Genomic DNA, 72,089 nt, shown 5'->3' on the forward strand with positions numbered 1-72,089 from the left:
TTGTCCTTACAAAAATAAATAAATAAGAAGAAAATAAGAAGAAAAACTTAAGTGCTGGCATATGCATGCATTAAATGGTCTGTGTTTTTCCCATTGACACTGAGGTCATTACTATCTCTATAGAAATATCTGTAACATAGCATTGTTATAAAACTCATAACATGTTAAACAATAATGATGCCTTTTAAAATGTCACAGTATGAAATGCTCAGAAGTATTTTGAGAGATCTAAATGGAAATCTTAATGGCAGAATAGTCCAGAACAGCAACTCTGCAGTATCAGAGTATGTTATCCCTTCCCTTCCTTCTTTCTATTTGTCTTTCCTTTCATTCCTCATTAACACATGAACTTCAGGACTGCCATTATCCCCACCTTTCCCATTAGTCTTAAATTGAAATCTGCCAAAATTAAGTAATAATACTCATATAGAAATTTAGTACAAGTGATTCTCCAGTACACGTGCAGGTCTTTGATAAGGAACTCTTTAAATAGAGATCTGTGAGTGTTGGGAAAACCACATTATTCACACACACACACACACACACACACAAAAAAAAAAAAGAAAACAGTGAAAAGAAGACAGGGTTTAAAATATGTTTGCCTGATGCTGGCTATACTGGGGATTCCAGCCAGATGATTAATTGTCTTCTTTTTTTTTTTTTTTGGCTTCAACAGTAACTGCACCAAATATCTGAACATCAGTGTATTCTGGTTATTCTCTCTAAGGAATGCTTTTTGTTTCAAGAAATCACACTAAAATTAAATATTAGTTGTTACTGAAACACTCCTGGGTTCAGTCAAATCACAGAGCTAAATAATTCAATGCCTTATCTATGAGAGATAGCTCTTAAGTGTAGCAACTGTATATATGTTCTACAGCTGTTGAGAAAAGATCTGACATCAGTCCAAGATCAAATTAGAGATAACATCAAATCTGTGTCAGGGAATAAAAGAAACAGAAATCCTTGAAGGGCAGGTGTAAATTGGATAAGCTCAAATCCTATAAGACTAAGAGAATACAAGAGGTATTCCAAGTCAAGAACAAAAATTTAGGGTCTGTATTCCAGAAAATTACTATTTATATATATCATAACAGGTGAGACAACATTAGACAGAAAGATTTGACTTCAGTGTGTATTCAAAGAGCTGATATATTAAAAAAAGAAAAGTAAGAAGAAATGCAAGCAAAATACTAAATCAAACTTACAGTAGTAGAATACAGGAGTTACAGGTAGGGCAAAAGTACCACTGTAAATCATGTACATGAAAATGAAACTAGGAAATCCATCTGTTATGGACAAATCAGAGTCAGTGTTTGACATCATATGTAGTTGTAAATTTTAGGCATCTGTGTCTCTACGGTAGTGTTTCTGCTGTGCTTATAAGCAGCAAATTCATCTATATATTGGAACAGTAAGTTAGAGAAGCCATTAAGATTGAAGCCTCAAACTCAGAATAAAAATACATCAGTTTGGTTATCTTCTAACAGATTGAAATGCTAGCAGGGTAGGAGAAATGCAAGGGCCCTGCTGTGCAGTGGAATCAGGCACTATAGTTATTTGATGAAAGTAAATGCTGGTATACTAATGAATCATTTGTTCCTGAAAGGCTGATGCTGGAAAAGTTAAAGTTGTTTATTGCATTTAGTAGAATTCTACAAAGCCTGCAATGATTCTGCTGGCACAGGAAGAGGAACTTAGCACCTTTACTCCATTTACATTTTCATAATCCATGACTGAGACTAAAACAAATTACGTACCTGAAAAAGAATTCATAAACCTATTTTGTCACTGGATGGGTGCACCACTGTTATCTACCTCATTATGGGCAGATAGAAATCTAATATAAGAACTTACAGTGGTAGAAACTCTATATCTCCAAGTTTTTGAAAACTGTTTTAATAAGGAATTTGAGATTTCTTCAGAGCATTTTGGATTCTAAGCAGATCATGGCCATGTTGAAAGTCATTCCTCAGGTGTGATATAAATGTGATAATATTTTTTCTAGATTTCTGGTCACTAGTAATGTAAGTATTGATAGTACTAGACTGAGGACAAATGGTTGTAGGAGCAGAACACAAATATGGCAAAAAGCCATTGTGATTTCCTCCTTCCAATATGGCTTTCTAAGAGATTCATCCTAGAGAACATTTCCTTAATTCACTTATACAAAACTTGTCATATTTTGATAGACTCAGTAAAAATAAATTATATGGCTTATCCTCTTTCCTACCTACATGATTACTATTTTCTTGCGAAGTACAGTTGTTGTGGTATGGTTTTGTGAAATTTCCATCCGGTATAAGAAACTTCTGTTTTTCATCCAGGTTATTAAAATTTGTTCAACTATTACACGCTGGTGACTGTTCTTTTCTCCCTCTTTCATGAGACAGGCAACATTTTTGTCTCTTTTAGCAAGGACATCTCCAACCCTTCCTGTAGGTATTGTTCTCCACTATTTCAGGTATGATTGTTAATGACTTCAAGTTTTCATAAGCCAGCTTTTGTTAAACAGATGAAATTTATCAGATGCATATGATTCAAAATTATTAACCTTATTTAAATTCTATGAATACTTTTATGAGGACTGACCTGAAAGTAATGTTTTCAAGTTTATGATATTGGCCTATGACATCATAGGTAGATGTTGGTGGTATGGCAGCAGGGAGAGAACCTTCCCACAGGTATCCCATTACATTTTGTTTCTGTGCGACAAATAGCAGCAGAGGGGCACTCTGACAGAATGGCATCTGACATGGAAGTGTGTATGAAGCAAAGGTGTGTCACTGAATTCCTCCATGTTGAAAGAATTGCACCCACTGACATTCATTGATAGTTGCTGAACATTTACGGACACCAAATAGTGGATGTGAGCTCAGTGAGGCAGTGAATGGTGTCTTTCAGCAGTGAAGACAGCAATGTGAAAGACAAGCCATGTTCCAGATGGCCTTACTGATCTTTACAAGTGTGGCATACAGGCTTTTATTCATTACTGGTGAAAGTGCATAGCTAGTGTTGGTGACTATGGTGGAAAATTGGAAAATAGTGTTTTGTAGCTGAGAATTTGTTCTATCAAACAGTGTTATTGTGCTCGTTGTATCTATTGTAGTTTCCATGAAATAAACAGGAGCCATGACTTTCAGAATGACCCACATATCTAGAGGAGACACCAAGCAAAACTTCGGTTTTTAAACTATATTAAATTTTCTATGCTCTTGTCATCTCATGAGTAGCTCTTCTATTATACTATTTGGGAAACTAGTTGTTTTTTTTTTCCCCCTGTGGTTTGCCTTTGAATATTGAAGTCCTTTCAGAATTTCGTCTTCTTACAGCACATGTCCCTCATCAAGTACACTTTGGTTTGTTCCCTTGCTGTTCTCATTTCTGTCACTAAACCTGTGCTGCTCTTTTATACTTATGCTACTTTCTAATCTAAATTCTTTTTCTTTTTAAATTAGTTTTGAAGTCTTTTTTGATTTTTTGATAGTTTTTTGATCATGTGGTGTTTACTAGTTTGTTCATTATTTTTCTGTCCTTCTATTTAAACATTTGTCTCAGCAATGCATTCATGGACTTGCTGTACAGCTTGTGTCCTGACATATTGTTTTGTAATAGATACTTATCTATGATAGATACTTGGGTATCTACTTGGGTTAAATCACCTATACCTTGCAACTTACGGTAGGATAAATCAATCTTCCATTTGTGGGCCTGTATGAGGGGCTCACAGGGAAATTCCCATTTCTGAGTTGCATATACAGTCACTCCAAAGGAAAAAATATTTCTGATTGATGTTAGTAGAGAAAAATCAGTAAGTGTTTCCTTTTAGCAATAAATACAGTCTAATAATATCCATATCCAATTTGGCTTGAATCTCTTAGCTTTGTAATACTGGTTCAAAATTGATAATTTTATCTTCTGTGTTCTTGGATACTGATTAAGCTTGCAAGCAAAGGGAGCCTAAATTCTAACAACGTTTGCCATTTATTAAAAGCCAAGGAAATTACTGAAGTCCTGACATTTGTGATCCTTTAGTCCTTAAATTGCTCAAAATCATTCTAATAAGATTCATGACTTACACCAGTATTATAATTATTGGTGCTAATTTTCCTCAGACCTGCTATTGACAAAGTACATAGACCAAATTAACCTCTGCAATCAGTTAAATTCTCACACTGTGTTTCTTTAAAGATGGATGTGAATCACTGTGTAATGGTACTCATAAAAAGGTAGTCCTTTTAGGAAGGGTACACAATTTAGGCACTAGATGACAGTTTTAGAACTCAAAAATTTGGAGTAGATCCATGGATTCAGTTGAACTTTTTCAAGTGATAGTAAGTGAGGGTAATAATTGTCTCACTGAGCATAGGGAGGAAAATATAATCATATGCACACAAAACCAGCACAGTTGTTCTTGAAGGCTTAGATCTGTTAAGGCAGTTGCCTTGAACAAAAGCTAACACCTACAGCTAATAAGCCATTTTACATCCTTCTCCTTCACTCACTCCTGATTACACACTGGAAGGTGATCTCAGCTGATTTTACATATGTGTGGGAAAAGCAATCAGGTAGAATGTGTGTCAGGAAACCTTCAACACAACAATTCCATACGTTCTAAAATTAACATTAAGAAAATGATTTCCCATAACACTGATCATCAAGAAAATCCACATACAGAAACAAATGCAGTTCCTTGCAAGTACCCATACAAATGTCACATAGGTCAAGTTTATGCAATATGAATATACTGCAAATATGACACTGGTGACATCATCTAATTATGTTAAAGCCAAGCTGGTCTTTTACCTCAGACACTTATACAAACGTCAGTGAAGTGGTTATCATTGAACACTGAATCATAGAATTGCTCAGGTTGGAAAAGACCTTCAAGATCAAGTCAAACTTCAACCAAATCACAATACCCTAACTCTGACAATCCACCACCAAATCATGTCCTGAGCACCACATCCAAACAGATTTTTAACACATTCAGTGACTCAATGACCTTCCTGGGAAGTCTATTCCAGTGCTCAACAACCCCTTCCATAAGGAATGTTTTCCTTATATCCAAAATAAACCTTTGCTGGCACAACTTGAAGACATTTCCTCCTATAGAATCAGATTGGTTGGCCTAATCATTTGCAACACAGTGCATTTTATAGGCTTGATAGAAGTCACTGAGACCAATTTTTACTGCCTCCATTTCTATAGGTTTCATCTTAGCACATTTGTTAATATGTACTTGTAGGTGATGAATGCTTTCAATCTGTTTCTTTTCCAAAGCAACAAGAATGTAAGGAAGATCCACAATGCATTTCATAAAACATGCTTTTAAATGCTACACACTTCCTCCCACATCATATGCAAGAAAGCCAACCACTTCATATATAGACACTTGAAACCTATCTTCTGTCTGTTCCTAGATAGGTATATGATATGATACATTCACTAATAGATTATATTACATTCACACAACAGTAACGAGTTTACAAGGTTTGAGTTCTTTACCTGAAGATGATGTACAGGATTCTTCTGTTCTATTTTCCCAGGACAGTGAATTCACTGGAAAATATCAACTACACTCTCAGCAAGTTTGCAGATGGTACCAAACTGTGCAGTACCATTGACACTCCTCAGTGGCAGGATGCTATTCAGAGAGATATGTTCAAGGACTGGGCCCAAGTGAACCTCATGAGATTCAACAAAGCCAAGTGCAATGTCTTGCACCTGGGTTGTGGCAACTCCAATTATCAATACAAGCTGGAGGATGATCGGATAGAGCACAGTCCTGACATAAAGAAACTTGGTGTTACTGTATCCTGGACTGCATCAAAAAAAGTGTGGCCAGCATAGTGAGGGAGGTGATTCTGCCCCTCTACTCTACTGTACACTGGTGAGACTTCATCTGGAGTACTGTGTCCAGATGCGGAGTCCTCAGTACAGAAGAGACATAGACCTGTTGGACTATGTCCAGAGGAGGGCCACAAAAATGACCCAAGGGATAGAACACCTCTCTTACAAAGACAGGCTGAGAGAGCTGAGGCTGTTCAGCATGTAGAAGATAAGGCTCTGGGGAGATCTGATAGCAGCCTTTCAGTATATAAAGGGGGGATATAGGAAAGAAATAAACAGACTCTTCAGCAGTTTCTGTTGTGATAGAACAAGGGGAAATGGTTTCCAACTAAAAGAGGGGAGATTTAGATTGAATGTAATGAAGAAGTTTTTTTACAATAAGGATGGTGAGGCACTGTAACTGATTGCCCAGAGAGGTGGTAGATGCTCCATCCTTGGAAACATTCAAGGTCAGGCTGGGTGGGACTCTGAGCAACCTGATCTAGCTGTATGTGTCCCTGTTCATCACACGGGAGTTGGGCTAGATGACCTTTAAAGGTCCTTTCCCACTCAAATGATTATATGGTTAACTGAAAACTGAGCGAACACTGTATGTGCACAGCCTCCTTTGCACAGTTAGCAGCAATGAGCTACTTAGCAGTAACCTTGATAAGTACTTCTCCTGAAAGTGTACTTCAATCTACATTTAAACTGTTAATGCAAGAATACATTCATTGTCTTTTGGCGAGATTATGACAGAAAGGAATATATAAGCCTACTTTTAGCAGAAATCAGTGGCAGAAAAATCCCTTCAAAACTAACTTCCTAACTCCAGCTCAGTTGTTTAATACCAAGAGCAATTCTAATCAAATTTCTTTTTTTAACCCCTTTTTTCATACCTGAAGTCCAAAGAAAATGGGAACAACAGTAGAAAGAATTCATTATATACATATTATTGTTCTGAATTCAGGAAACAGGATTAATCATACCCAAAATACCCAGAAGAAAGTGTGTTTATAATCCCTGCACATTCTCATTAGCCACTTGAAACCAGTCTGTGGAAATCTCTAATTGGGGAAGAAATTCTATACAAAATCTTTGCCCCAGAATTGACTGAATCAGGGCTCCAGGGGAAAAACAACATGATTAGCTTTGGCAGTTAGACTCAGCTGAAAGTCTGCATAAGAAAACAGATTCCCTTAAAAATTTTTGCTGCTGTTGGCCTAACTTAGAGCACACCTCTAGCTGTGGTATAGATGTCCTTACAGAAATAAGGGAATTTATTGGAATGTGATTTGGAGTCCAAGGGGAAACGCTAAGATGTAATTTTTTGTTTTTCTGTTGCTATGAAGGCTACAGTAATCACTGTCATTTTATGTGTTAGCATAGGCTGCACATAAAGCAGACTTCATTATCTGTTATGGCTTTTTTCTGAATTTATTTTTAAAAAGGAACTTACTTTTTTCCCTTGTTTTCTTTCCCTTTCTCTCTTTCCCTTTCATTTTCCATTTCCCTTCTCTTTCCTTCTTTCTAATATGCTAGACCTTATGGTGAATTCTCATGAAACAATCTCCTCACCTGACCAGAACACAGGAAATTTAAGGAATGAAAATTACACCAAGTGTGTTTAACTGCCATCCCTCTGCACCTCTGTTTTCATCTCCGGTATCTTTCCAATAAGTTCTGTAAGTTTTACGGTCAAGCCAATAATCCTAGGATAGTAGCTGAATATCATTGAGCACACCATCTGTGACAGCTGTATTATCCCAGCAGAAAAGAGGGAAGCCACTGAAATTACCTAAATGACAACAACCTACGTACAGCACTATTTTTCTCTTCTGTTCCACAGCAGAAGTAAAACCTGTGAGGAGCTAAAGAAGGCAGAAATGGAGAGATCATCTAGGATGGTGAAGGGTTTAGTTGAGAACTAAGCAGCAAGCAGAAAATGTTTCAAATACATAAATAGTGCTGAATTAAGACATTTCCAAATAAGTTGTTTAGAGTGGGTAGAGTCAGGTTAAGGACAAAAACTGAAGAAGTTTGATCTCTAATCATAGGGTAGAGGTACAACTTTAAAAGTTTGTGTGTGAAACAGATGCCAGGAAAAAAATAAAATAAAAAAAGAAGACTGAAAGGCACACCAGAAGAACAGAGGAACAGAGAATGCTACCATTACCCCTCTTATGATGTAGAAATGTGAATTGCTGTATTTTCTGGCCAGGCATATGAATGCAAATATATGTAAATTTTATGCAGATTGTATCTTCAGCTTTTTTGATGCCCAATGCAGTCAGGTCTATGATATAGTTATCCAGAAGGAATCAGTGAATTCTTGCTTGCGAGGCAGAAGTGTTCGGATGTGGATGGAGATCAAGTAGTTTTCTTCCAGTTCTACTTTAATGACTAAAGAGAAAAGAGTAACTCTCTGAATTAGGCCATGTGCTAAACTGGAAGTCATCTGTAAAGAGGCTCAGAAGAGCCATGTATCTATGCATTGAATTAAAGGGACATATATATTCTGCTGGGATTTCCAAATTATGAGACAATTTGCTATAAATCACACTTCAGTTTTTGTGATTCATATAAGGACTGGGGAAAATCCATCCTGAGTTAAATATATCTGTGGAGGTTAGCTAAAAACATTTTACATACCTTTAAAATATTTGCTTATAAGCAAATAGTGTATACAGCAAAATAAAAACCATTATTCTGTACACTGGATAGCACCAGGAAGGGGAAATTCTACATTAAAAAATTTGACTTAAAGATTTTTAACTTAGATTTCACAATGAGTGTGTTGTTTTGACAAGTCCAAAAGGTCAACTGGTCACCATCAGACCTTCAAACAATGAAGAAGCTGAGATAGGAGAGGGAAGACGATAGCAATGAGACTACCATTTGGCTGAATATTCCCAAGCATTTTTCACAAGTAATTGTTCAAATGAATGAGCTGTAATTAACTATTCACATTCTTTTTGGGTTTGCTTTCCACAAACATTCCAGTATATCAGTTTATTGGCGAGAATGATCAATGCAGCAATGACTTTGCATTTGTAATTATTATTATTTTTACTATCAGGCAGATAGTAATACTCTCATCCAATAAGAAAAAAAAAGTGATTGATATGTCCAATCGGATCCTCTTTTGAATGTCTAATATGAGATACTTTGGTTAAACTGCCTTACAATAACCTGGATACCAAATATATTTATAGAAATTGTTCTACAAAAAAAATAACAAAAAAGAAATGATCACATGTAAGGTTGACAAATAGAAAATGAAGAAAAAGGCCCATCACCACAAGTGAATTACCATTTATCCAGCTCTGTTGCTGATAGATGACTTTCCCAGTATTTCAACTATATAATTGAGTTTTTTAGAAACTTGGATTGCCCAGCAAATGGGTGAGTAAAGATAATTCAATGACTGCATTTCATCACTATATCCATAAAGCCCAACCAACAGTCAAGTTCAGCCTTGATGCTATCAGGGAAGTCTGAGTTAAGCTGCAACACACTATTTTACCTTGGCTGAATCTTCTTCATCTTATCTGTATCCAACAGGTCCACCACCAACTGACAGAAGAAGTTAAGATACTGCAATGAGAAGCAGAGGCTCCATGTGTGAAACAAGCTTTGCATTGCTGAATTTATAGGAACAGAAAACATTCAGCTTTCTCTTCTACTTACCAAGTAATGTTTCAGAGAGGAAGAAATACAGAGCCCTATTTTGGAATATCCATTTTCACACATAGCATTTGCACACTGAAGAGTTTCCTTCAGGAAACAAACTTTATTCCAGGAGCAGATAGCTACCTGTGCTAGTCTCATTTCGGACTATTTAAAACCACACATGAAAGAAGTTTCAGCTAAACTCTATAGGTACTGGATTTTATTAAAGTTTTTGTTCACCCCCTCTTATTTTCAAATCCATAGCCCTATCAGGCAGTTTTGTCACGTCAACCTTCTCTTTATTATGGAAACAAAAGTATTCTCCCTGTTAAAGTTGCAACTAGCTTTTAAAGTCCTATTTTTGCCCTTCTTTAACTTTTGCTTGGAAATTGGTTTGGCCTGAAAATTTCCATACTTTGAAGAAAAAGAAGGATAATTAATTTTCTTCAAACAGTGTATAATCACACTATTTTTGAATTAGAGGTCATTTAAAAATTACCCTGATTAGAAATTTACTTAATGTTTTGCTACCTCTAACACAAAAGCTGCTTATTATAACCCTTCAAACTTTCCATGTATTTAGATCCATTTGATAATTCTCATCCATTTTTATTCCAATAAATAAATAATTTTTAAAAATCTTCAGTTTTGAAGGAGTGAGAGGGGTTTTTTTTTGTTTGTTTGTTTGTTTTGTTTTGTTTTGTTTTGCAGATTGCCTTTTGTCATGTCCTTGTCTCTTTGTTTTAGCTGATGCTTTTGTTTTCTGTTGGATTCAGTAGAAAAAGTGGTGGTTCATTGTGTAAGAGTAAATAGAGATTGTCAAAAGAAATAGTAAGATGATTTTCAGCACACATGCAACTCCAAAAAAGATCATTCTCAGTGAATTTTAGGATTATTTGTTGAGAGAGAGCAGATATTAAAAAAAATTCTGAATCATGTCAAGATTTTATTTATTAAAAAAAGCCTCTGCACTATTATTTCAGTTCAGGTCATGAATGTGCTTCTGAAGTGAGTCTTTGGATGGCCCCATTCACAAAACCTAGATACATCTCATTCAGCCCATGAGCTGCAGCTGGAGCTGGTCTTAAGGAAAGAGTCCTGAGAAATGCAGTGTGAATGCCAGATGCTCAGAGCTCACCACTTCTCTTTACAGATCTGTTCCAATTGCATCAGCCTACTTGTTCCTCTTCATGCAGACAGGAGACTACAGAAATCTCTGTGAGTGTAAAGAAAGTATTTTGCTACCAGTTGGCAATTCTGATATGTCTTCACCTTGGACGACTCTGAGGTCCTGGTTCCATCAGTGCACCAACAATCATCACCAATGCCATCTCTGCATAAGAAAACATCCTGGTTAAGAGAAGTGAAAGCAGCTGCCACAAGAGCAATAGCATGAGGAGATAAAGGGATATATATGGAGACTTGACACAGTGAGCGCATACTATCAGTCAGAAATAGCTGGCAATTAACAAAGAAAGCTAAAAGACATGTAAGGAGAGTTTCTGACTAGAAGGGTTAGGAAGGAATGTTTTAACTAAATCAGAAACAAATGAAATCCTAGAAATGGCATAGATCCAGTACTTGACCAGGATTGTAAAATTGTCAATCACTATGCAGGAAAAACAGAAGTATTCATCATTAGCATGATGTATTCATCTCTTACAGTGATTAATTAAATACTTTTTATTCCATTAGTAACTGGGGAGGATGTGAAACAAAAAACATTAAGCATTTTAGCATCTACTGTGCCCGATAACTTGCACCCAGTAGTATTAAAGAATTGGCTTAAGAACACTCTGAATATTAATGATGGTTTTGAACAAATTTTGATTTGTGAAACAAAAGAAAAAGAAAAAAAAAGAGAGATCCAGAGGACTAGTAATGAGTGTAACTGCTTTAAAAAGAGAGAAATGAGATGATATAAGGAGTTACAGGGTACTTTGTCTGATATCAGCTTCTCTAAAAGCCACAGAAGGGCTCATATGGGACACAATCATTGAAAAATTCAGATTTTAGAATAGTTAATGCCAGTTAAAATTGTTTTATGGAAAATAGGTCTTATCAAGGAAATCTATTACCGTTTTTTCATAATATCATCTAAGTCTGGGTGATAAAGATTAAAGTCTTAATATAATATACTTAGATCTCTGTGATTAATTTTACCACTTGTGTTACATTATGATTTTAAAAAATAGCATTGCACAGACTCAGTGGAAATCCCTATAAAAAATAATGTTAGAGGTTAAAACTCTGTTAATGAATAAATCACAATTAGGAATTGCAAGTAGGTTCCATTTTAAAGTGAAGATATCTGATTCATCGCAACTGTACGTATAATCTCAAACGTTCTTATCTAATACTTTGTCTTCTACAGCACTCAGGATGATTCAGAGAGGTGCTCAGAGAAACCCAACAGCAGGGATGTGGGATGATTTGTGCCACAGTAGCTGTCTTAACTCAGTTTGACTCAAATAAAAGCTGTTCCTATCTGTTGTTGCCGCTGAGAATCCTCTGCATCCGTATCCTGTACTATCTTTGTGAACCCTTCACCTCAGTGATTTCCTCAGTTTCAGAATTTAATGCGAATTGTATGAGAAAATATTTACTTTTCCATTTTACTCCTTCTAATTGTCTCCCTTTATGTCCATGCATGTATAAGACACACCTTCACCATATCCCTCATTAGCATTTGTAAATTTGACGTCCCTTTTTTCATGGTCAGCAGCCCCAGTGTCTTTGATTTTTTTCAGAAGTGAACTTCTTAATGCTCTTGATCATTCCCATTGTCCTTCACTGAACCCTCTCTAAATCAGCATTATTGTTTATAAGATGGAGTCACTGGTACTGCACACAGTATTTCAGATCTGACTATAGCATTGGCAGTTTAATCCTTTCCCTATTAGTTCCCGTTCTTTATGCATCTTAATATGTTTGCTTATCTGGTACAGCTGCACATTAAGCAGAAGTCTTTACTGAAGTAATTTACAAGGATAACTAGGTCCCTTTCTAAAGCTGGTACACTAATTTAAAGCTCTGTGAGGTGTTGAGTAATTCATATTTTTTCCACCTGGTATACCTTACTTTGCTTTTGTTGATAATTCATTTGTCAGAGTGAGTAGGTCACACAGGTTTTTTTTTTTGTTTCAGAAGTTGCACACAATCGTTTCTGAACTTTAACTGAACTATTTTTTATTCCTTGCAAATTGCTCCCTCACAGCTCTTCCAACTTCCTAGATGATTAATAAATAAGCAGACGAGCAGGAACCTTGGGGCTCACTGCTGTTATCCTTTGACATGATGAAATTGACCATTTAATCCTGCCCTTCACCTCTTTTCCCTCCACCGCTTCTTGATCCATCACTACTTAGCTTCCTTCGTAGCTTCTTGCGAAGAATTTTGTCAGTGGCCCAGAGAGGTTAGAATAAATTACGCTAGCTGCTCTTCTTTATTAACATATTCAAGGAGTTCTAGGAGATTAACACAACAATATTTCCCTCTGCAGAAACTATGCTGATTGGCCCCTATTTGGCCGAGGTCTCCCAAGCGTTTTGTTACTTTGTTTTCAAAGTTATTATTTCAAGTAATTTATTAGGTTCACCCATAAAGCTTACTGTTCTATTGTTCACCCAAACACCCAGTATTTAAATATACATATTTAAAGACCATTCTCATGTTCATTCTGGTGCTATTCTCTGTTTATCAATTAGCTGCAGCTAGGACTATATCTCTATTGGTGAAATCTCCAGGAGATGGTTTGGCAGAGAACATAAAACTGATGCAAGTTGCTAAGGATATGTTTTTTGAGTAGGTAAATTGGGTTAGAACAGCCGGTAATATGATGTTCTATTGCTAGCTAATATATCATTTATTACTTATCCTGTTGGTGTGAATATTTTGGTTCCTGGGCCCAGTCATCCAGGAGCATAAAGAGGCTGAGACGAAGATAGACTAAGCAAAGTTCAAGAATTTTTTTTTTCATGATCTGAAGTACAGAATAATTAGCTGGGTATTAAAGAAGCCGGAGATATTTTCTATATTTGAGTGAACAGATGACATAGTGGTGCTCCACAAATATTTGAAAGGAGAAGTTTCTTCCTTTGTCAAAATAGGGCAGAAAATGTCACACACTAAGTTAGGACTGCAAGCAAAAGTGATTCAGACTGGGGTCTGCTTTTAGGCAGATGTTTTTTTGTTTTGTTTTGTTTTTTTTTATTCTCCACTCCCAGTTGATTCACTTCACTTGAAGCTTTAAAACCAAGAATACCTTTCCTGGTAAAAGATATGTTTTAAAGGAGGCTGGAGGCTCTGTGAAGAAATCAGCAAGTGAAACTGTTGGTTTGTGAATCCATTTATTACCATGAGTGATTATGAGTTACTACATACTAATTAATAACTAAACAGCGTACAGCTGTTTGGTTCTGCCAGTGGCTTAAGCTGCCATAAAGTTGCTTTGCCTCAGCAGCTCAGCATTTCATTTTGGTTCCTTTAGATAGCTCAGTTATTTTAATCAACATCTTCCCCAGCACATGTTTATTTCATGAGGCATTACTTAGTGGGATACTTCCCATTGCTTTCCTAGTATGGTAAAGAAAGGTGCCTGGGTTAAACTGGAAATTGTGTCTACAGACTGAAAAACAATAAGAGACTATGTGGTTGAAGAGTAGAATTTGTCAACAGTTTGCCAAAAATCACAATGGAAATTTGTCAAAATTCTGATTTTTGAGGTAGCATTTGGTGATGTCCACATGTCACAAGTGCTACACAGGTATGAAGATGGGGTAGAGGGAATCCAGAATCTTTGCTGATCTTTAAGAGAAACTTAACTCGCCCTGTCATTTCCATATATTTTCTAATAAGAAATGCCGTTGTACTGAAGAACAGAAACATATCGGATGATTAAATTCAACAGAGCAGTAATACAATTTTTTTAATTGAAACAAAATGTTAAATCGAGAAGAGCAAAGTTTTTTAATAAGCATTCTCTGCTTATACATAGATTGCTCCGAAAGTAATGCCTCCTCTTTATTTCCATGGAAAGTGCAACAGCCACAAAGAGCATAATAACAGTAATTGATAGAGCTAGCTACAAAACACAAAATTCCCAGCTACAAAACAGTATTTTCCAACATAGTCACCACCATTAGCTATGTATTTTCAACAGCGGCCTGCATGCTGTGATCATAAAAGTTTGCACCAGAGGAGGTGACCCACTGTTTCTATCACCACTGCTGAAGTGCACCATCCACTGCCTCACTAAGCACACAAACATTGTTTGGTCTCCACAAACATTCAGCAAGCATCAGTGAACGTCAGTGGATGCCATTTTTTCTGCTTGGAGGAATTCAATGACATAGCTTTGCTTCATCTGCTCTTCCATGTCAGTCACTGTTCAGCCAGACTATCTCTTTGCTGCCACCTGTGACATGACAACAACATGTAATGGAATATTGGTGGGAAGGTTCAACCTCTGCTGTCATACCACCAAAATCCACCTCTGACATTGTGGGCCAACATAATAAAATAAGAGGCATTACTTTCGGAGCCGCCCCATTAAATAGATTTTTGGTTTAGATTTACTGAGTAAAATGTGAATTATTTACCCAGACATCATCTGTGTGTTTCAAGACAATCTGGAAACTAATTATGACTGATTTTATTCTTTGCTTGCCCCTGCCATTTGCTTCTAAAACCGTAAGGAAAAGAAAAATCTGTTTCAATAAATAATGATATCCTCAGGCCGGCCCATTTATGTTTGGTTTTGCACTCATGCATGTACTCTCTCTCGTGCTTTTTATTGATTTTGTATATGCTTAAAATACAGATTTACTAGCAAATTTTGCTTTTAGAGAATATTTCTTTCACTGAACTTAAAGTCTACGTTGTTAAGGGATTAAACATCATGAGTGAAAGTCCAACATTATCTCCCTTATACTGTATCAACCCAGGAAGATCAGAGGCAGTACTCTAGTGCTCATCTGCTTTCTTTGTCCTGGTCTGTTTCCACTTCAGGTAGACAGAATAAGAAGAGAAAAAAAGAAAAAAAAAATGAGCGAATCCCTTGCAAGCATGTGCCTGAGAGAAATGGCAGAGGGACAGCTTTTTGCAGACATTCATGTGGGTACATCATTTTCAAATGATGTTTTGGCTCATGCTGGCTTTAGAATTGTGAAGCTTCATGTGAAACAGCACTACTCTCGTCTGTAGTTTTGACTCCACATTCCTAAATAATTTGAATAAAAGCGTAAGATGATTTTCAGCTAGCTAGCAACTTTGCAGGCCTTTGAAGTATATTTTGGTGGTTGAGAGTAGGCTAACTTATCCTTTAGACAAGTGAGTTAGATCCATGTCCTGAATTGAGTTTGGCTTGCTATGGTACTCCTCAGGAATAATTAATTTGATCTCTCCCAGATCTAATTAGGGTGAGATTTGAGGAAAGTTCCCTCTAGTGACAGTTCAGTGCAGGCAAGAATGTAGAGGAGACTACCAGGTCTGGCTCATCCTGTTTTATAAAATCCTTCAAATGTACCTCTGTAAAATATCTGAGGTGATAAATCTAATGCAATCTTAAGCTTTTATTTCATGTCTAAGAACAGAACCTCTGTGAACATGCCAAAAGCATCACAGTGGGCTATGACAGTTGTCAGGTTTAGACCCCTTTGAGTATAAAAGGCACATCAAAAATATGTATGTATTCAGACCATTACTGTGAACCAAGAATATATAGAGGGCCACTGGCTAGTCAGTATGGGTGCATCCAGTCTGTTGTGGAGAGAGTTAAACCTGAACAATGCAAACATGAATCGGACTGCCACTTAGGCTGCTGCCAAGGGACTGACAGATGCCTTTTGCAGGGTAGGAGTAGCCTTTGTAAAGGTGCACCTTTGCCTTGAATCATTACCTTAGAAATGGGATCATGACACTTTCCACACGGGGAATGAAAACACTGAAGTCATCGTGTGAAAACAACTAAGTGCGTTAGATAAAGGTAGAGAGCAAGATGAGACATTTGTCCCACCTTACATTTTAGTTCATCTTCAATTTGCTCACTGAACTTTTGAAGCCTGACTATCGTTATATTACAGAAAACCCTGGGGTCAAGTCTTGCCTCTCCTAGCACAGTGTGACATTTGCTCTGGCACAGACTCTCCTCATGTTCTGCTGCAGCCTGGGAAGCAGCTCAGCAGCACCTGGCAGCACCTGAAAGGGATGACTGCCTGAGGGAAATTGCCCACAGTTCGGTATGCGGCAGCAAGGTGGGGTGTGCTGTTGGACAGTGGCAGCCTTTGGAGATGGCAAAGGAAGCCCTACAGAGGTATCAGGAGGCTTCTGCAGAGGCAAGATGTGAGGGAGTCATCCTTCAAGTAAAAGTGCATGCAGCATTCATGGAGCAAAGATTTTCTCAGGGGAAACTAAATTAAACTACTCTGGAGATCCTTGGAGAAGAAAATTTCATTTCCTGGAAAAAATGTTTTAAAACTGCTTATCCTACCTATCTTCCATCTATCATGGGTAATTTCAGGTGCCTATCACTGTCACTATCAGTTCTATGTAGGAAATCTCTTTACATCAACTCTTCTCACTTGATACTATCAAAGGGTTCAACTAAACCAGATCCTGGTAACAAAATAAGCTCTTTCATCTCTGCCATTGCCTCTGATTTTAGCCAGATTAAAATTATAGGGAAGAATTGAATTTTAATTCCCTTGAAACTCTGGCATAAAGGCCTAATTATGATGTTTCTGTTTTGAATGCATTTCATAAACAGGTGATATGAATAAATTCCTCAACAGAGGGTAGTGTAGCAGGGAAGACAATGGATGTTTTGACACTCTAAATCTACTGATCTAGTAAGGCTTCACAGATGCATGGTTTGAATGTTACTGTTGTCTCATTGGACACTTTCTGAATACATATTATTATTATTTTCAAGTTAACTCCCATAAGCAACAGGAAAAAGAAAATTCAGAAGGAATATAATAAGGATAACTTCTTTTTTGATTAAAATCAGTAGTTCTTTTTTAAAGGAAGGATTACTATTCATTATTCTTTTAGCTAACACTGACTTAATGTTGAAGGCAGGTGACTTCACACTTTAGATCTGAAGTAATTCACTTTATCTTCATGTGTTTTACCTTAAATATCTGCATCTATATAATATTCTAGTAACATCAAAAAAGAAGTATGGAAAACTAGAATTCTGAATTGTAAGAAAAGGGAGATATGTGTTAGACACAAGCAATGGAAGCAAAAGAGGCTTATGGAACAAAAACTAGGAAGCATAGGGGACACTAATAAGGGAGTATAAATATGGGAAATTTTGAAGACAATTAAATAAAAATGCAACTATTTTAACACAGTGACATTACAATTTTTCTATTTCTTATCTATTCTTTAAAAAGGTGAGAGGGCCACAGAGAGAATTAAAGAACTTATATTTCCTTTAGTTCAGTCTCAAATAGTGTAGCCGTACTCCTGCCACTGCAACACCTTGTTCATGACTCAAGAATGCTGTAATCAAACCAAAGAATCGCTCTGTTACCTCCATGTGCCTGGGTTTAGGCCCAGGTTTGCAACACATTTTCTTAACACTTGGCACTAGGAAACAGAGAACTGAAATACAGCTCCTCTATGGAAGTTTTCATGTCACATCATTCTCTGCAATAGCATATTTTGCATGATGTTAGTAAATCTGCCAGCATTCCAGTTCCATCCAGTTATTTCCAGGAAGAACTTGCTTTGCACAGCACAGTCAAAGCTGTAAAGATTAGTTTCAGTTTCAACTTCATGAAAGAGCTGATCCCGCTGTAACTGAATCAGTGACAGGGAAGTGTTTTAGAAACAAATGGGTCAGTCTTTAGTTATCTGTTCCCTGGAAGAAAAAGAAAACAAAATATATACACATATAAAATGCTGCCTCAAGTTATCACTTTAAAAGAAGAATACAATCCCCATAAGAAGGACAACAGACATGAGTGTATATGCATTTCTTACACGTTTCAGTGTAAAATCAACACGTTTGGCTTATGCGACCTTTTTATTGGCAAGGTGCATCAAGTACTATGTGTAACACTCATTTTCTCCAGTGTATTGTGTGCACTGTGAATTCCACCAGTGCACCAAGAACAGATGGTGAGAAAAGAGGGCTGTGAAGAAAGCAGATAAAACTGCCTCTTGTTCTTCTTTAAGAGAGCATTCTTACCATGGGTACTGCCTGCTGTAAGTGCATTCTTACTAGTCATGTAAAAGCTTACTAAAGAACTTTTCCAGAATCACCTGGCATCAAAACTAGTGATGCAGTCATTCCCTTTGGTATCTCTTGGTACACATTCTATACCTTTTTCTTCAGTCCCTAGAACAGCAGCCTCTGAGGTATGGACAGCTGTTGTGCTCCAGACCCAGATGTGTCAGTGCAAGCAATTCCCTTCTGCAGTGCCCATAGCTGTTCACCACTGACCTTCTCTTAGTGGTTATTCCTCCTCCTCCCTCAACCAAGCTCAGCTTCCTGTCTCCTGACAGTTGCTCATATAATCATTCTCTAACATGTTTCTCTGAAGATGAGCCAGGCTGGCTCAACCTATTTAAATCACAGGGCTCACTTATCTGACTTGCTGTAACTGAAATGGGTTAGAAAGGAAGCCATAAGCTGTGGATTCCAAGGGGAATATTTTTCTGGCAGAAGAGATAAGATAGACAAGCTTGGATCACTAAAAGCCTTCTTCCAGCACATATTTTACAGACTACATCTCTGGCTACACCTTTCAGAGACATCATCGGGTGCAGACTAAAGAGTCACATACCTAGCCAGATCTAGTGAGTGAGCTATTCTACATTCCCTGAACCTGGAATTACTGAGGTTGAGGTATTTAGCCCTGCTGATGGACAGGCTACCCAAAGAGCAATGAGATTCCTATAAACCACCTGGAACTCTTATGTGGAATTGAGCTATTAGATGGTAATTTGAAGTGGAGTGCAAGGAGAAAGGAGATACTACATTTCTTTTTTAAATGTGGGCTTTTGTCTAAAACTTGTTGGATAACACTGCTGCCCTCAATGAGTAGAAACTCCAATTTTTGTATTGTTTAAAATATTGGAGTGTTTGAGGGTAACAGAAGGAACTAAAGAAGCCCCAAGGTATAATTCTCCCTCTTTTTTCCTGTAATTCTGAAACAGCAAAATGATTACCATATATTCACTTTTCCTAAAGGCAGAGAGCAAGATGCAGCACTAGAAGTAAAAAATAGTACTAGAGCCTCAGGTAAGCCCTAGAAGCACTGACTATCCATGCCACTGTATATTTTGATGAGAAGAATGCATGCTGGTTAGATCTGGCAGGCTGCAGAGTACTGAGTATGTGTTTACTGGAGCCTGCTTGACCTACAACTTAAATCACTAAAATCCCTGTTAGAAATTATACCACATCCCCTCAACTTATTACCATTAATTTGACTCCAACCTCTACAACATTTCAATGCATTTGAGAATCATAATTTAGCTCTGAAGTACAACTATACATCAGAGGGATACTTTATCCTTGTTTTCATATAGTACATGTAAGCCTATATGAAAAAAATGTATAAGCGAAGTATGTACACAACAATGATACTCTAAACTCTAGCTCAGTCCCTTGACACTGAGGACGTCCTATTTTCTTCACACACATCAACCAAGAGAATAATAGCAGAAGGCAGCTTGAACATTTTCTGTCCTCATAAATTTAAAAGACTATATTCCAATTCATTGATGCATGGTCTCGGTTTGACCATGATCTTTCACAGATCAAAACAGAAATAGAATTTAAAAACTGCTACGTCACTGTTAAGCATCAAAAAAGAAACAGTTGTTCAAGAGAGACAAAGTACATCAAAAGCACCCTCTACCTCCACAGAAGATATTTTCATCCTAGTTTACAACCAGTTATCTAGTCACTTGTCAGTAGCCTGAGGAGAATTAAAGATGAATGTTCTCTTTTTTCGAAAATCCATAGACTCACTAGTATTGAAAAAATAACCTTGCCACAAAGCCTTTCTATATATTCTGTAACCAATACAATATCTGGTTGACCCATTTGATGTTCATGGATGTTGTTTGTCTAGGTAATAAGGTCCAGAAAGAGATCAGTCTTTTCCTTTTGCAAATGTCTGCTTGTTTCTCCTTCAGCTTGGGAAAGACAATGAAATATGTCTTGCATTGCTTTGGTTTCTCTTTAACCAAGATATTCTGTTCTCATGGCTCAGTAGGATTCTGCCATTGACTTGAAAAGAGAATATTTAAGCCAATCCTAGTGCCCCAGCTAGTTGGGGAACAAAAATTCTACATGGAAGCAGTGTGAGACTTAACTTGCAAACACACTTCAGTTAAATAAAAGAAGGCAGAGATACAGAGAGAGAAAACAAGAAGCAATCATAGTAATCAAGCCTACCGTGAGATGAGTAATATCATGTAAGAGTTATTGCAAAACATTTCCCAGTATTCTGGAATGAGTGATATAATACAAAATTACAGCTGTAAAAAGCATTAGGTTGTGAGTCCACATATTTGTTATTAGTTTTATAACAGCAGGGAACAAACTAGCAATGCTTGCTATCATCTGAGGTTTTGTGATTTTTTTATACATTGTTTGAAAGGCATTGGATACAGAGACTATGATGAAACAGTTTTCAGAGCAGTTCCAAGGTGAGAGAGCACCAGGTTACCAATCCTACACTTGCCCTTGATGAGCCATTCATTACTCAGTCCCATGAAAAGGACTCTAATTTTTTTCACTGTAAAATACATTAGCTTTTTCCTCTTTTTCACCCCTCTGTGTAACAAATTTATTGGAGTGCCTCAGGTGAATTTATTTAGGATAACAGAGTGACGATCAGTTTGGTTTTATAAGTACCCTTTGGCTCCATGAGTATTCTCCAGGCCTGATCAGAGGCTGTCAAGGTTGGAGTGCCACAGTAGACAATTCTGTAATAATCTGAGGTGTATTGCCAAATAATTCCTATTTTTATTTCCATTCAGCACACCAAAAGGAAAAAAAAAGCATGAAATTTACCAACTCTTGTACCATGCTGTTGACTTATCCAGAAAATGATTAATTGTGCCCCTGGGGCCTATGTAATGTTCTATTCTGGACAAAAATGCTTTTAAAAATCTATCTAAGAACTATAATTATGAGTGAGGATAGAGACCTGTAACTATAAACTGGTTCTCTGTGTTTCTTATTTAAGTACCTGCCAACTATTGAAAGATGGAAAGCTGAAGAGCATTTTGTACCAGCAAGCAGAATGCAGCAACTTTTCAGGATAAATTCTATCTGCTGTGAACATTTTTGTCTAGTAAGAACCAGTGAATCTATTAATCTGTTCTGCGAGACAATGGATAGCAACAACCTGTCAGCTTTATGAGATACATCAGTGTCTTCCCATATCTTTCTGAAGAAGGCCTAAATGCCTTCTGCAGGCTCTGTATGATGCAGTAGCATCATTAACACTGTCACTGCTGCTGTTACTGACTTTTCTTTCCAGGGTTTCTAAGTGTTGCTTCATTAAGACACATTACAAGGGGTTAAAGTTTTGCACGGATTGATTCTTTTCTCAGAGAGCGATTTTGAATTTGTACAATATTTTTTTAAGACATAATTGAAATAAAACCCCAGAAGTCATTCTGAATTTGAATTTATATAGTTATTAAAAATGAGCAATGTAGAGGTATTTGTTTTCCTATCTTTACAAGGAAAGACATATAAAACAAAAGACAACAGTGGCAGAGCTATAGGAATTTTGACACTGATACATTTCTTGTGTTGCATCCATATTGATTTAAAGGATGTGAAAAGAGAGTATAAATTTATGGGGACGTTTTGGATCAAATTTTGCATTCATTTATTAAATGAAATTTATAGAGTACTAAACCATTGACCCTATCATTTGGCTTCACAGATTTATGTCTGAATCTCAAGCCTACTCAAGTCAATAAGGGTCTTTTCAACAGTAGGCTTCAAATCAGGACCATGCTGCCTGACTCTTCTCTCACATTAAGTAGTGTTTTAGAAACCAGTGACATTACATCAGTGTAAAGCTATGAAGAATACAAATCCATTCCAGTCTTCAAGGAAAAAGGTCCATTTAGCAATTTTAAATGGATGTAGCTGTGTGCACATATGTTCCAGAATTCACTTTGATTCTAGCATAAAGTGTTCAGAAAGCAGAAAATGAAGGGAGGGTTAAAAGATTATAGGAGGAGTAATAAAGAAGCTGGCTAACTGCCCATGAGATTTAACATGGGAAAAATGAAAGCTAATATACCTCAGGAAAAAATGATCCGCAGTTCAAATATTTAACTAGAAGGGAAAACTTGGAAGTTTTTAGGGTTGAAAAAGTCTGAGTGATTAGAGAAACCAAAGAGGCTTGTCTTAAAGTGCAAGTTCTCCCACTTTAACTATATGATATATATTTAAAGCTGCACTACCCTCTTTTAGAGTTCATGATCGTACAAATACAATTGTGCTATATAATGGTATAGATATTCAATACAGGAACAGAATTAAGCAATCTTTGTCTGAAGTACATCTATACTTACACCTTCACTTTAAGGTGGATATTATTTTTAAATAGCATAATCATCATCCAAATTGTAGCACCATAACTTTCAGGTGCAGTTCTAATGTGTAGATACAAGTCTATAGTCAATGAAAAACCAAATGCAATTTTGGACTTAGCAAGCTGGATTCTGATGCAATAACCTTTGAAATATGATATTTATTTGCAAGTGCTGCCTTATAAAATACATGTCATTAAGTTGCTGGCAGTTGAGTGATGCAGCAAATTTGATGCAGTGATTTTGAGCAACAAAATTACTGAGAGCTTGGGTCTACTAGCCTGTGAAAAAAGAGCTAAGTAGGAATGATAATGGAATTTTACTTTCCCCAAACTGAGTTTCCAATATGGTGTACAGTGTGGATCCAAAGACAGGTTGAATTGAATTTGAAGCAAAGAAACTCCTTTTGTTTTCCAGTTTTGCAGAAAGAAGGTATAAATACAGGCATTACTATGACTGCAAAGTTCACTAGATGTCTTTTGCATACTCAGATAAGGCAGCAAAGTGTAGAGAGGATGGGTTGACATTCTGCCAATATTTGAAGGACATCGGTGAAAGAGAAGAGTGAAAAACTTATTTTAAGTGATAGACTCTGTAGTAATATTTGTTCACAAGACAATTCAGGTAAACGTTACATGTCAGAAAATATCCCTGTCAATGAGCATTCACAAGCAATGATTATAAAGACCCTTGACTAGAATGCAATAGTGTGCTCTAAGGATGAGGAAAATATAAGAAACACATTTCTCTTCTGATATCTGATATAATAACTCTGATAGAATTTTAAAATGCTGAGTAATTAAGGCTTCCTTTCCTTGTGCCAGATTTCTCAGATCTGTAATGCCAAAGAAATTTTACAAATGGTAATGAACACTGGCCATACAAAAAAAAAAAAAAAAAAAAAAAAAAAAGGAAAAGAAAAAGGAAAAGAAAAAGGAAAGGAAAAAGGAAAGGGAAACTTACCTGATGTGTTTGCCTATATTGAGAAACTATGATATGTCAAGACTAAGCATAGGTTTCAAGAATTTATGGGTCTTCTGAGGGACTAAAGTGTCAAATCGCTTCGGTAGCCAGCAGAATGTTACCAAAGTGCTTCATTCCAACTGTATTTGTAGGCTCTGCAGGGTCTTGGGGTAACTAGATTCAACTCGGTGCAGGTGTTGAAAACTAATGAGTTCAGGCCTAAGTGTCTAATGCTCTCCTTATCTTGCTCTGTGTTACGACCCTTCGTTGCACTTTCTCTTATATTAAATGTGCAACCAAAAAACAAAACTTTGTGTCCTATTGACCTCTGGCAGTGACTCTGTTTGAATAGCACTCAGGATAATAGGAGTTCACCTTACTGGGTCTCACGGGTTTTACTTTCATATGAATAATTATTGGTACCATTAGGATAAATGATCTGAGAAAATTATTTCCCCCACCTCCCCCCCAAAAATCACAAAAACCAGTCAAAGAAAAATAGCTTCTTTAACAAGTGTATGTAAGACATAAGAAATTAGAACAGCATGGAGGGTGGAGAAAATAATGAAAAACAAATAGTAAAATTTAGAAATCCCTTTCAAAGAGAGATAGGAATGCTTTTAAAATTTAATGGTCACAGAAGAAGGATCATCACAATGCATCACATTAATAAGCATTGTAGAAGAGATGTTGATTAACTCAGGAATGACTTATTATAATATAAATGACAGGACATAATGGAACTGAAGTGACAAGGTATGCAATGTATATTAGAGAAAATACAATGAAAGCCAAATACCTGTGGGACAAGTAGACATTTAGAAAAGTTTGTAACAGGTTACAAACTGTATAGAAGTTTGTAGCTTACAAAAGATGAGGAAGTGGATCAGTACCTTAAAGAAAGCAAGGTGGTGGGTACGCAACCAAGCCTAGAAAAAGAGTGCAAAAAATAAGCTTTTAAAACAAAAGGAAATGATAGCAGAGAAATGCATACACTAGTTGAAGAGAGAGAGAATATTTTTTCTGTGTGTAACACTTACTCTACTCCAGTCAAATGGCAGTACTCATCTGATAGTTGAGCCTCTGTAAATCTAAATCACAGCAGTAGGATTTTAAAGGACTCACGTTTAAGAAAATGCACACACTTTCCTGTCACTGAGAAAAAAAAGGGTAATTTTATCCAAATGCACTGAAATACATATAATTTGATAAATGGTTTAAAAGGGTTACTAAAGATGCTGTCTGTGGCATTAGGATAGTCTTTGTGTGCCAAAATAATAATAATGATCATAAAATATATCCTAGTAAATAATGACTGATAAAAAATGAAATGAAATATGTGACAGTGTTGATATACATAATTTTCCATTTTCACAAAATCACTTAGATATGAAATTACAAAATAATCAGAAGTTTTGTATTATTTCAGCATTTTATTTTTTTTCACATATGAAATGACTAAAATTACAGCTACAAGGATAATTTTAGAAAAGATACCAGAAAGGCTCACCAAACCTGTGCATTTGCATGCTTACTGCAAAACAAGTCAGGGCAGAAGAATATATACTGCATCACGAGATATGCTATGCCTCATGTGAAGTGGGACAGGGAGAAAAAAATGATGAAATGGTGGGACTGAGGAGATGTGTTCAGACAGAAGAGTGACTGCTAAAGCTGCAAAGCCAGGGCTCAACAGTGTGAAATGAATGTGTAGGTTAAATTATTTTGTTGGCAGGACCCAGGAAACTAAGAGCAAACATTTTGCATCTGGCTTATTCAAGACTTTGGGTGTTATAAAAATTGAATATTACTGAGTTGGACTATAAAGAAATGCATAGAAGGAAATAAAAAGGAAAATATGCCATGAATACCAGCTACAGAGATTAATAGCATAATGGAATCAATGAGAAAGTCATTTTATGCTAGATATCATAGTATTATTTTATTTAGCTGGATGCTTTTGGACTATGTATGGTAGGTATTTGAAATGCTTGTTTTACATACCACAAGCTGTGAGTAGATGACAGAAAACCTGAGTAGGCATTTGTAATGCATGGCTCGCCATTTCTTGTCAGTGGAAACTACGAAATATTTGTACTGGTTCAATTTCAAAGTACTTTTACTAAAATTGGAGACTTCGGTAGGACACAATTTCAAGAACAGTAAAATGTTACCATGGCTAACCTGGCAGTTGTATGAAGTTTCTTAGAGAAAGCATATTTACACAGTGCAACAGTCACAGTTAATGTAAGCCACACAGAAGAGTGTGGTACTAAACTATTACATCAAAAGTTGAACAATTTAGAATATTATAAAAGTATATTACCTCTGCAGTAGGAGTTGCCCTCCTACTAATTATTCTTTTAAAACAAATTATTAGGACAAAAGTCTAGAAAAAAAAATCCAATAGAGATGATTCAGACAAAGCATGTCAAAGAGGAGACTGTAGCTCAGAATACAGAACGCAAAAATTCAGAGCTATGACTAATGAGGGCAAACATAAATGCAGCAAAAATAAAATCAAAATGAATTTTTGATAGTTGTTGGTACCTGGTAATTCACAGAAGTCTTAGAAGTGTTTCAGCTGACTGTATTATCCTCCAAAAAGCCTGCAAGAAGTTCATTCAATACCAAGGGTGTTGAGGGTAAAAAGGACTGAAAATCTATAGTATGATGTAGCAAGAGTAGGACTTAACAGAATAAAGTGAGGGAAATTGTACAAGATAGATGGAAAATGACAGAAAAAATGATCAAGAGTCCAAAGAATTTTAAAATATTGCACACAATATTGCAATAGTGCTGAAAATTTGCAGAAAAAATAGCTGGTGCTGGAAGAAAAAAGAATCAGCAGCAAAACTATTCAGCAAAGTAGTGGCATGCATTATACTTCAGGGAAGAATTTGTTTCAGATGAAAGAACATCACAATTCTCAACGAATTTCATTTGTTGTCATAAGCGAATGTGTGTGGTCTAAAAGGAATGAAAAAATACACATCTCCTTGGTTTGTATTAGTGTCCAATGGCAGGAGAAACTACTGGCTGCTGCAGAGCTGATGTCTGCCCTCTGATACTGGAAACTGGAAGCTGAATGCTAAAAGGTTAATGAGGAATAATAAAAGTTGACACACAGACCACTCAGAAATGTTATCTCAGAGTGAAGTTATTGTGTAGCTGATACTCAGTGTTTCATGTGTAGTGTAGAAAAAGTGGGGCATTACACTAACTAAATATTCCTCTGCTTATATAAGGAAAGAGAATTCTAAAAATTTATTAATTAGGAACAGTATTTGCTTGACAGCCAGAAGTGTCTTTCACAGAGAGTTTAAAGATGTTAGGATACAGACTGAAGGCTGAGAGTAATATTCGAAATGGTTTTCCATGGATGCAGATAGCAAACATCAATTAACATTAGCAAGACCTATGTTGTTAGACCAAAAGGCAATTTTTTGTGGTAAATTTTAAATCCTGCCACAGGCATCTGCTATTGGACGGATAGGTATGTGAAGAGTTATCAGTGACTGTAACAGGCGTATTAAAATTGAAACAGTTATGGTTCACTTAGGGTCACAGACAACTGAAGAACTTCTCACACATACTCCCAAGTGAATTTTCTTTACCAAACTTGGAACAAGACCCCATTAAATATTTTCATAACAGTACGTAACTGTTGGACAAGTACTTATCCCCAGTCTATCCTGTCCCTGTTCATAACTTCAGAGTCTCCACATCCTTACAGCTGAACTGATGTCCTCACTGAAATCAGCAGGTAATAAGAGATGCCTTTATGAAGATTCATCAGCCTTATCAGCATTGTTTTTCACTCACTTACACTGTCCCCATTTGCTCTGGAGATTTCCATTTTCTTACCCTTTCAAAAGTCCTTCATCTATTGCTACTTCTCATTTTGATACAGTCAGCATTCTTTTATTCCTCAGAATTTTCTCTATCTATTTGTATCTCCTCTGGCCTCCAATCCTGTTCTTTTATCCTTCCTCCTGAAAGACAGCCAATCTTCTCCCTGTTCAAATATCCTTTGCTTGGTCCTAAGAAATCAATTTCAACAATTTCTTCACTCAGATTATACTTTCTTGCCACTATTCAGCATTTCTTGGCTTTCATTTTGGTCCTTCTGATGTCCATGTAGGCCATCTACCCCACTGTCCTGTGAATTTGCCTTTCAGCTCTTCCTCCAACCTCCTCCTCAGGCTCCATCTATCAATCTGTAGCTTTGTCTTCTAGGAATCTGAAGTGCTTCCTCTCTCCTGTTCTCTGGGAATTCATCTCTTTCTCTTCCTGCTTTCTGGTCCAACTGCTTTTCCATCATTGGGACATCCTGTAACCTCCTGCTTGGGGCAGCTTCTACACTGGGCCTTGTCTCAATCAGACTACCTCTGATAGGGTCTATCAGCCAGTCCTTCACCTGTTTCAGTTATTCCACTGTCAGAAAGCCCTTTACCTCAGTATTTTGTTTTTATCTCAAATACCCACTGGAATTCCCAGGAAGATGTTTGGTATCATGGAAAGTCAGGAGATATATTCCTGTGCTGGCATCTCTTTGCTTCCCAACAGCTTAGCACCCTACCTGATAAGCCAGGCAACTCCCATTCTAGACCACAGTTGGAAATGTATTCATCCTAGGTCAGAGTGAAGGTTTTCAGTGTGAAATATGAGGTGCACTCATGAGGCTGTACAAGGGAAAATAGTGTCTCATATACATAGCTGGTATAAAATACGTCCTACCAAACTATTACTTTCTCTGGCAGCTTGTATGTTTTGACACAACAGAACAGATAATCTTTCAGTGTATTTCGAATTCTCAAAGTTCTGCATAACTTTCATAACATGAAAGCACTTTTTTAATTTTTTCCCCTGGTTTGAAGTAGCACAGATAAAAATACATGTTTCTGGTCTTCACAGTTTTAAGAACCCAACCCATTGCTTAATCAATCAAATTGAGAGGTTGATTGTATGCTAGTAGCTTCATCAAAATGTAAATGGTCTTCTTGAAAGGTAGTCTACTGAACTCAACCACAATGGGAGGTTTCATCGTCCTTGAACTTCCAGGGCTGAAAAAACATCTTGAGCACCATAAGCAAATTAAATGTGCGGACATTTGATGATGATGTTGAATGGAATTATTAATGATACTGTTATAGTAATGATTTCTGAGCATGTCTCTTCCCAGCAGGAGAACTTAGGAAACCACACTCACATCATCATCTCAGAAAGATTCAGCAGGTTAGCTTTTTAGCTTTGCTCCCTGTTTCTCCAGCAGCCTGATGGTGTGATTGTTTTGGCAGGTATTTGGCAGTTGTCAGGCATATTTATTTATTTATTTGTTTGTTTATTGTTCACAATCTATACAAATTTCAGTATTTTTTATGAGTTTTCTGGAATAGAATCATAGAATGGTTTGAGTCGGAAGGGACCTTTAAGACCACCTAGTTCAAACTCTCTGCTATAGGCAGGAACACTTCCCACTAGATCAGGTTACTCAAAGTCCCATCCAACCTAGCCTTGAACGCTTCCTGGATAGGGTCATACGCAACTTCAGTGGACAACCTGTTCCAGTGTTTCACCACTCTCATAATGAACAATTTCTTCCTAATATCTAGTCAAAATCTACCCTCTTCCAGATTAAAGCTATTTCTTCTTGTCTCTGAATAAATTGTTCATATCTTTGTTCTGCTTTTCCTTTGGTATGAAAGTACTATTTTTACTATTTTCTCAGCCATATATTTTATTCAGCTTAATGTGACACTACAGAAGGCTTTGTTTGTCATAGGAAGACATGTAATAGCTCAGCAGACACTGCAGTCATGTTTTCACCTTCCTCTGTTTACTTAAGACTACTTATTTCACTGAAAAAAGTGTGGGACTATATTGGGAATTTAATCATAAACAGTTTTCAACAGTTCCTTTCAGTATTTGCCATCTACTTTCCTAGAATTTAACTAGATGATAAAATATCTAATTCTGAGTACCTAATTTCTTTCTGTCAATTGTTTTGTGAAGTGAATCTTTAAAAAGTACTCTGCCCATCAGTGCCTTGACTTTTTCCACTATAACAAATTTGGATGTTGGTGCTCAAAATAATAAGTAGCAAGAAAAATGACCCCCATTTGTAAAGAATGCTTCCTGGTTCCATATTCAAATATCTAAGCTTCCACTAAAAAGTTATATGTGTTTTTTATTTGTCATGCTCTGAAGTCACATGTGCATTTTCATTTGTCACACTTAAATTCTCCACAAGTTGAGAAATCATTTGTAAACATCTACATTTTATCCACAAGAAGCTGTGAAGTTTTATTTTAGGAAGAATTGTAGTTCCACATTTGCGCAAGTTCTGGCTGGCCATTTTGTGTTGTTCAGCTAACCTTGAAGAAAAATAGACTTGTATCTATCTCCCAGTCAATTATAAGGACAAACCAGTTTTCTAAGCAAAGCTTTGGAAGGGTTACAACAGAGCTTTAGAATGAGAGCTCCTTGTACGAGATAGTCATTGTAATTTACTTTGTTAAGCACTGTGATCTGAATCACATTTATACATATATGTCTAAATATTCATCTATATGCTGTTAAAAGTGGACTGCAGTATGAGAAAATTAACTTCACTTGTCTGTATGGGTGAAGGGAGAACAATTTTCAGTACTGTCAGCACTATCAATATGAAACTTCTTATGGGTAATAACATTACTGTGAAATAGATGCTTAAAAATAAAGATGATGTAATATTTGTATACACTAAAGAATAGAATATGCTTTAAATGAAACAGGCTAATTTTATTGGTGGTGTCAAAAAAAAATGGATGTCTTTCCCAATGAAAAATCTGAACAGAGACCAGGCAGTGGTCAGTACTCCATCCTGAGATTTATTATGTCAAGAAAAAAAATGGTGTTACTTTTTTTAGGAATTGGAATTTATCAGCTAGATCCCTTGACATACTATATACATAAATCACAGCCGTTAAGTTGATTTTAATAAAATGCAGTCAGTGATTGACATCGGCATTATAAAATCTAGAAATATAGATTTAAATCTGAGACTAATTCATGCTATCAAATCTCTTTCCCTCCTGCATGTCTACAAAGGAATGCTTGAAATTTATCTGGAACTTCTTTTCTGTTTCTGGGTCTCTGACAAGTTCTTAATGTTACTTAAACTTACTTTTGGATTTAATGGATTTATGTAACCTATTAAGGATTATCTGAAGACCAATAAACCATACAGCTAATTGACATAAATTAATTAGATGGTAAAGGTGCCTAGTACTTGAATAATGTTAGACCAGGTTAGTGTGGGTTTCAAGCAAAATATACAAGGTTTTTTTATCCTAATTTTTTACATATATAATGCCAACATACTCCATTGCTCACAAACCAGATTAAAATAAGATCTGAACTTTACTGGATATAATGTACCTGAAAAAAAGAAAATGAAAAACAAAAAACCCCACCAAACCTGAGTTACCTAGGTTATTCAAACAAAAAACCCAGACATCTCACTGTTACAGTGCAATTAGAGCACATTTGTCTTTCTAAAAACTATATCTCCTGTGTTCTAGTGGAAAAATGAATGTCAGCTAACAATCTAAAAGCAATAAACAATAAACTTAAATTATAGTAAAAGTCAATTAGTATGCCAATTAGACTATATTGCAAGCAATTCGCATGAAAAATCTTATTTTTCACTGTCATACAAGGTGTCAAGGAATGAAATCTGTCATTTAGGATTCACTAATAATTATAAAGGGGAGCTTGACAGATTATGATATGACTCCATAAAGTAGTAATGTAAAATAGCTACTCACCAAATGGTAAAAGCTTTTATACTTCAGCAGCTTTTAAAAGGGTACAAGTGGTAATTGAAACACACTTTTCAAAAAGACAAATAAATCTGGGGATGCATACATTCTGTATCAGTTTCATGTGGTTCCTAAACAAGACTTTTACTGAAAATGTTCTCAGTTAAAAAAGATAATAACATAGAGAAAAACACATTCATCAAGTAGAACACATGATAGAACAAGACCTCACTTTATTCTTCTGGGAAAAAAAAAGAAAAAAATTAATAATCTGTTCATAGTCACTGAGTTCACTAATCTAGATCTTACCAATGCTTATACATACCTAATGGGAAAGAGTCAAGGCCAGGCTCTTTACAGTGGTGCCCAGCAACAAAAAAAGATGTTGTGGAGTCTCTTTCTCTGGAGATATTAAAAACCTACGTGGACCCTTTCCTGTGTAAGCTACTGCAGGAACCTGCTTTAGCAGGAGGTTTGACTAGAGGATCTCCAGAGATTCCTTCCAACCCCTACAGTTCTGTGTTCCTGTGAATTCAAAAAATACTGTGAAGACAATAAGAAAACATAGAATTCATCAGAAGATAATCAGCTTTCTCATTTGAATTTAACTTCAAAACAGAAGCACAAGATGTAGGATCTATCCTAATTCTAAAAGACTTGGACATCCCAAATCTCAGACTACTTGTTTGTATCCATTTGTTTTTTCCAGTCCTTGACAGTGATTTTGTATGGCTTGAACATCAATAAATAGAAATCTACTACTCATTTTTGGCTGAGATCTTCAACTGGCTTTTCTCTCATAAAAAAAACATAAGCATCCTCAGTTGAAGCCTTGTAACATCAACTTATTATATATATACATGTAAGCTGCTGTATGAATTCATATTACTACACTCCACTTTGGCTTAAGTGAGTAGGAACTTGTGTAGTCCCCCCTCAAATTTTTCCAAACAAGTCTCTAGAAGATCATTTCCAGCTGAAAAATTTAGGGCTATGCTATGTTTATGCATCTGATAATTGATTTTATTGAAAACAATTATCATCCTGGATCTCACAAATTCATGTTTGAGCATGAAGTCTACTCTTTCCTCCTACTTTGAGATTTGGTAGATCCACCTTATTTAAATCCCTCCTTGAACTGATGCTGTTTTTATGCAACCATTAATATTGTCATTTGTTGTAAATAAATATTTTATTTCTTCATGGAATCTGATATAAGAAAATAAAAATATTCTAGAGAAAAAGAAAGCATAAAGAAACAAGATGGATAGATGCAATCAAGGACATTTATTTATGACAAAGAATTCTAGACAACTACAAGATATCAGAAAGGAAGTCATGAGTTCTTGAAACTGTTCAGCAGTGGAAGAAGCAATTAACATCTCATGCTTTCTGAAGAATACCATCTTTTTCTATGTATTTAAATTGTTTCTTCCAAACTAATCATCAGTTATTATTACTCTGAAGATGCAGCCCATATATGAGTCTTAAATGCTTTGTTTGAAGTACTTGAGTCTCTGAACCACATGTATGAGAACAGAATTTTAAAACACATGAAGCTGCTGAGACATCAACTACAAATCATGCCCCAGGTTTTGTTCCGATTGGAAACCCTGTGTTTTAGAGCCAGTGTCACTACATCGTGTTGCTCTTTGAGTTTGTGGTATATTCTATGTTTCATTTGGATGGACAGTAAGTTAGAAATGGACAAACAAGGTATTGTAAAAACAATGGATCTTAAGCTTTTTTGTTTTACATAAGTACCTGAAAGAAAAGCACACACCTCTCAGTGAAGTCATCATTTGGATATGTTTTAACTATAAATAAAGCAGAGCAGAAGATATGTGAATGCTTGTTGCAGTATTCCTTTTCAAAGCCTTCAGCAATGTTTTAGAAGAATGAAGCTGTACTAAAAACAAAGAAACCCCATGAGAATGTTCAATGCTTCTTTATTACAAGACAGCATGACAGTAGAGGAATTCTCCTACTTTTATTACTTTATTTTTATTTTATTTTATTTTATTTTATTATTTTATTTTATTTTATTATTTTATTTTATTATTTTATTTTATTTTATTTTATTTTATTTTATTTTATTTTATTTTATTTTATTTTATTTTATTTTATTTTATTTTATTTTATTTTATTTTATTTTATTTTATTATTATTTTTTGCCCTCAGCACCTGCCTGCTGCTGGCACAGGAGTGCTTTTTTCAGATATGCCAATCTCAGCTTCAGTTCACCCTCAAGTTCATTGGATTGATGTGCTCGGAAACACCTCAAGGACTGTCTCATTGTCACTGTACACAAGGACTCAGGGAAAAATTTGGAAAGATTATATTTACAAAAAAATTCTTCAAGATGATAGTACTAATTCTAGCAGTAAAGTATAACGTAGTGGTATTGTTGGTACAACTATACTCATAAGTTAGAATGGAATAGATGTTCTCAGCCCCATAACAGAAATACACTCTGATAAAGAATGAGTTGCTATATTTTTAGTGTTTGGTTGCATGAAGATGATATTTGCTGCCAAATGTTGCTGAATTATTTTCCTGGTGCACATTTTGCAATGCATTTCTAATGTGATCACTTATTATTTAGTTCTCTCTCTTTATTTGATGAAAGCATAAATTAAGATAAAGTTCATCAAGGTTACTGATTCTTTCTGTTAATAAATTAAAAATGTTGATTAAGCAGATGATGAGTTTAAGTCAACACCCTTTGTATTAAAATATTTGATGTAGATTTATGGACTAACCTCACAAAAGTTTCGCAAGTATAAAAGAAACATTAAATAATGATAAAGAATATTTTACTTTAGCATAATTTAATATCTACAGTTTTAATACAGAAAGTCATTTAAGTAAGAAAGGACATAATTAAGTCCTATCAATATACCAAACTGTTTATTTTCCAGATTAAAACATCACAAGTATTCTTGTCCTTTCATCTTGATTAGGCAGTGTATTTGTTTTGGATATCTAATGAATGTTATCTTTTTAAATGAATTTTCATTTTCTTACCCCCTTAGTTGTAAGAACTAAGCTTTGACTTTTCCATGGAACTTCCAGGAACAAATCCAGCAATGTCTGTACTAGGCATAAACTTTCCTATTCTCTTTTCAGAGAATTAAGAGTGAAATGAAGTGGGAGATTTGCTTTTTAATGAAGTGATTATTTCATATTTCTTTCAGTAGAAAAACTATTGATGAGGAAAACGGGAACCACTATCTCTCTCCTAGGTGGATCTTTAGGCCAGATGAGATATTTGTCCATGCATCTTTCTTAAAAAAAAAAAAAAAGGTACCCCTGGTGCCTGGGTAGGAAAGAAGTATTTTTTCTTGGGTACTGTAAAGCAGATTTCCTTCACTTTGGATCATTTCCATTTCAGAGCATAGGACATATGTGGACAGTCATAGGTATGTGCTGCCATCACATTTTACCTCCAGTTCTGTCACACTCTGCTCAGGTCATGAGGCCCAAAGAGTCCTGTCTGGATTGTACATGGTGTGGCCTCATACAATAAAAACACACAAGCTCTCTGGCCTGAACTAATATTGAATTTGCCTGTAGATGAGAACTGCTGGCCATAACTCTCATCTTCAAATAGGCAAACTTCAACAATTAATGTTGGCCCCTCTCTTTCTTTGGACCTTCCTTCTCTTGCCTTATATCAGTGTAGGTGGATTAGCTCATAGCTGCAGCCAAAATAAAGAGAAAAGGAATAAGAAATGGTTTGAACATATCCAATAGTCATTCAAAGTTTTTAGCAGCTCAAAAAATTATGTTCATTGTAACAAAACCTAAGGTTATTTGATATTATTTAAAATAAAAATGAGGTATGATCTACTATTCAACTAAAAAGCTCTGATATGGGAGCAGCTTTTTCTTTTCTTTTTCTTTTTCTTTTTTTTTTTTTTTTTTGGGGGGGGGGGAGCTATTTCACTAAGATACAGTAAATCTATTTGTAATGCTAAATAAGAATGATCCATGGATTAAAAATCAGTGAGAAGCTTTGCAGAACACAGCAAATAAAATACAGTAGTAACCTTACACTTCAGATGCAGGATGAATATAATCTGCACAGAAGACAAGATGGGATAGATCTACATGGGCTAAAAGAAATTAATCAAACTGCACTGCAAAGCTTGTCCTGAAATCTGGAAATGCTTTGAAAAGTCAATAAAGGAGGCTTTATCCCCAGCAGAAGTAAATCTATCAGATAAAGTCATTGCAGCATTGTCTATGTACATCAGTTGAAGATCTGCCCCAGCATTTGTAAAAATTAATGGACTAAAATATATTGCTTTCATTTTTCTCTGCTGGTTGGCTGGAAAGGTAATTAGTACACAGCTGCATCCCCAAAAGTGTTGTCTAATAGAACTGGGTTTTGCCTTGCAGTGATGCGTAAAAACATAGAGAGAGAAGGTAGAAACCAGAGGCGTTTATTTTCCACAGCCTCATCTGTTTATGTGAATACCAGAGCCAAGAAGTACACACTATGGCTTTCTTTCCCTGTTTGGTACACAAAGCTGAGAGAAACAATACAGAAACTGGAAATGAAAACAAATGCAGAAGGTGGGAGAAGAAAGATGGAGTTCCTTATACAACCACTGATCTTTGTTAAAGATTTTTTGTTAATACTAATATGTTCACTTTATAGAACAGAAACTTGAAGGATTCAAAGAGCAAAATACAGTAAATGCTGCTGTGCAAAATATATATCTTTCAAGGAGAGAAAAAAAAACACAGATATGGTAGACAACAATGATTAATTTTGGATAAGTTTAGTACAATTCATTTTTTTTTTTCAGTGCACTGAAATGCACTAAAGCAACAAATTAATAAAGGAAGCCTAATGTGAAAAAAAGAGAAAAAAATGTTAACTCCAGCTTACTCGAGAGGTGAGCAATTCCTATCAAAGCAGGAAACAGTAAGTACTTATCTCATAATTAAAGTGCTTGAGTAGGAAACACCAGGGGAATACTCTAAATACAGTGGTATAGCTGTTAACTAAAGCAAAATGAAAAACATTATGGATACTCACTGCATAAATCAGTACAGAAAGTAACCCCACACTTTGGGTCTAGTTTTGACCCATCAACCTCAACTACAATGCTGAAAATCAAGTCTTTTGATATGAAAAGCGTTGGAAACAGACCAATGTCTTCTAAGTGAAATAGATATTATGAAGAACCAATGTTCCTCCTTAAATATGAAATTAGAAATGGGATTTCTAAAGGAGACTGAGGGAATTAAAGTTTCCAACTCCTGTTGAATTTTATTAGGATTTAGAAGTCTAATTCCCTCATGCTTCTTTGACAATCTCAGACTAAATATTTACCTCCCCTCTGCATCTTATGCCCTTTTTGCATTATTTACAACATTCAAAGATACCATTGCTCTCTGGAGTGTACTGTGATTGTGTAGTATGTTCTCAACCATTTTATCTCCTTGAGCCCAGAACAGATAGCCAAAATTTGAAGGTGGCTGAACTGTTTGCAGAAACAGAAAATAAATTGGATGAAAGAAATAGGACTTCCAAAAAATGGACCATGTTTTTTACAAGCAACGTACATTCTCTTTGATTTCCCTAAAGAGAACAGGAACAAAGGAAGTCTGATTCATTACCAAGAAATCTCCATCTCAACTTCCAGAAGAACTCTACTAGAAAGTCAGTTCAAGCTTCTATCACCGCCCTCTAAAAAGCCCTCTTCTGTGGCCTATTGCTGTAGCCAGGTGCTACCACTCATTGGCTGCAAAATACAAATTAAAACTCTGCCCTTCTCTGTATTTATTCAGGCCACTTAAAAATTCACCTCTCTCCATCTGTGCTCTGATTGTTGGCTCCTCTATGGATGATATTATCTGCCTTTTGTGTTTACACGGAATAAACAAAATAAACAAAATATTTTAGATCCATCAGTTCCTTGTTTAATAAAGAAATCTTTGCTTTCTCTCTATTTTCCACATTATCTTCTATTCAGTAATTTAATAAAATCTTTGCAGAGAATGCAGTTGCTTTTAAATAAAACGGTTTATTATTTCCCCAAACAAATCTTCCTATTAACTGATTGATCATTTTTCACATTATCCCATTTTGACTCCACTTTTCAGGATCATCTGTGTCCGGTGATTTCATGTGAGTCACACTCAGAAAACCAAGGATGCCAAAATGCTATGTGCTGAGATTCCCTGCACAGTATGGGTGCAAGAGAAAGGCTTGATCTGAGTGATTATAAGCAAAAGGAATTAATATATTTTACATTCTGTATTAGGAAAGCGATTGGGAAGGCCCTCTAATTGGAAAAATTTGGCAGCAAATATCAGAACATATCATTCCAACAATAATTATACGACATTTGGGGATATTCTGCATGCCTACTTTTGAAACAGTTCAAGATGTTTTCCACAAATATCAGAGGAACTCTGTCACTGACCTTCTGAACAACATTTTGATTTTTTTTCTTTATTACCCTCCAAACATGCATCTGAGACCATTCAAAAAAGTGGCATTGCATGGTACTGGTAAAACTTTAAATAATAGAAGGACTTCTTACAGTATACAGAGGTAATTTCTGCAGTCCTTGTTCTCAGTTTATAATCAAGAAAACACAGCCCATGGGCATTTTAAATTGTGTATGATAGCGTATTTCTGTCTATTGGGATCTTGTATTGGCTATCATCAGATATGGAAATAAAACAACAAAATGAACTTGAGTTAAATCACCATTTTAGAATATCCTTTTAAAACTCAACATAATCCTTTCCTTTCTTTCCTCCTTAATAATCCTTCTTACTATATGGCATGGAATTCATATCAACAGTTGATATCTAGACCCTTAATAGGTTTTTATCCTGTTAATTCCCTTTGGATAGAGGTCAGCTTTTCTGTGGTACTGTCTTCCTCCAAGGAGCAGCTGGGAACTGATATCAAGTGATGTAACTTTGTCATTTTTCTGCTCAAGGCCTGGTCATTTCACAAGCAAAATCCACATTTGTGTCGGTGAGCCCTACATGGAATCTGACAGGAAACTCTTTTCTTAAAGAGACATCATGGACTTAGCTAACTGTTCTAGTTCACAAAATTTAATGTTGCATGCTTTGTATCTGATACACTAGAGGCAACTTTTCAAGTTCCTGCAGCTGCACAACCTAAATCTTGGCACAATCTACTAATATATCTTAGACAGAAATATGACCCCATAAAAACAGAGTATTATGAGCGCTACTTTTTTTACTGTAGTATTCTACTCAGTATTCATGGAATAGTGTGTGATTAAAGAACCACTCCTGCTCTTGGTGTGCCAATTCAATAATTATTGTCTTTGTTTCTTTTAATATATGCACGAGGTCTCAACCCACACAAAACATGATATCATAAAGCTAACAGTAGAGAGACATCTTTCACAATGGAAGTAGCAAATTGTGTGTTTTTCCAGTGTACATGAATATCAGTGTTGTGTTTACGAACTTATTTCAGCATTCCAGAAATGTCTCTCTTCTATATTAAAGAGAAAAAAAAAATCTCTTGGAATGAAGAAGGTAGAGCAGGATAAAGTTAAGGCAAAGGTAGCTTTTAATTACTTTTATGCATGGAGAGCTCAAGAGATAGAAAAACACAAACTATCAAAATGCAATTTTTGAAGTCAAAGACACACCTATGAATTGCTTTAGCACTGTCTGGAATCATTACAGATACAAGATTCTTACATTGTCTCATCCCTGACTTCTTTTTGGTTATCTACAGTATGAGGGTTTTCCCTGCCATTTCTAGGGCACTCCTGTGTGACAGCTCTTCAGGGCCCTCTTTAGGTGAGTTCTACTTCCATGGCACAAACCCTGTGTGCAAGTACTTCAGCAGAGGGGACAGGATGCACACTTCTGTGCTGTCTTGGCTGGGTTACAGCCAGAGCAGCACTTTGAATCAACATGCTAAGATAGCAACAGAGATCAATATCAAAAGGTCTGGAAGTAGCAAGCAACTGAAATGATTATCTCTTCCATTTTGAATTTAAATAGTTATTTGAAAATAATAAAAGACAAGAAATTTTATGAGAACAAAAACTTCGTGTGACACTACTTCATAAACACAGACATTTACAATCTAATGTTATGAGCAAATTCTTGGTTGATTACCGGCAGCTTTTTGGACATGATGATTAATGACAACTGTGTAAAAGAAGTGCCCTCTGATTCCTGTGTGCTAAGATTTTGATCCAGGAAGTCAAACAGAGCTGAAATGGATGCTCCCTCCCAGCTGCTACGTTTTCTTCCTTCTTTCTCAGGGTGTACTTTATGAGTTTGGGATAGTCCTGCCACGATCTGATTCTTCTGAGGTCTTTTATTAATTGTTCGTCTCAGTATTGACTCATTTCTTCTCCATATGTTTATATGCCTATAAGCCTGATGCACACTAGGAATATCTTGGTACAGTTAAATCTTATTAATCAGTACACACATCAGGTACTAGGTGTGGAAGCTAGAGACTTTTTTTACCCTTTTATTTTCTTATTTTTCCTTCTTTTTTTTTCTGGGAGTCAAAGGGATGAGATCAGACTCTATTCAGTGGTGTGTGGCAATAGGATGAGGAGAAATGGCCACAAATTGAAGTAGAGGAAGTTTCACACAAATGTGCATGGGAACTTCTTCACAGTGCAGGTTACGGAGCACTGGCACAGGCTGCACAGAGAGGTGGTAGAGTCTCCTTCTCTGGGGATGTTCAAGACCCGCCTGGACGCCTACCTGTGCAACCTGGGCTAGGGAGCTGCTTTGGCAGGGAAGTTGGACTATGTGATCTCTAGAGGTCCCTTCCAACCCCTACAATTCTGTGATTCTGCACGTATGTAAAGTTAAAAATAAAGTTTCATTGGAATCAATACAAGAAGTTTTTATCGTATTCATATTTATTACACATATTGCATACTCTTTCATTACTAATTTTCTTTTATTAAAAAAAGCAATTGACTGTGTCTGGCAAGACTATTTGTATTGATTTACAAATAATAATGAAATACAAATTACGGCAGTTTCTGAGTTAATTGCACCCTTGACTCTGTTTTTTACTGCAGTAAGGTTTTTCAGATCAATCTTTGACAACTGGCCATCTGCCTTCTGGGACCAGCACTTTGCCCTAGATACTGCTAGGTATACTCGCCACAGATTAGTGGGAAAAATGGCTAAAGGACTTGGGATCTTTCCATTCACTTTTACAACTTAGCAAGCCTGGTGTCACATAAGTATCTACACTCTTTCTTCCAGGAAATGACAGCATAAAATAATGATCTCCAAAATAAGTTTGATTTAGAACAGAAGGTTTACAGAGAAAACAGATAATAAGAAGATAAACACATCTGAACATGTCCTCTTTGTCTGGGAGCTGACAAAAAACAAGATGCAGAACTTGACAAGGTTAAGGCCAAATCTATAAAAGGATTTATATGCCTGTATTCTCTTCAGAAGACTCCAGTACACAGGGGAGAGAGGTAGCTCTTGACTAACCTTGCTTAGAGCTATAGGGGTCCTTCCACAGGGATTCAAAGTTTGGTTCTATTTCCTGAACGAAGACAAATATAAGAATTGGTGTTGGCAAGGAAATTTCCCCCATCATCTTTCTACATCATAACAGTTCAAGAGGATTAAAGGATAAATAAAAAAATAAAAATAAGAGGGGAGAGGGGAGGAAATCAGGTCTAATATTTCTTGCATTCACCAGTTTAGTAACTTTTCATCGTTTTTTCCCATTTCTGTTTCACAGAAGAGACAGTTGAGAAATTGTTGTTGAGAAGTCCTAGGAAGACCTTAGTCCCTTCCTTCCTCCTGTTTCAATACTCTATGATACAATGCCTTTTGAGGCCATTCTATTTGCTCACATGCTGGTAAGTAGCAGCAGAACCATTGTCAAATTGTTTCTCTTAAAACAAAGCTAGAAGTATGTGCCTGCCCTTTGCTGAAACTCTGCTTGAAGACCTGGCATCCTAAGACCAACCGCAGGAAATATGTGATTGTAGTACCTTACACTAGAGCATTATTTGTCTCTGAGAAATGTGCTTGCTTCCAAGAAGAGAGACCTTGCCAGTCACCATACAGAGGTTTTATGAGACTACGTCTATAAATTCCAAACAAAAGGAAAAGAGGACAGAATATGCAGGATGGTAGCACAACTGAAACCTTTCATTTCTTGACTATACTTTTCGTCCCTCTTTTCTGAACTTCCCACTAGTAGGCTGAGTGAAACAATGCCTTGATGGAGTGCTGACAGTAATACTTCCCTTCTGAAATAAAATTTTTTACAGAAGCCTATCATATACCAAAGCTTAGAAAAAAAATGACTGAAAACACCTTTCTCTAGCAGTTATTAACATTGGGGATAGTCTTATGAGCACTAGAGAGGCTGCATGATCTTGATTTGAAACAAGTTTCACACCTGAGGATTTGGAGTGCTGGAGGTTGTAAAGGAGGTGGACATTAGCCAATAATCCTTCTGGGAAGTCTTGACTGGAAACTTTGACACCTTTTAACCTCAGGGCTAGGAAGCAGTCAAGGCTTTTGCTTTGTGTCAAAAAAGTGCTAAGATTCATATAAAATCTAAAAAGTGAAAGATTGTCAGAGATACCTGTATTTAGGAAATAGTTTGTAGAAAATAAAGCTAAGGTGGTAACAACAAGAAAACTGACAGTTCCTAGTTGCACCTGGCTTGCTCATATTCATCACATAACTCTAGACTACACAAGGCTAGGAAAGCTGTTGACTCTCAGGTCAGGCAGCATCTAACTGAATAACTGTGATCTTTTGCTAGATTTATCCCTAACCATTTGGTTAAAAAATTGAAAAGCAGACAGCCACTGACATCAGCTTATGGTTAACATGCCTTATTATTAAATAAAGTGTGAGACAAGGCCTACCTTAGCTTGCCAGTGTTTATACTTAATTTTTTTTTAATGATTTACTGCCATGAGGAAGAATGAGATAGCCTAGTGCTAATGACAAAAAATAAGAAGACCACAAAGGCATACTCTCTTAAGTATCCTTAAGTATCATATCTGGTTAACTTCAAGATTTCAAGTTTTAATTGCACACAAACACCACTCATTACATGTACAGCTGATATATCAAAATTTATCATCTCCATTGGTGATATTATCTAATCTTAATCTTTAGAAAGCTTATTAAAGAGAAGTAACATTACTGTGCAACCCATTTCATAATTGTACTTTTAGTTCAGATGCTAATGTCATTAGCTTCCTTAAATAACAGGGCAGTCACTACAAGTGCCCACAGTTTAGTGGTGTACTAAGAAAACATCTTAGGCCTGCGTTTTCCGTCTTTAGTTTTCTAAAAATTACACTATGTAAAAGGGCAGAAAGCAAGGTGATTTCATGACATACGTAAGTACCCAAATAAGATTTCTTGATGGCCTTTTAGAGAATATTTAATAAATTTGACAGTGGATGGAGAAAATTCCAGATGGACTTTCCTGCTTAGGATAGGAAGCTTTAGTGCTCCAGCAGCTCTTATAAAGTCCTTGAAATTTCAAAGACACAATCTATTTCCACATATCTTGTAGCACTGACAGATAAAAAGGAATGAGATAGATGACAATTGCACCGTGACTGACAGATTTTTCCTTTAGAAGTACATCTTCCCTTTCAGTCTCTTTCCCACTTCTAGCTGAAGTGCACTGGATGTGCAGTGAGCATGCAAATCCCAATACCCATCCCAATGCTTCACTGCCAAGTGTGAGGGAGAAAAGTTATGACAACATGCTGATTCAAACAATGTAGCATGAGAAATAAATATAGAAGTGGACTGACAAATAAGTGCAAAAGGCATAACTGCGGGCTCTATTCTCTCTGTTTACTTTGATTCCCTTTGAGATTTTTAGTATTAGTTGTATGCAGTACTCTGAAATTGCTCTAAATTAAACTATTCCTGGAACAAATCTGTAACATTTCTGTTGCTTACAATCAAGCCTAAGGATGGGGAATTTTGGTTCTGATTATTCAAGGCCCCAGTAAACATTTAAGAGACATTAGATAGATGGAAGACAAGATACTCGCCAGTCCCAGATGTATATTGTCATCACTGACCTACTGAAAACAGGTTCTCTCTTATGTTAAATCTTTCCTTATACTTCCTGAACTATTCATGAGACTGATCCAAACGAGGCCATAGTATTATTTGTCATTTATATTACACCTAGAAGAGAGACTAGTAATATCCAAATTAGCTTTCAGTATTTTTCATAGGTAAATTAGATTAGCTGTGGAAACAATTTCACTGTTAGAGGAATAGCAGTAGAGAGGAATCAAGGTAGAATTTTTCTGCATTATAGGCTTAATGAAATAATACATTTGGATACATGCATAACCAAATAAGCTGAAGATCAGGATACAAGAATGAGTGGGTGAGAAACACCATGGACAGTGAGAATCCTAAGACTGGACTCAGTGTCTCATATATTAGAAATGGGAGATTGTGGCTGGGTCATTCAGCATAGTTTTCATGAGTTTTAAAATAATTCAATAGAATTATTTCTTTAGATCTCAGTACTGCTATTCAGTATCATTAAATCTGCTTACTAATCAGCTGGTATATATGATTGCATCTTGCCCTCAGCTACATGACAACAACTTCCCTTTTAATTAAATGGGATTGCACCTGTGTAGGTAATGATAAAATTGGGCCAATAATATATAATAAATACTCAATATCTTTGCCAAAAAATCATTTGGTTGAATAATTTAGGGAATGTTAAATAATTATTAGGAACATATTTACTGAAATTCAGTTGTTTAACATCTATCTTCATGCAAATTATTGTTGCATTTCAATAAATATTCATAGTAATCAGTTTGTATTTAATTAACATACAATAACTTTCTCATTAAATCAGATTTAAATCCCTTTAAGGGGGGAGCATTTCATTTAAAGTGTAACTAGAAACCTCTCTTTGGAAGATTACATAATTAATCTTATTTTTGCTTCCTGACCAAAAAAGGGCAGTTGATGGCTGTGAGGGACTGCCTGTTCATAGGATATGATCCCGTGCTTTGAAAAAAATCCAGCCAAAGCATCTGAGTACAAAACAAGAAAGAACTAACAAATGTTTTATTTAGTTTGTCTGTGATTAAACAATTTCAAAATAATTTATTTGGAAGTCATAAAAGCTTTGAAATTAGATGACAGAACAATACAATTTACAATAACAGTGACAATTTTAAATTGCATCAAATACTAAATCAGACTGAAGATAAAAGTTGATCACACTTTTAGAAAACTTTTTAAAAAAATCAGTCATTCTCAATTTTTCATTCAGTTTTCCCTTTAATTTTTTCCCCCTATTAAATACTTTGTTTGGTCACAATCATTATTAAAATTAGTTACTTTCTTTTGGTTTATGTACAGTGTAGGCCTACAAGTATGAAAGATTCCAATCTTATCTTCTTCTTACTGCTATTTCATTTTGGTAGAACTATGCAAATTCTGTTGTGGACTAAACTGAAAGTTTTAGTATATGTATGAAAAATAATAATTTTCACATATCCATAATTTGAAATGTACCATTTGTTTTCTTCAAATAAAAATCAACAAGAATTTAAAAAATCTAAAATTCTCAATTCAGACAAAACCAAATCATTTCAAATGTCTTTCAAAATATAAAGGGCCATTAACGCCTTGGAATAACTTACCAGATCATACATGCAGCATCTCTATTTGAGGAAGTTCTCCAATTTCCTGATAAGGAAAAGAAGGTTTCATTTTAGTCCCCCAGTGTTTTACACTCAAAACTAGAGTCAGTCCTCTCTTGACAGTGTGAACTCAGTCATTCCTATCAAGGTGAACAATGTCATCTGGAAGAAGCTGAAAAACACCGATATCAGAAGAACTTTTGTTTTTGTTGATAAGGTATTCTACTGGAGATTGTAATGCAGAGATTCCAATCCATCTTGCAACTAATACGATTATTTTCACTAATTAATTCTCTATTCTAGCTTATACTAGAAATGCCCACCTGTGTTTGAGGAAATTTTCCACAAGGAATCCTTCTATATAATATTTCTGAAAAAAAAGTTGTATTTTTCCGAACCAGACTTTCTCAACACAAAATATTAGTCTGAAAATTCACTAAAAAGTGCCTTTTATAATTGCTTCTCCCTGTTCTGCTTTCTTCTTGGGAAATACTGACTGCACAGATTGAAGCAGTGAGATCTGCACCCATGGGAAGCAGATGCACTGAGAGTAGCTGAAGCTCTGTGGATGTGGATATTGCTCCTGGGAGCAAAACGTTTCTATAATTTGCAGTGACGTGTTTTGCACTGGCAGAAGGACTCCATTTGGCCTCAGACACCCTCTCTCTCTCTGCTCTCTTATCAAGTAAAATTTTGAATCTCAGAATTTCTGTGCATAGGAGAACAGGAAGCTTTGTGAATCTCCTGTCCCTAATACCTTTCAGTCTGAATCTGAGAAGGACATCTCTGAGAAGGATGAGGTGAATTTGAAACCCACCATGTAGAAGGCACAACTGGAAGAGTGAAACTAGGTCATCTCAAGCACCCTTAAAAAGAAAGGCTTATTCTTATTCATTATATTAGTGTTTGTATTATACAAAAGGAACAATTCAGCTGTACTAACGTAGGTTTACAATGAGATATGATTCTGAACTACCAGCCCAGAAAGGGGCAGGGTCCTGGGTTATGCCTGTCAGCTCCATGAGGGTGACTCAGGACATATCAAATGGTGTGGGACACCTGTAAGGCAGGTGAATCCCTTCTGAACACTATATTTGGAATACAGTATCAAGGACTAAATAGATATTCTACATACAATGTAGAATTTACCTTATATTTATCTATAAAGGAACCATGACAAATCTAACAAGTAAACATACGTTCTGTGAGGTACAGAAGGTTTTGAAAGTCACTGGTAAAAGGGAAAAGGAAGGAAGAAACCTTTTTTTTTTTCTTTTCCTATTAAGAAGGCAGCAAAACCTTGTCCAACCTTGGCACCAGTGAAATCTGTCTCACACCTAACAAGCACTAAGTGTTTCTGCACTAAGACTTGTTTTGTTGCCAGCTCACATACCATTTTAATGCAGATGAATTTTTCTGTGTATACAACTCCTCTGCCCCATATATAAGGTTATTTAAATACCTTATTCCAATATGTTAGTCTCATCCAAGATTCCTTCTTGGCCTTCTATTTTTTTCACTTCTCATCTCTCTTTATTTTCAGAGAGGCTACAAAATCTGTGGGGATTCAGTTCTAAAATATGCTTTGTTTAATTCCAGATCTCAGATTACCTGTACTCCACAAACGTGTGATATGTCCCTTTTTTGATGTTGAAATGAATTAAATTGGCAAAAAGAACTTCTAAATGTGAGGGCATACACTTATTTGCACTGAAAAAAGGCACCTCAAAGCATGAAAAATTTTCTGCATGAAGAATTTTTGTGATTCTCATCTGAGTATTTTAACATGTTGCTTCTTGAGTTTAGGTTTAGCAATACTGAGAGTTGTGCTCCAGCTGTACTTCTGATTTTCTTTCCTTTATTACTCCCTTCTTTGTTCTGTAGCGTATGAACCTTTCACTGATTTTCAAATCAAAGGGAAGAACTTCAGTTGAATAGGACAAGGCTTTTAAAATGCATCCAACTACATTATTTATAATAAATTTCCCTTGCAGATCTTATCCCATAGATTATATAGAGCAAATAGGCTGTATGCTTTGCACTGTATTTTAGAGATGAGATAACAGAAGAAGACTCAGTAAGAAGATAAAATAAGACTAATTTAAACTACGTAACAAATATAAAAAGAATGTTGAAAATGTCTGTGATACTTAAGAAATAAGTTTCATAACTCATTGGAGACTCCTCTGCTTTTGAGTTACTTTCCTTTCTTATTTTTCAGAAACCGATTGTGATTTTCCTTCCTATATTCACTATACTTATCTTCTTTTTGTGCAGAAGAGAGAGTATATGTGTAGGCGGACTTACATTTGTGTGTTTCTATATTTATGCAAATAGCAAACACATAATAACAATTCTTCCTCCTTCTTGAATCAGTGTGGTATCACCTCACCAGACTAACAAATTAAAAACAATTTCCAATTTCTTTCATAAATACCTAGTGGCTAAGCATTATTAATGCTTTTGTTGGACTGGCATAAATTAAAAAATTGCTCGGTTAGGAAAAAGGAATATAAAGCATCAATTGTTTACAATCAGTTTTTGTAATCTATATTTTCCTCATGGAGGTGAAAGTTTATCTCTTTGTATAACAGCAGTTATAATTTCACTACAGCCATTCATCAAAACTGATATTTTAAAGATGCAAATCATAGCTTTCTGAGGCTACAAAGTAAGCAAGTTGCTTGTCTTTCCTTTAATAATCTCCTTTAAAAAAATAGCTGCCAGCAAGTTATAGGTTTATCTCATATATGTGAGAGTAATCCAATAAATCACTTCTGCTTGCAGTAGTCATAGATTATGAGGCTTTTATAATCATGGAATAAGCCCAATAGTCCACTGCCGTTCTCAGAAGATAGAAAATCACTGTGATCATTCTCTTTGTGTGGATGAATGAGCCTCTTGTTTTTCAGGGGCTAGTGTTGCGTTTAGCCATGCTGCTGGTATGTACCTTGTATATCAGAAATGTTTCTTACAAGTTGGGAAACATTAGAGCATTTTGTCAGTTTCAGTCATATGTTTCTGTGAAAGAATGGAGTTCAGGTTTTTTAACTCCATAAAAATCATTCTTTCTGTTCTTCCTTTTTCCTCAGGTACGAGATAATCTTCTATAAAGCAGTGTTTTTAAATGCTTTGACATTGCAAGAAGTACATGAAAGCCATTGGAATGAAGTCAGTGATTGGGGCTCATCTTAATTCTCTCTTGGAACAATAATGGCTATTAGATACAACAATCTTTTTGTATTGTTTAAACCACAATATTTCTAGAACAATGATAATAAGGAGTTTCTTAGTGGAAATAGATCTAACACTATGGTTTTTAAGACATCTTCAGCAAAATATTTGTACTATAAGCAAGATAATGATGAGAAATATCAAGGTATCAAGGTCAATGTAATTACTTTCTATATTTAGATTAGCATTGCCCTGGGTGTTATATGCAGACTACATACAAGCACCAGTCTACTGCAATCCTTTCTTAGGAACAGACTTTCTTACATTATGAACATCCATATGCATACCAAAATAAAAATTTGTAAAAGTACTTCTTCTTTTTATATTCCAGACAGTTTAGAAAGTGGAGAAAATAAAGAGAAAGGAAAAAGTAGAACAAAGTTGATGGTAAAGCTGTAGATATGCAAACTCAGAAATGCAGATTTCAAAAATGTATTTCATCCAAGAGAGCTGGATTGCAGTAACTAGCTAGCATTCAAAAAGGAATTGGTGCGCCAGGTTCTTATTTACATTTCTGATACTTCTGAAATTAATAGATAGCTATTTGCTTTAATCTTCCCATATCAGCCACAAACTGCTTGTATATGTTTTATCACAATCACTCTGATAGGAATTGAATTTTACTTTAGTGCCATTGAGTTTCTAATTTTCAAACTCTAGTTATCGGTTGGTAATTGTGCTTGAGGGTGATATAAGAACCTTACATCAAAAGTGCTCCAGAATATACTTATGTCTTGGCTGGACTGAATGAACAGGAGTACTGTGCTGATTCAAAGGTACATATACATGAAAAATATTCCATTGCCAAAATAACATGATCCTCCAAGCTGTAAGTTAAATTTAATATGATAACCCAAAACAAGGTCAGTAAAGGAAGCCTTACTCCTTCAGATTTTTTGTATTAATGCTATTCAGTATCTGGACACAGTAAATTCAGTGCCCCCCAGCCCCTCACCCACAACAGATCTCCTGAATTGTCTTTGAAATTACTCATTTTTCCTCCAGCTGTGTTGCAATATTCAGCTGAGGCTACAAATAAACAGCTTTTTCAAGTGTCATTGGCTAACATCATTCTATGCATTGATCATGGACTAACACATCCAAATTGCTATTGCATTGTGAACTGGATGTTCCCAGCCTAAAATATGTGTAGCTTGTGGTAATATGGTATGAACACTCTTGAGTCCATCAAATTTTACAGCTTCTGCATCATCAGTCACAAATTTAAATCTTCTGCCATTTTCATACAGTAAAGTCATGATGAAACGACTCTTAAGCTACAAAGCAAAGGAAAAAAATACTCTTTTTCTCAGTGGTGACAGCTTGTCTCTCTCTATTTTTCATCCAAACAAGTAGAATGCTGTAAATCCTGTCCAGAAGACACAGACTGGAAGAATTAATCATGGAGCTGTTTATGAGCTGTCTGGAGCAGATTAACTGTTGTGTTGACAATGCCATTTACAAATTATCTATCAACATCAACAGAAGTATAGCACCTGATCCTGATGTCAAGGAGAGCAGACCTGAGCTCTCACCAAAAAGCTAAACCAGTGTTGTAACCAACATATCAGAGCCTCAGAGGATGGTCCTCAAAATCTAGTACCTGCATCTGTGTGCTGTCACCCAAACATCTCCCCAGGGATGAGGAACACTCACTGTACAAATGTACAAATTAAGTACAAATGTACAGATGAGTCAGTTCAATGAGCAGGACAGTTTCTCCTTACTTTGGGAAGATCATACGCCCTGAAACTATAGAGTTCCCCTCTTACAGTATTTCCATGTTAGTGAATAGTTTTTGCAGATAAACTTTTTATTAAAACATTTATGCTCCAGTTTTTGCAAGCACTTTCATGGATGTAGAAAAAATAAAACTTCTCCATAAATACAAGTCAGAAATTAGCCCGTTTAACAACAGTGGCCAACCATCTTCTGGACTCTGTCAGGGAGAGTAGGCTGGAGGAGATGATTGTTCCCCTCTATCCAGCCCTGATAAGATACAGCAGGAGGGCACAGTACAGTTCCAAGCTTGCCTTTGTTGGAAATTCAGGATTGGAGGAGCTGGAATATTTAAGGAGGGGACTGAAGACAGGACTACACTTAGCCAGTTAGCATTAAAGTCAACAGACTTTTGTACATGTCTGGATTAATCTAAACCACCACAGTTCTGACACAGCCTCCAAGATAATGGACTGGATTTTCATCATCTGATAACTAGCTTGACAATTAGTATTCAGCAGTTATTAAAGGTTAAGAAGAAAAGGAAAAATTGCCATGAGAATTGGTTTGCTTCATCTTCTAGACATTCCTATATAAACAACATGAGGCTCATTAAAAATACTAGCACTTGAGAATTTTGCAGTACTTTGCAAATTGACTCATTCAAGAAGTGTTGTATTTCTAATTGTTTAAATCAATTCATTTGCAGGAGGCGCAGTATTTCTCATTGTTTAAAACAATTCATTTGCATCTGCTGAATCTCATGCTACAAGATGCTTAAATTGTGAAAAATAAGCCCTTTCTTCATGTTACTGGCAATGTAATTCAAGCAACAGCATATGGAATAAGCCATGATGCAAATGTTTTCATTAGGTTATTAGATTTTTAAAGATTAATATTAACAACTGACATTGCCCCATGTAACAATAGGAGCTTTTCATTGCAACAGCTAGTTTTAAAATGGAGTGTTGTTGTCCCTCTTATCATTTAGTACCAGATGAGAGTAATAAGAAAAGCATGCTCTCTACCCAACAGCTGGGATTCCCAGCTTCATAGATAAGACAGGTTGTGTTAGTTCCGACAAAAACTGAAATGTCCTTAAATTTTTTCAAGGAATAATGGGATCCATAAAGAAATGCAAAGGACTATTTAACAAGTTTGTACAATCATTAATCTTATGTTTTAAGCTCATCTTGGAAAATGTGGACCTAATTCAGACTTCTTGTAACTTATGGTTTCTTTCAGATTTCTGAATAGTCATATGTGGATATTCTTTATCATTAGGAAAAAGAATTAAATTCAGTGATCAAAACATCAAAAATAATTGCTTCGAGCTGAAGTTTTCAGAGTAATATATTGGCATTTTAGGATGTGGAATTAAATGCCTGAAACTTAAATGCAAACCTTTTTAGTGCAATGAGTGGAAAAGGACATCCACTTTACATTTTAAGACTTCTTTTCAGCTTATTTTTGGCAGCCATAGGACATATGCATTCTTTACTGTAATTTATAAAGATTTAGAGAATAATTGCTAGCCAGTGCAACCTAAAATCCTTGAAAATGTAACTACATGCACTGGGACTGAATATATCCAGCTGCCTTCATCATTTTCCCTTCCTGCTTGAGGGACTCTGAACAATGTCATAAAACATCTCCATCCCAGGCTGCTTTGGTCCAGACTCAGCAATGCATTTTGCCTCTCTCAGAAGCTTGTGAAGAGTCACTTGATTATAGCTTGGAAAAAACAAGCCTCAGTAAGTTCAGGTACTTAATACTCCACAATATTTTCTTCTGAAATTGATGATATGACCCAGGAAAATAAATCTTCCTACTTGCATGCATTTTCCCAGTTCTCAAAGTTTTGAAGAATTGTTGGTATAAAAACAAGTGCAGGCAAATACAGTTAATGATGTGGCTCCTAGAGATGGTTGTTGAAAAGGTGTCTATGCTGAACTTATTAAATATCAGTTCCTCTGCACACTGCTGACTACAAGACATCACTGAAATACTTGCAGTGCAGTGGTGTAGCAGCAGTTTGTGACCAAGGGTCAGTCTGAATACACCTTTTTTTTCTTTGAATGTTTACTTGAAAATCTTGAATAGTTCTCACTTGAGTTCTTATAATATGAAATAATAACTGAAAGTTGTCAGCGGAACACAAAATGCTGCAATAAAATCCATGGTACATTCCTAAAGAAACATTTACTGTCTTATTTTACACCTAAAACAGAAATGGAAGTAGAAACCACACTCCTATCAGCAGTGTGGTGTGAGGACTGCTCACTGCAGCTATGAATAAGGAGACGTTGATGCCCATTAGAAAGTAGGAAACTGAAAACTGCACCAGGAAAATATAGTTGTTTTGTACAGCATTCTCACCTATAGCTGTTACTGGGGACTGTAAAGGAAGGTTAGCATGTCACTTTGCATTTTGGAAAAAAATGAGGCTTAGAAGAAAGAAACAGCCAGACTAAGCTCAGAATTATGATTGCAGCTGGAAATAAAACCAACAGTTTTTCTATTATTGTAAAAACCAGTAAGCTTCTAAAAGTCATGTGTTAATAGACGGATGCTGTGAATATGTTGTAAAACACAAAACTAAAGGTTAAGTATCTTCAAATAGATAAGAAACGTGAATTGCCTACATTTTTCCAAATCCTTATGAGATTGCTTATTAAAGTTACCACAGAAAGTCTACATTGAGAAAAGTGTTACTTGGGTTACAAAGTAGCTTTGAAAGAGAGCAGTAACTTATTTTTATATTTCTCGATATTTTTATTATAAAAGATTTTTGCTAAGAAAAAGAAGCTTTCAGAAGAATGTTATCATTAGTGTTCTTTGTAGCAAGTACTTGAAACGTAGCAATAAACAAGTTATTGAGCTACGGAATTACCTTTCCTTTGTCTCTTAAAATTCCATTTGTGTTTAGCTGAGGTATCAATTTCTGTTTTTTCATCATCTGTATTTAAGGTAATATTTAGCTTTTTGCAAAAGTGTTGACAGTAAACGTTTTGAAGGTCTGGACCGAGGCTATTACCAATGCAACATTAGATAAAATAGCAAACATCATACTTGCTGAGGTTCTAAGGCACTTGCTTAGAAATGGCAGGCATGCAGAGGAAATTTGGCTGGCCTTTTTTTTTTGTTTTTTTTTTTTTGTGATCATTAACTCTCCCATTGTAGCAGGAGTCGCTTTCCACTGGCAGCTGATTGACTTAACTCCAGTATACTGGTTTCCACACTTCACATCTGTGTTGCAACAGTTAAGGCACTACAGGAAATACATTGTAATTGCACATATTTAGAATTTAAGACAGCACTTTTTCCAGGTAGATGTTAAAAGGCTACCATTTGCTTATAATGGTGAATCTCTAGAAGGATTAGGACATCCAATTTGTATTTGCCAGGCATCTTTGCTGAAGGTCTTATTCACATGCTTTGAAAGCAAAACCCTATGCAGAGAACTCCTACCTCTTTCAGGTCCATGAAAGCACAGAGGTGGTGCATAATTAACATCATATGGATGATTATGTCTGGCATTTCTAAGCTGCTTAGTTTAGAACCACAGATAACTTCTTCTTAAATATATGCTTTTTGTGGTAATTATAATAATTAGAAATAGGTGGTTACATTTGGATGCATTTTATTACATATTTGAAGATATTTATAATCTGTCTTGCATCTCAGAGCTTGGTGATGAATTCTAAAGGATCACTGAATTAAAAAATCTTTCTTATTTGTGCTTCCTGCTTCTTCAACCTTCTTCATTTTTTTATTTTTTTAAAATTTGTCCTGCAGAGATTGTTCCTTATTCCTGGGATGTGTTTGAAAAGATCTCCAGTGGGGAGTACAAAGGTCCTCCCACAAAGAGCAGCTTCCAGGATATATGCTTTTGATTACACATTTTATGGAGAGGATGTTTGAGCTTTTTGATAACAGCGTGGCACTCTTCAAACACTATGACAATATAAATACAGACAAAAAAAAATCAAAGGCTTTTTTGTAAATTAAATTATTTGGGTATAAATTTTGTTTCTTCCCCCAGTCCGTATAAGTACCTGGGACTGCTCTGACCCTAGAGCAACACTTTGCACTTTGCCTTGTTGAACCTCATTGGATTAACATGGTCCCACTTCTCCAGCCTGTCCAAGTCCCTCTTGGTGGCTTCCATTCCCTCCAGTGTATTGCCTGCACTGCACAGGTTGGTGTCATGCACAACATGGTGAGTGTGCACTCAATTCCACTGTCTATGACATTGATGAAGATGTTGAAGAGCACTAGTCCCAGGACTGAACCTTGGGGGACACTACTCATGACCAGCATCCACCCAAACACAGAATGATGATCATAACCCTTTGGCTGTGACCAACCAACCAGTTCTTCTTTATCCATCAAACAGTCCATTTCTCAAATCCATACCTCTCCAATTTAGAGAGAAGGATGTGGGGAAGGACCATGTCAAAGTTTTTGCAGAAGTCCAGGTAGATGACATCTGTCACCCTTTGTCTGTTCACCAGTGCTGTCACTCCATCATAGAAGGCCACCGGATTGGCCAGGCAAGATCTGCAGTTGGTGAAGCCATGCTGGCTGTCTTGGATCATTTCTTTGTCTCGTATGTGCCTTAACATGTCAACCAGGATGATCTGCTCCATGATCTTCCCAGGCCCAGAGGTGAGGCTCACTGGCCTATAGTTCCCCGGGTCATCCTTTCTTAAAAATGGGAGCAATGTTTCCCTTTTTCCAGTCACTGGGGATTTCACTCAACAGCTATGACTTTTCAAATATGATGGAGAGTGACTCAGCAGCCACATCAACCATCTGTCTCAGAACCCTTGGATGCATATCGTCCAGCCCTGGAGAAGCAAAGAATTTTTTCATGCATAGCAGTTACAATAGAAAGGTTACTTCAGATCTTCATGTCATGAAATACACTACACATTTGGCAATGGGACGTTCTGTTTCCTGGAGCATGTTTGAACTTTTTCAGGATAAGGGCACATGCTGTGTGGAGCATAACAAAACCCAAATAACTCATGGAACCATCTCTTCTTTCAGCACTGGCTCTTTTCGCTCCCATTTGCTTTTTCTTCATCTTATGCTTAAAGCCTTGACTCTGTGTAACCACTGGTAAAGACAGCCCTAGTGCCGAACATAAACTTCTCAAGACCAACTCCGGCAAGAGAATAACATGCAACACAAAAGAAGGTGCAGTTAAGGCAAGACCCATTTGAAACACACGTATGCACTGCTATCTGTGCTCACAGTTTGGTGAATATCACTCTCTTACTTTCTAGAGAATAAAGGTACACAAGACCAAAACTGGAATCTGTTTGTTTAATGGAAGGAGTGGGAAAGTAAATCGGTCAGAATATAAAGAAAAAGAACTGAGCCTTTCTAATTCTCATTTGGATATAAAATTACTAATTTTATTTATTCACTGTTCTAATTCAGGCAGAATGGGTGTTCAAACACTTAGAACTCACAGAATCACAGAACTGTAGGGGTTGGAAGGGACCTCTAGAGATCACATAGTCCAACTTCCCTGCCAAAGCAGCTCCCTAGCCCAGGTTGCACAGGTAGGCGTCCAGGTGGGTCTTGAACATCCCCAGAGAAGGAGACTCCACCACTTCTCTGTGCAGCTGTGCCACTGCTCCGTAACCTGCACTGTGAAGAAGTTCCCATGCACATTTGTGTGAAACTTCCTATGAATCAGTTTGTGGCCATTTCCCCTTGTTCTATCACCACACACTGCTGAGAAGAGTCCAGCCTCATCCCTTTGCCTCCTGCTCCATATATATTTATAGTTGTGGATCAGATTCCCTCTGGGTCTTCCTTTTTCAAGGCTGAATAGACTCAGGTCTCTCAACCTTTCCTCATAAGAGAAGTTTTCCACACCCTTTTATCATCTTTGGGGCCCTCCGCTGGACTCTTTCTAGGAGATCCCTGTCTTTTTTGTACCATGGAGCCCAGAACTGGACAAAATATTCCAGGTGAGACCTCACCAGGGCAGAGTAGAGGGGGAGGATCACCTCCCTGGACCTTTCTAATACACCTCAGGGTGCCATACATGTCAGGATAATTTTCTCTAAATACTTTCTTAGTAACAGCCAGAATAGGTACCCTTTGTGCTGCATTTGTTCAATTAATTACAGATGTGTTTTCTCTCAGAGATATCCTAAGCACTATTTTCTACAGACACTGTAGATCACACCACAGCGTGCACCTCTCCCTTAAAAAGACTCAGACCCCTCATGTTTTCCCGTAACAATAAAGTTTAACAATTACCTCAGTTTTCAGTTGAACTCGATGCAATACATTGTTGAAAGAAATAATGTCCATTCTTTGAACAAAATATTGTTACTTACAAGCATGTAGTATGGCTTTGCTTAGGAAAGGTCAATCATTCTGAGATATTCAGTGATTTTTCTGGCTATGTAAGAGATCTTATTGATTGCACCATGGGATAATATTTTTTTTGTTTGTTTTTGTTCTGTAGCTATTTATTCCTCCCATTACAAATGCTTTAAAGCCAATTATCAGAGTTAATATGTGTATAGGTTTTCCTTCACTTTTACAAATAATGATTTATGCAAAGTCACTGAGACAGCTATTCCTTCCATTGTGAAGTTTATTATCTCCAAGATGAACAGACAAGTCATTAAGTTCTCATAGATGGATTAGCATACAGAAAGATCACTACATTGTGATTTTCTGGTTACGTGGTTCAATGCAATGACAGTTTAAGGAAATAAAAGCCAATTTGAGCACTGTCATTATAGAATACCATATGTCACAAGTAGGCAGTTATAAATACTGTCACCAATAAGAGTTGCTTCTCCATGAAGTGGTCCTTCTATCGCGTAGCAATGGGGTCACTAATACATGAAAAGTATTTATGAAGAATAGTTTTAGGATTTAACTTTCATATCACTTAAATATTTCTTCAATTGTATCTTTTGATCAAAAAGTTCTGTAATGAGGCAGACCTGCTCTTAAAGGTTCTTTCCATGTCAGTGTACATTTTCCCTCAACAGATGAATTTTCAAAAATATCCAACCTAATTAATATCTTCTTAGGATAGAATTCTGGATACTTTTCTCAGCATTAATTCAAAAATATGTCTTGCACCTTCCAATAAGGATGCCTCTCTAGCATGTTATCTGTCAAATTATTTGCATCCATGCAGAACAGAAATATATCATTTATAATCTGACCCTTTTTTTAAATGAAATTGTACAGGATATGGGAGGAAATAAAACACATTCAACCAGGTTTTATGCCTAGTTTGGCATAAGAGCATTAGAAAAATGATCTATTATGCAACACGGTCAGGGTAGGGAAATCATTTGATTGCATGTTATGGCAGTCAGAAAATTCTATAATACTCATCGAAGAACCAGTTGGAAAAGATTTCCCTAAATTCAGCATGCCCTGGTAGCCAGGACATATCAGCAACATCCCAAAACTTGGCCTTGTGAGGAGCACATGGCTGAAAAGTACAGCCTTTTGTTATGGATGTAACAAAACGGATGAGTTTTCAGTCTGGAGAAGAGGAGTCTCAGAAGTGCCCATAATGCTCTCTACAACTGCCTAAAGGGAGGTTGTGGTGAAATGAGGATTGGCCTCGTGTCCCATGTAACCAGCCCTAGGCTAGAGGGAATGTCCTCACGTTGCACCAGGGGAGATTCAGGTTGGATGTTAGGAAATACTTCTCCAGGAGAGTAGTCAGGCACTAGAACAGGCTGCCCAGGCTGGTGGTGGTGTCACTGCCCCTGGAGGTGTTCAAGAAACATTTAGATGTACTGAGGGACATGGTTTAGTGGGAAATATTGGTGATATGTGGACATTTGTACTGGATGATCATAGAGGTCTTTTCCAATCTCGATGAGTCTTACTCTGTAAATACTGTGCATCTGTTCCTGATGCTGTAGAAGGAGAACTAAAGCCTTTCATTCAAAAAGCTGAGTGTCAGAAATGACATAAATTTCTGGAAAACTGCTAAGGTGACAAATTTGGTGAAATCTGGGAGAATATAATGAATTCGGATATAGGATATAGAAACAGACATATTCTTTGAGATGAAGAACTCATCTTCTCTGTAGATGCAAATAATAGCTGCTCAGATAGCTATTTCTCTGAGAAAAGCAGAATTGCACAGGATAGTAGAGAAACATGTTTGATGAAACACAATCTATTCCTTTCTTGATTTCTGTTTCACAGCTAGCAATGTAGTTTGTCTTTAAGTCTTAATTTAATCCTAATTTATGTATCCAATAAGATGCAGAGCTAAAATCACTCTAAGCCAATAAAGATAGTTATCAACAGAAAGTCATTCAAATCTTATCTTCCACCACTGGCTAGAAAAAAAAAAAAGTAAAAAAAAAGAGCTTTACATGTAATTTAGATGCTGCTTAGATAAAGTAATTCAAGTCCATATGTTCTCGATCTGTACATAAGTTAGGCACTGCTGTTTTGTGAAAGGGAAGGGGACTCCAATAAGATATTCTAGATCCATGGTAAACTTACTGACTTCCAGGAGAGTGAGCCACAGCTGATTTAGTAAGCAGAAAGTAATTTATCATTAGCCAGTTCACTAACATCCAGTGGTCTAGAGAAATGGAGCTATAATCAAATACTAAAAGTTAACAGAGAGAAGCTGTATTTAATAAAACTTTCCTCTGTAGTAGGCCAAAATATATAAATGAATAGACTCTAACCCCATGAGAGGTTCATAAAATATACCAGTTTGACTTCACAGCTGACACAGGCTAAGGGGCATCAAAATTTAGTCAGCAACTGAGTGCACAAGTTCTTAAAGATATTCTTTATTGATTTAAAGATTTCTACGACTGGAGACTCTACCACAACGCTCCGTAAGTTGCTGCAGTGGTTAGCTATTCTCATGACAAAGAAAGCTTGACACATTTTGGACAAAATTCAGCTTCCAGAGCCTTGACTTTCTAACGTCTTTGGTAGGTTAAAGTGCTGTCTGCTATCAAATAAGACTGCTTCATGTAGGTACTTGATTTAAGTCACCTCTTAAATAGCAGAAGAGATAAGCTTTAAATAGCCATTTTGAAATGAAGGAGTAATAAACTGAAAGCTTTATAAGAATTTTTGCTTGTCATATTTTTATGTTGTTTTAAACCAAAAAACTTAAACTTACCACTAAATACAGATGTACACATAGTCATTAATTTCAGTGACCTGAACTTTGTTCTATTATCTTTCAACTCTTTCTTCTGAATCAAGCTACCAGAGGTTTTTAAAAAGCATGCAAAATGTTATACAACCACAACCAAAAAACATTTGAAACCTTAAATTCAGTTTTTCTACACTCATTTAAAACATTTTATATTTTCTATTGAATTAGTATGTTATGAGTCAGGGCTTTAACAACATGCTATTACAAAGAATAAATGTTATAGGTATGTAGGCTGCATTGGATCACTCAGGTGTTCAGTGTTGTGTTTACCATGAAGAGATACGGATTTTATAAGTGAAATTCATGATGGAAATATTTTGAGTTCTTGCGAAGAAAATATTTTTGAAGGAAGTTGATAGTTTGTTTGGAAAAATGTGCAATATGTGCTAAAAATTATCAAAAAGAAATTTAAGGATCAAATTCATTCTTCTCTCTAGATATTTTGGACTTGAGAAGTGTTCATCACTAAATATTCTGCAGCCGTTCTTACAGAGTATAATGAATAACATTCAGCAGTGAGCACAGCATCATCCCTTTTCCTTCAAAGCACGTTTTCCTTGATTCATTCATCACGTCTTCCATCTTTTTACAGTTACTCCATAAAATCAGCCACACGCTATATTCAACAAAAAAGTTATCAAAAATAGAAATGTCTTGAATGCTAAATTTGTTTAGTAAGTATCACAGATTTATGAATATGGAATATGTGAGTTTATCATATATAGTAGAGAAATATCCAAAGGGAACTAAGATCTGTCAAGTCAAACAAACAAACAAACAAACAAGAAACTATGTCACCAGGCTAGGAAACATTTTCAGAAATACAGATTCTTATTTGAGTGTTTCAATTCCAGCCTTTCAGTAGTTTATCTTCCCTGATATTAGGGCTTCAGTGTTCAGGAGGTAGTAGGTTTTCAATACAGCTGTTTAACACCAATTTTGAAGTTTGATTTCCAGACATATTATTAGTCTGTTTCGCTTTCTGATTATAGACTTCTTGGTCATCCTGATATTGTCTAATTACAAAACACTAAATAAAAGGCTAACAGTTATGGATTGTGCCCCTTAGATATCTTTATAGGCAAATGTTTTCTAAACTTTCCTCAAAGAAATGGAAATTTTAAGGTAAATTAGGTCTATCTGCCATTTTGCCCACAGATCATAAATGCAATAAAAAATATCAGAAAAAAATCTTACTGAAAGCATAAAGCAACAGTGCTGATAAACAATATTATATTAGTTATATACTAGAAGAGTAGGGAGTCAGTGAAGATAAAAAAGCATGCAACTGTTCAAATACCAAGAAACACAAAAGTGTTGCTGTAGTGTAGTCCAGAAGTCACTGAAAAAGATCATTAGTTTTCATGCAATTAAACATAATTAATAAATCACCCTAGGAGTGTGCGTTCCTGAGAGATAAAGTCAGCTCTTAGGTGTGACCTACAATGTGATGTTATCTCAGTATGGCTCAAATTCCATACTGCTCTTAAGCTAATAAAATTAAGTTTTCCTTCTAGAGCATACCTGTTAACTTTGCTTATTGACTTTCATCACTGTTTGCAGCTTTACTATCACAATCAGTATAAGTAAGAAAAAGAGTGCATACAACAACCTGATCACAAGCTAAATTAGCACTATATGTTGAAGACCGCAGTCAAACCTGGGACAGCCTATGTTATGCACTAGCAGATCTTCAAAGAAATTTGAAAACCAAAAAAATATACAGTAGCTTAGTAAGTCAGTTAGCAAAAATATATGGCTCATCTACCAAAGTTAATCAGTTTGGAGTATCACCTGAAATCAATGTTTTCTTGATTATACAGGAATGCCTAATTACACGTTAACAAAATTCAAATTCTCACTTAGCACTGAAAGGCTCTAGACTGTAAAGGAAATACAAAAATGGACAGAGATTGTGAAGGATGAGCTGGATGTGCCTTTGAGTACTAAGAAAAGATGGGAGAAAGGGAGAGAATGATGCTATGAATTGTTGAGGTGGCAGAGAAATGAACTCTGGATACCTATGTGTATTTGCTGCAGCACATCAAAGGATATCAAAATAGGCAAAAGAGGCAAGGTATCACAGAAACTAGTATTTTTCACAGGCAAGTTGCAAAATGGTGGTGATCTCTTTATAGCAACAAGCCCGATCAAAGAACTGCAAGGCTCATCATTCAAGAAATCAGTAACATTTATAGCTGACCACATCTCAGACGACCTCACTAAAATAGAACTTGAGAAGTAATAAAGGTTGGTCCTCAGATGCAACATTATGGAGCTCATTAGGCACTTGATGAAGCTGTGAAACAATGTCATATGTACCATGCCCCTAACAATCAAGTGTTTGGTGATGTCTAATGTAACAGCAAAAATGCTTAAATTTGGAATCTTTTGTAAAAGCAATAAAGCCAGCTCAAAACAACAAAATCTCAATAATAAACGGCTTTCTCTATAAATATTTTAAATATTTCTGGAAGTTAGAATGTAAAAGAATAATCTCCTGTACACGAAAATTAAGAAAGCATTTGTATTCCAGATTTACCTCTCAAGCATCTGCAGTACTTGTGAATATGATATATCTGATTGCAATGACATTCTCCTTCGGAGTTTATGTGGTTACATTTCATGTTCTCATCATTAACATAGCTGTGCTTTATTATGTATGGCCTATCCAAAGGATCCCCTCTCTGCCTGTGAAACACTCTATTCCAACAGACTACTAAATAAACATCTTTCACAGATTTTTGTAGAGGTCTGAAGATGGCATGTAGTTAGCTGGGAAGTGCACCAAGCTAATATTGAAGAGACTCAGTGTAACTGAGGATTTATTATGATGTTAATTATATCAATGTGCACACAGCCTTAGGTATATGAATATGCAATTATTAAAAATACACAAAATATCATTGTATCTGCTTTAAAAGTTCAAAAACCTTAACTGCAATTAAGGATTTTGCTCTACTTTTAACTAAAAGACTGTTTTTCTCTCACTGGAAAGAAATCATTGGAAAGAATCAAATCTCCTGTATTTAGAGATATCATATGCTGAAGACAGTCTTCTGGTAACAAAAAAGTGGACCTAATGTCCCAGTTTTCCAAACAGAGATGCAGTATCCCTGATTTCTTTTTTATTTTTTTACATAGTACTTCAGACCAGGTTTCAAATCCCTTTAGAAAAAAATACCACACAGAAACGGCAGCTTTATCATCTTATCTTTCCAAATCCTACAAGGAATTTCCCTAGAAGAAGGTGGCTTTGGTTTCCAAATCATTATAAGAGCTTTTCAGTTTCATAAAAACAGTATCTGTTGAGATGGAAACAGCAACAATTGGAAAAACAAAGGATTGTTTAAAAAGGCAAATTAAATTAGATCTGCTACAGCCTCCACTGCATATGTCCTCTCAGGCGGTCTGCCAAGATTATTTTAATATAATAGCCATTCATTCATAGGACCTTAACTGGTATATGCAATTACATAATGCTTCTAATGACTCTGTTTGTTGCTTATCTAATTCCTGTAGCTTGCTGTGGTGAAAAGGTGACACCTATTGACACCTGGCATTGAACAAGGAGAAGATTGGTCTGGAGCTCCTTTGAAACTCCAGGTAAACAAAGCTGAAGATGTTTCTGACAGTGTCAGTATGAAATGTGGAACCATGTTCATGGGGATCAATAGAAAGACTGAATAAGACAAGTCTTGCTTGCATTGCTAATGGCTGAAATTTTTGCCTTTCCATTAAAATTTAAGTTTGTGGTTAAGCAAATGTCTCATTTGCCAAATTAAATAGTAAAGCAACTGCAGTTGACATGCTTACAAGAGAAGTGGCTGCATTAGGAGACAGTAAATGTCAAGTGAGTGGGAAAGCAGACTATGAATTTAAAGTTTAGAGATTTACATCCAAAACAAATTGGAGATTAAAATATACACAAGGTCATTACTCACCCACTATTACATCTTTTCCAGGTGTAAGCTGTAACATTTCCATTGACATCCATCCTGGTTTTTCAAGCTTATTAGAAGTAAGGGCTGATTGTAAACTTTTTTTTTTTTTTTTTTTTTTTTTTTTTTGGAGAGCAAGGGGGATACTTACAAGCAATGTTTCCTGTAATGGGAAGGACATTCCTAGGATACCATGGCTGTATTTCAACTGTATAGGGCTCTAAATAGGAGAGCAAGATAGTTCTGTGAAACATTAGCTTTCAGATGAAGGGTTAAATGTATATATTTCAACCCTTGCCCTCAAGTCACAGTGTATCCACATCTCAAGTAACCCTTCTAGCAACAGAAGCTGAATGTACTATTTTAATTAATAACCCACTTTTAGGAGTTTTATGTCCTTCTTTTGATTTTTCTGGGGCTAAATAAAATTTGAATTTAGAACCATTAATGTGACATTAGCATATTTTTACACAATGACTGTAAGAATCTTATTCTCACCAAGGCAAACAGGCAAAGCAAAATAACACTATTTGTTTATTATCTCTTCGACACAGTTCATTCATCTTCCATAACACAAGAGGACAATTTCATGAAAAAGTATGCTAATGTAAAAGAGATCTTGGAAATGTAAAATTGATATTTAAGATACATCTGAGAGGAAAATCCTTGAACAGGATTCAAACATAAGGTTGTTCTTCTGAGTCATCTTCGTCATTTAGGAGAAGATGGCATCTGGCACTCCACCCCCACCTCCCAAACAGCCTTGTAGCTGAATGGCTACGTAAGGCTCTGTGGCTGGGTGAACTGGGAAGCAAGAGGATATTCAGTTGTTTGGTTTTGAGTAGACTGTCATTGCTTCCACTCTGGGAGGTGCATGAAAATAATAAGAAATGCATTGTTCATTCTGATATGGGTTTGTATATTACCAAGAAAATATCAGTTACATGCCTTTGCCTCTGTTCATCAGATTTTGCCTTTTTAAAGTTATCTAATTTACAGGTCATAACCCCATCTAAGCAGCACATCTTAAAGCCAAAAGTTGTTTTAGAAACTAACAAATAAAACCAAGAGATGTTTCAGAGAGTAATACTGTCAACGGAAATTTTCTCCCACCAACGAACACACTAGAATTACTCCTGTAGCACACATGGATTACTCTCAGCATTGTGCAGGACCAAGCATTCATTTGTGCTTACACTTATTTAGGTCTCAGTGGTAATAATGCCTTCTATTTCTTTCCATGGAAACTACAACAGTTACAAACAGCACAATAACACCATTGAATTCTCAGCTACAGAACCTTACTTTTCAAGTCAACACATATGGCAGAAGAAAGTGATGGCAGTGCTTTCTAATGGGCTACAAACACTATGGAGCAAAAGCAGGCAACAGAGAAGGGAATTTAGTTCATCCCCTTCCAACAACCAGTAATCTCTGTCTCAAGAGTTGCTATTCCTTCAGCTGCTGACAGTTAAATGAGGGTGAAGACGGATGGATCCCTCCAGCCACTCAGGTGCATTGCTTGCACCTGAACTCCCTGGATTAGCCACACCTCACCTGGTGCTCAGCTATTGGTTCAGGCTATGATATGACCATTCTGCTGCACACTTCCATTAGCTATGTTTTATCACCAGTGACCTGTAGCCTGCTCTCATAAAAATCTGCACCAGCCATGATGAATGCTGTCACTGTCACCTCTGCTGAAACACTCCACCCACCACCTCACTATGCCCGCATGCACTGTTTGGTCTCCATAAATGTACAGCAAGTGTCTGTGTACCATATTTTCCACATAGAGGGACTCAATGACACACATTTGCTTCATCAGCACTAGTATGTAGATGTCATTCTATCAGACTACATCTCTGATGCTATATGTCACATAGCAAGAAAATGTAATGGAATACTGATGGAAAAGTCCAACCTCTATCTACTGCCACCACTGGCATCTGCCTTTGAAGTCATGGACCAACATAATGAAATAAGAGCCATTACTTTCGGAACAGTCTCTGTAAATACATCTCTCCCTTAAGCTGTTATTAGGATGGCAGCATATTTTCAGGAAGAAAGGAGTGCCAGGTTCCTGTTTTACCTCCTGAAAACTAATCAGTCTCTTTCTGAATGACCACAGCCCCTGGCACTCACAATATGCTTCCACAGTTGGGCAGTCAGCACAACAAAACCACTGTCTGGTGAGGGGGAGCTGGGGCTGTCTCAGGGTTTACCTGTCTTTTTCCATCTGTCTCTACTCATCAGTTTGGTATGAGCCCTTCAGGCAGGGACAGCAGAGCTGGATGCACAGAAAATCCCTCTTCAGTGTTTCTAGTGCATATAATTGTGTCAGGAGGACTATGAGAGGCAGAGAAGGAAGACAGATGCACTGTTTGGTATATAGGGAGAGCTGAATTGCCCCTTGGATCCAGAAAAAAAGGTAAGTCCTTCCTTCCCATGCACCCTTCCTTGGCTCCCACAAATCTGTATCAGGAGACAAAGACATTGACAACTACAACTTCTTTCACATTCACATCAAGCTCTGTGGAATAGTCTTTCACAGTCTTTGGAATAGACAGACTGATAGACTCCAGGGCTGCTATTTATTTCATCGGCTACTAAATAGCTTTGAATGTCCACTTCCATCAGCATGCCATCTTCTCAGCTTCAAGTATGGAGCTGCTCCAAAGTTCAGTACATCTGAGATGACTGCAGATGGAGAAGAGGGGTAGAATTTATCACAGATGATCACATTCATTTTGTGAAAATAACTTTATCGTACTTGGCATAGCAATAAGAAAGCTTGGCTAGCTGACCAGTCAGCCCTAAGAAAAAGTGAGCAGCATCTGTTTAAGTCTCTGAAGTAACACAATCCATGCATGGCATTAGGTTATGTTGCATCATTTAACACAACATAAACCTCATTCACCTTTTCCTCCCTCCTACTGCCACTTTCTTCCAGTTCTGTCTCATTATAACTGGCTGCAAAAATGCTTAAGTGCCTTTTCTGATTAAAAATTCCTGCTTTTTTTTGCCTCTAACTCAACTCAATTTTTTTGTTTTCTTATGCTGCCTTTCTTGGTACTGTTTAATCTACTTCCATGAAGAATTATCTGTCCATTCTGCTTCTCATCCTAAGACAGTTTGAAGATTTTTTTTAAACAAAATACTATACAGAACTAAATTGTATTATTATACTGAAGTCATTCTCCCACAGAAAGAAGTACAAATCATATTTAATGAAATCAAATTTAATGAAAGATTGCCATCAGGTGTCTAAGTGTCTCACTTGTCTGTTTAGTTGAATTATGGCAAACAATTTTACTCAGAAAGTTAACATATGTAATAATTCAACATTGTTTTTTATTGTGTGGACCTACTTTGTGGCAGTTCTATTGAACTAATTTACAATAATGGGACAGAAAACACCCTAATTCAAATACACAATGGAAAGAAAAAACTATTTATTTTCCTGTTTCAGAACAATTATTTCATTTAAATATATTAATAAACTGATAACTGAATCTCTTCATTATAATAGAGTGCTTTGCTGAATAGGGAGCTATTCTTTATTCAGTGGGTTACACTCTGGTATATCATGGGGAGAGGAGGTGTATTAGGCAGTATTCAGAGTTCATATAGAAAATGAAACTGTAGGGTAATAGAATTGCATCTTTTATACTAGTATTGCTATTTGAAAATGTAATGACAAGTTTTAAATGGAAAAGTTGAAGCAGTATCTGGGAGAAAATCACATCTGCACTTGCCCACATGGCTATCTGCCTACCCACACAGTTAGGGTGCATTAGATAGGCATTTCCACACATGGTAGATTTAAGCCAGAAGAGCCATTGGAAATTTTGCTTGTCTGTGCAGTTACACAGCTTTTATAACCTCTTTTTGACACCTCAAATATTTTTTGTTATTTCTATTACGGGAAGAAATTCTGCTGCTAAACAGTAGTCTACTATGAATGATGGATAAAGGCAGAGATAAAACAGAGATGAAGGGGATGTACCAATAAAGATTAACCACAAGATTACTTGAGTTAAGTACATCCACATATTTTTTTTCAGAGTTTAGTGCAGGTCTGCATTGAAGAATGTTGCATCCTGAGGTCCACACAGCAGAGTCTGAGCTAGGCAGAAGCCACAGAGCTGTACAGCAGGAATAGTGGCTACATATGAGAAGTATCTGCTCAGTGTTCTTCCAGAGTTAATTAGTTCTCTTCTTCAAATGAGCTAATTAGCCTGAGCACAGCCCTGCACTGACACAACCATACTGGTCCTGGAGTTGACTCATTAGCTGCCTTGATATCCCCTTCATTCGCTAATGTGGATACTTGCAGAGCTCAGAAGAAAAGTGTGTCCTAGTAGTTAGGTACTAGCTCCCACACTAATTAGTATCTGAACATTATGTGGAAGAATTTCAACAGGAAAAAAAATTATTGTCCCAAATCTCAGGGGTTAGAGCTTTTGTCTAGAAAGAGGAAGGAAAGCAGGTCAAGCTCTTATTTTCAGAAACAGACATAGGTAACATTCCTTTCTGAGACTAAGTTCATTTTTCACACTTCTCAAGAATGATCTCAAAATTTATGACTTACAGAACGTAAAAAACAAACAAATAAAAATGCACCATCCTCTTCATTATGTTTTATTTTCTTTAAAATTCTTGATTCTTTCATCAACCCCAAATTCAATTACCAGCAGACCCCTAATAGCGAATACATATTATTGACTGAACTTGAGGCCAACCACAATGAACTGCTGCCTGTGGGTTAAAGCCATTCCTTGGATTAGGTAATACTGCCTGAAGCCAATAGCAAGCAGTGCTTTAATACCTCTGGGCAATAGCTTACTGCAGTTTCCCTCAGACCCAGTCAGAGATTAATTAACTGTTTAGAATCTTCTGGGTTAATGGAAAGTTTGCCCTGGAAAGCTCCAAAGACTGAGACATGAACTGAGATCACCAGCAGCTGTAGCAGAATATACATAAAGAGGGTAGATGGAACACTGTTTTCAATGGTTGTTAGGCAGTTGTCTCAGCCTGAGAGCAGTATTATGCACTGTTTGGAGCCAAATGAACTTAGGTGAAGTTATCTCAACTACCAAGAAAGGTTTCTGTATCCATAAAATGACTACTGTTTATCTTATGACTGAAAATTATCTAAATCCAACTTAGTTCCAATTCCATGTGTTTTCAAATTATATGGATATAAAAGGATTGGAGAACTGCTATATGAGAGAGATAGAGAGCAATAACAAGAAGCCCAAATGGAGAAATGATGGTTCATGTTTCTATTCACCTCAAATCTTGTGGATATTTCAATGTGGAAGTCAGTTCTCTCCAGGATAAAGAAAGATGCTTCTAAATTGCATTGAATTAATTAATTCCCTACCACATCCTAGGCTCATCCATGTAAACAAGAGCTTGGGGTAGCATCAGTCTCCAAGTGTGTTCTGGGAAAGTACTTGCACCACTCAGTAAAGGCATCTTTAAGAAACTGTCATCTCAACAAGTGTCAGGAATAACAAAACAACACAATCCTACCATACATCCCTGGTTCTGAAACTGATGCTAGTTAAGATACTATATTAAATGCAGGCCACTTCTGAATCCCTAAAGCCAGCACTGTAGCAAGACATTTAAATGATGACACAATGAGTTACAGTCTGCCAGCTTGGCACACATTCAAAGTGGCAGCAGCTGAGGTGTACTTTAAAAATAGGGATTTTTTAATTGGATTCAAAATCAATTAAAATCCCATTATAAACATAATTGTAGTGATACAAATCATAAAATAATATCTTTTACAATAGACTATAAAACTGAGGAAGCTTACATAATTAATACTACTACGTATTGCACAGACCCATACTTTTCAATCACATACAACCCACGTGTCAAGGGCACGTCTTTGAATTTTAGAGTATAACTTCAATAGGAAGTCAACATACATGGCGTATGATTCAGTGTTACGTCAAATAACTTTGATTTCCCTCCCCTCTTCAAAGCCCCAGATCATATGTTGCTTTTGGAGTCTAAATGCCAGCCAATCTAGACTGTAAAACAATGAGATGTGCCACATGATGGTGGCAGTCAATTCAATAAAGCAGCTAGTAGCCATCCATCACATTTTTTGATCCCTGCGTGAGAAAATAATTGATCAATTTTCTGCTGTGTGAAGTGTAAAATTTTTCCACTGTTTACAGACAACATCATGGTCTTAGGCAATGAAATTTTCTCTCTTTATTCTGACAATGAATGTGCTTTAATTGCTTTTTGATGGGGAAATGAGGGTACAGGTAAGAAAATGCCAATATCATTTATGCTGAATAGCAAGATTAAATTCTGAGTTTATTTCATCATAAATTCTCATTTTCCTGAGCTGTCAGTCTTTCTTGGCCTTTTCTAGTAAAGCCACCCCCATGGTTCCCAGTGCTGGCACTCAGTTCTTATACACCATGCTCTAGGCAAGGTTGCATTATTATGAGTTTATTCTCGTGGGCTTGTAGTGCTTTATGACAGTGTTTGTACTACGATGAGTAAATTAATGACCCGTCCATTTTCCAAGGAGGTAAAATGGGAAAGACACCTTTAAAATTAAGTTTTCAGATTTATAGTATACTTAGCTTTTCAGTTTCCTCCACAATTTTTTATCTTATACAGCATTTTTAAAACAACATTGCATTAGTAAAAGCTGCCACTTATGATAAATTATCATTTATTATTATTATTATTATTTTGCAAGGATACTTAAATACATAGCCCTGTAAAGATTAAGTGTATTATTTAATTGTCCTTGTATCAGATGAAAAAACCATGATTCCCCACAGCAGCCTATTGACTCCTTCAACCTTGCCTCTTGAAACCTTACTGAACACAGAAGCTGATACTGCAGGTTTTATATTTATAATGATTAATTAATTCTGCACTAAGCAATGTTCTTGACTGCAAGAACAAAATCCACTTTAGAAAACATAAATGACAGCTTGCCTAAAATAATTAACACCAGTGCTGATAGAATTGGGATGTTCTCCCTCTGCTTTACACTAGCTTATTTCAGAGAATTTAATTACTAATATTTCCAACTAGCAGAAGAATTGCATTAAAGAAGCATTTGATGTGGCAGGATTCAAAACTTGTATAAAATATGTTACAGAAATATAATGCAGATAGAATAAATGCTGGTTAAAAATGAAGTTATAATTAACTCATAGCTAGAAAAGACTATTTCCTTTTTTTTTTTTTTTTTTGAGGAAACTAGATGTTAAAACAACCTGCAAATGAGCATCCTCTTGCTCTTCTTCCAGTTTAACAACCAGATAGGGTTTGCCTGTGCAGCATGATAAGCTGAACCTTTTCACCCCTACATAGAAGTTCTGCCCTTTTGACAGGAAGGTCTCACCAAGTGAGCATATCATGAGTCCTTTGAGCCTGGAAAGGACCTTCCTTCCTGCCCAGCTGCAGCAGGGGGTCTATTCTCTCTGTTCATTAGCAAAGGAATTTGGCCTTTAGCATGTTGAGTAATATAAGCCTACATGCTGGCTTGTGCGAGGTCTTGAAATAGGACCACTCTTCCATGGAAAGGGACAGTGAGTACTTTCTGTGGCTTAGATGGCTTTATCTGACAATTCTAGCATTATGTTGAATTTAACTTCAGACTGAAAGCTTATGTGACTGGTTCCTGTGATATAAAGAAATGTGGCTGGAGTACATATGTGTCTACAGTATTTTTCATGATTTTCTGGAGATATTACATAAAGTTATGGGAAAAATGCAGACTTTCAACCAGAGAAGACAACAGAGTCACTCTGGCTCTCTCTGATGGATATGGTTTTAGTGGACATGGTGGAGATGCGTTGATGGCTGGACTAGATGATCTCTGTGGTCTTTTCCAAACTTAATGATTCTGTGAATATATTATTCTCTTGAAGAGAAGTCTTCTGTTAGTAAAGGATATGAGAGCATCATCATGGCTGTTAATCCCTACCCCCACAACCTTCCTACTTGTAAGTGTTAGTTAAGTAGAACTGACAGAAATCCTTTTTTAACTGGTACTAGCTGTTCCCTGGGTGGTGTTCAGGAACTTCACCATCCTATGGAGGTGCAAGCCTCTGAAGGTGCTAGTCCCAGAAAAACACTCCCTTCTTTTTTCTTCCACTTAGCACAAAAGATCTGAAAGCAGAGTAAGTCAGGTACGGCAGCATGTCCTTCTCATCAATTCTAGGCAGACTTTCAGCACAAGTATCATTCTTTCTTCTTTTCTTGGTCTGGGGTATCAAAAAACCCTCAGTGTTATAAAAGACCCAATTCCACAAGACAGAGAGTCCATAAAAATAAAATGAATAGCCATCTGGCTTATTTTCCAACATATTCTCTCTCCTCTAGTGGCTTATAGGCATACGTTTTCCCTACACATAGCCTTGCTTAAAGGTGCGATTTTGTA

The sequence above is a fragment of the Cyrtonyx montezumae genome, unplaced genomic scaffold (genome assembly GCF_038088225.1).
Source record: "Cyrtonyx montezumae isolate F1298 unplaced genomic scaffold, pur_monq_1.0 scaffold_2, whole genome shotgun sequence".
In the NCBI taxonomy this organism is placed as follows: domain Eukaryota; kingdom Metazoa; phylum Chordata; class Aves; order Galliformes; family Odontophoridae; genus Cyrtonyx; species Cyrtonyx montezumae.